This window comes from Mauremys reevesii, linkage group 4 (genome assembly GCF_016161935.1).
Source record: "Mauremys reevesii isolate NIE-2019 linkage group 4, ASM1616193v1, whole genome shotgun sequence".
Lineage (NCBI taxonomy): Eukaryota > Metazoa > Chordata > Testudines > Geoemydidae > Mauremys > Mauremys reevesii.
The window spans coordinates 123,814,243-123,880,942 of record NC_052626.1 but is presented as its reverse complement, the minus strand read 5'-3'; the positions used below and the strand labels follow the sequence as shown (position 1 = coordinate 123,880,942).

Sequence of the window (66,700 nt, the reverse complement as noted above, 5' to 3'; positions counted from 1 at the left end):
CCTATTTGTCACATGAGATAAAACCTCATCTGGAATACTGTGTGCAGTTCTGGTCTCCCACGTTTAAGAAGGATGAATTCAAACTGGAACAGGTACAGAGAAGGGCTACTAGGATGATCCGAGGAATGGAAAACCTGTCTTATGAAAGGAGACTGAAAGAGCTTGGCTTGTTTAGCCTAACCAAAAGAAGGTTGAGAGGAGATATGATTGCTCTTTATAAATATATCAGAGGGATAAATATCAGGGAGGGAGAGGAATTATTTAAGCTTAGTACCAATGTGGACACAAGAACAAATGGATATAAACTGGACACTAAGAAGTTTAGACTGGAAACTAGACGAAGGTTTCTAACCATTAGAGGAGTGAAGTTCTGGAACAGCCTTCCAAGGGGAGTAGTGGGAGCAAAAGACATATCTGGCTTCAAGACTAAGCTTGATAAGTTTATGGAGGGGATGGTATGATGGGATAGCCTAATTTTGGCAATTAATTGATCTTTGATTATTAGCAGGTAAATATGCCCAATGGTCTGTGATTGCATGTTAGATTGGGTGGGATCTGAGTTACTACAGAGAATTCTTTCCTGGGTGCTGGCTGGTGAGTCTTGCCCACATGCTCAGGGTTTAACTGATTGCCATATTTGGGGTCGGGAAGGAATTTTCCTCCAGGGAAGATTGGCAGAGGTCCTGGAGGTTTTTCACCTTCCACTGCAGCATGGGGCACGGGTCACTTGCTGGAGGATTCTCTGCACCTTGAGGTCTTTAAACTACGATTTGAGGACTTCAATAACTCAGACATAGGTTAGGGGGTTATTACAGGTGTGGGTGGGTGAGATTCTGTGGCCTGCATTGTGCAGGAGGTCAGACTAGATGACCATAATGGTCTCTTCTGACCTTAAGTCTATGAATCTATGAAAATAATCACATGGTGATCCAGTTTTGTGACATTTGTGTTATCTCTCAGTCCATATATAGGTTGCTTATCACCAGAGCAGCTGGATGCCAGATGAATGATTAAGGAGAGCACCAATCCTTTCTTACTTCTCACCCATCGTTGGCCACTTTCCCAGGCCCTTAGAGTTTGTCTTCAGAAGTGGTGTACTGAGAGAAGGCTCGCGCGAATGGATGAGTCCTACTGCACCCTATAAGTGGCAAAACTCAGGCTCATCCAGATTTTCAGCAATAGGAAATTACACAGAAAAGGATCTTCCCCCAGATCTGGCCTGGGCCCCCAGCACTTTCACTCTGAGGACCATCAGGCACTTAGATCTCTGTTAACCACAGCTGTTGCCTTGGTGCATGGAGATAGAAGCTATCTCTGAGACAGCTGGGCTGTAGCCGGAGGCTCCTGAGATTAAGACCAGCACCTTGACATGGATCCAGAATTAGACAACCAGTCATGATAACATTATGTAAATGCAGGAGGACTTTGTGTCCTCATATCATGGAGCAAAGTGGTGACACCAAAGGCCCAAAATAAATTCAGGACTCTTTTCTTGTCCTTGTGGGAGAGGCTTGTAAAAGCAGGGTTGTTCTGAGGGATTATTATTAGTTAAACATTGACACTGTGCATGAAGCTGTAAAGTGCGCAGAAGACACAGTCCTGTTCTGACGAGTTTAACTTCAATATGCAACATAGAGAAGTCATCCGCAACTTGCACCTGGTGTCTAAATCCAGTGTTCACAATCTCACTAAGGGCAGTGGGAGGTGTAACACCGAAGCATGGTTCTGTAGAAATCTTCTATTCCCAGATAACTGACGGGAAGGTTCAGAGGATATTTACAGCTTGATATCTTTAGTCTGGACACCTTCAAAGTCACCTCATTCTGATTGCTTATTCCCCACTCTGGCTAGTGTTTTCTTATAACCAGTGATCAAGTCAGAGCTATATGCATGTAAGCAGGGTCTGAATGAATGCTCCCCTGACAGCTATGTGGGAGATGGGAGAGACTTTGGGAGTGTTTATGTAAATACAGCAGAGAGTCCTGTGGCACCTTATAGACCAGGAGTCGGCAACCTTTCAGAAGTGCTGTGCCAAGTCTTCATTTATTCACTCTAATTTAAGGTTTCGCGTGCCGGTAATACATTTTAATGTTTTTTAGAAGGTCTCGCTCTACAAGTCTATATATTATATAACTAAACTAGTGTTGTATTGTAAAATAAACAAGGTTTTCAAAATATTTAAGAAGCTTCATTTAAAATTAAATTAAAATGTTGATCTTATGCCGCCGGCCCGCTGCTGGTCTGGGGTTCTGTTCACCTAGGCCAGCAGTGGGCTGAGTGGGGCCTGCGTCCGGGACCCCAGCTGGTAAGAGTCTGGCAGCCAGAACCCCAGACCGGCAACGGGCTGAGTGGCTCAGCCCACTGCCGCTCAGGGGTTCCATCCACCAGCTCCTGCCAGCTGGCATCCCGGCTGCCAGACCCGCTCAGCCCACTGCCGGTCTGGGGTCCCAGCCCTGCCCACATACAGTGGGTACCTACCTTCTCACTGGTTCTGGCCCATTCTTTTCCTCTCTCTGCACTGAGCTGAGGGTGGGAGTGGACCGAGCACAGGGCTGGGGGTGAAGGGTCTGGCCAGGAGCTAGAATGAGGGAGGGGGCTCAGGGTTGGGCAGGAGGTTTGGGTGTGGGGGCACTTACCTGGTCAGCTCCCATTTGGTGTGAGGGGTGCAGGTGGGAATGTGAGTGGGGGTGCAGGAGCTCCCGTTTGGTGCTCAGGGGGGGGGTGGTGATGTGCAGGGTGCATGGGATGTGGGGGGGCTGGGGATGTGGGGGGTGCAAGAGTCAGAGCAGAGGGCTGGGGGCATGTGAGGGGGCGCAGGTGTCAGAGTAGGGGGGCTGGGTATGTGTGGGGGTGCCAGAGTCAGGGCTGGGGTCATGGGAGGGGGTGAAGGAGTCAGAGGGCTGGGTGGTTCAGGGCTCAGGGCAGGGGTCTGGGGGGGGTGAGGCTGCAGGGCTCAGGGCAGAGGGCTGTGTGTGGTGGGGGAGGGGTCAGGGCTCAGGGCAGAGGGCTGGATGACTGCCCTCCCCCAGAACTCCCAACCCACCCCGCTCCTTGTCCCAACTACCCCCTCCTGGGACCCCACCCCCTATCTAAGCCTCCCTGCCCCTTGTCCCCTGACTGCCCCCCTAGGACCTTACCCCCTACCTGTCCCCTGACTGCCCCAACCCTTATCCACACCCCCACACCACCCAGACAGAACCCCCTGGACTCCCATGCCCCATCCAACCGCTCCCCACCCCCTGACAGGACCCCCAGAACTCTGGACCCATACAACCCCCCTGCTCCCTGCCTGCCCAACCCCTCTCCACACCCCTACCTCCTGACAGCCCCCAGAACTCCTGACTCATCCAACCCCCACAGCTCCTTGTCCCATGACCACCTCCTCCAGAGACCCCCACACTAACTGCCCCCAGGACCCTCCTTGCTCCCTGTCCTCTGACTGCCCTGACCCCTATCCACCCCTCACCCCTAACAGACCCCAGGACTCCCATGCCCCATCCACCCCCTGCTCTCTAACTGCCCTCCAGAGACCCCGCCCCAACCACCCCGGGATCCCACCCCATCCAACCCACCCTGCTCCCTGTCCCCTGACTGCCCTTAACCCTTATCCAACCCCTCCCCCCAGCCCCGGACCCCTTACCATGAGGCTCCCCGCTCATCCGGAGTTTTGTTGCTGCCGCGCGCGCACAGCCCCGCCCCACCCCTCAGAGCGCTGCGCGCATGGTGGCAGGGCTCTGGATGAGCAGGGAGCGGTTTTCCCTCCCCACGGACCCAAATGCTGCCCCACAGGAGCACGCAGCCCCAGCCCCCAGAGCGCTGCACGCGCGGCGGCAGGGCTCCAGGGGAAGGGGGGGAAGGCGGGGGAGGGGCCAGCAGCTTGCTGCGCTCGGCCGGCGCTCCGGCCAGGGAGCGCGGACCCTGCAGCTTGCCGTGTCGGCAGGATTTTTAATGGCACACTGGAGTCCCGGCAGGCTCCAGCGTGCCCTTAAAAATCAGCTAGCGTGCCATCTTTGGCACACGTGCCATAGGTTGCCGACCCCTGTTATAGACTAACAGACGTATTGGAGCATGAGCTTTCGTGGATGAATACCCACTTTGTCGGATGCATGGCGACGAAAACTCATGCTCCAATACATCTGGTAGTCTATAAGGTGCCACAGGACTCTTTGCTGCTTTTACAGATCCAGACTAACACGGCTACCCCTCTGATATGTAAATACAGTTTGCTACTGCTCTGCTTAGATATTCAGTAGACAGAGTGGTGGCAAAGTGATCAACTTTGGCTGGTGTTGGGTTACAAATCACTTTAGTACTGAATACAGGGTAATGATATATGGTTACCAATGTTGTAATTATTGTAGGAATACAGAGAAGCAGGACTGGGTTTAATCTGTCACAAATGAGGGGGTCACCCTCAGTTGAAATAACCTTGTTAAGCCAAGGGCTTGAATGCCAGAGGCCTATGACAATAAGGGGAGTGAGAGAAGGAGACTCAGGGCAGGTCCATACTCACCGCGCAGGTCGACGCAGTGAGTTCAACTTCACGGAGTTCAAACTGTCGCGTCTGATCTAGACGCGATAGTTCAAACTCCAGAAGCGCCGCAGTCGACTCCGGTACTCCACCACTGCAAACGGTGGTGGTGGAGTCGACGGGGGAGCCGCGGAGTTTGACCCCGCCGCATCTGGATGGGTGAGTAGTTCGAATTAGGGTACTTCAAATTCAGCTATGCTATTCCCATAGCTGAATTTGCATACCCTAATTTGAACCCCCTTTTTAGTGTGGACCAGGCCTCAGCTAGAAGGCTGTGAACCTTCCCTAACAGTTTTCCTGGATTGGTTGAATCTGTTTCCTATTTTTCGTCCCCCCCCCCCCCCCCAGTCTCTAAGAAAGAGCTAAATAGGTTTTATTATGAGTTGTTTGGTTACTTTAAATGCTCAATCAGAGCTGAAAGCAGTGGTGGTAGGAGTGTATTTCTACCATGCCTGGAAAGAACTAAAAATCACTGAGAGCTGAAATCACTCAAGATGGGGCAGGGTTTCTGCCCAGCCTGCAAAGAGCTGAAAATCACTGAGTCTGATGTACAGAGGTCACAGCAGAGAGGTAGGTAGCAGCAGCAGGTGATTGACAATTGGCTGGCAAACAAGTGGCTGGTGAGGTGGCACAGAGCAGTTGGCAGGGTGGCCAGGTGGCGCAGTGAGTGGCCAGCAGGGCAGCTGGTGGAGAGGGGCAGCAAGTGAGTGTCTGAGCAGTGGAGCGAGTAAGGTGCCTCCTTACCTTCACCCAGGGTAGGAGGTGAACTCTGTAGATGCACCCTCTGGGTCTGCACTGACCATGGACAGTAACTGTGAATGGGTTGCAGAGAAGGGACAGGCACATTAAAGGGACTTTTGGGTTGCTGGACTCAAGAACCTGAGGGGAAAAGGACACTGCCCAACTTACTTGGGGGTGGGTCTGTTGCTCATGGTTTATGATTATGAACCCAGTCTGTGGTGTTTTCCCAAATTAACACTGAGTTACTTCCCTCCTTTTATTAAAAGTTTCTTTTCTACACTCAGACTCTGTGCTAGCGAGGGGGGGAGTATTGCCTCTCAGAGGCACCCAGGGGTGGTGTGTAATTTTCCAAGGTTACTGGGTGAGGGCTGTAGCCTGTTTTGTGCTGTATTTTTGAAAAGGAACCCCTAGATATTGAACCCGGCTCTGGTTGCTGCTGGCTCCACCTGGCAGAAGGGTTACACGTATATGGAGAGATCATGGGGAAGGAGAAGGCTCACAGAGCCTGGCGGTGAATGTCACTGCAGAGAAGTCCCTTAAAGGCAAGAGAAGTGCCTGTCATTTCATGTTTCCCTGGGCTCTCAGAAGAGGCATTTCCCAGCTTAGCATCATCAGGATATTCACAGCAGGCTGAGTCAAATCCCTTGGATAGACAGCAGGTGTACTTGTACACAGAGAGGCTTCCCATTTTGTGGGTCACGCACGGACATTTACCTCACTCATAAGCAATGATGGCAGGCGTGCCCTCTTGAGAGTGAGCAATGAATCGGGGTTCTGTCTGACGTTTGTCCATCTCTGTTGTACCCTATTCTTCTGCACCTCGGTAGTGCAGTGCACCCAGGTCCACTCTCAGCATTCGTTCCTCTGGGACCGTCGTTGGTTTTGTTTACTTCTATAATATTTCCTTTATTTCTGAACAATGCATCCAGTCAAAAAGAAGGAGACATTTCACATGCTCAGCTCCGTATCTCCAAGCTCTTTTGTACACTGGCTCCGACAGTTGCTATGAGTCCTTCTGCCAGCAGATGGAGACTATGGGGGCCGAGAGTCTTAAATTTTCAAAAGTGACTTATCATTTTGGATGCCCAACTTAAAGGACCTGAAAGGAGGCTGATTTTCAGACAGAGAGAGAGAGGGTGCTCAGCACTTTCTGATAACAGAATCAGGGGCCTTGAGTGAGGTACCCAAAATCACCAAGTTGGGAGCTTTATCCAGTTAGAGAAAACAGTTCAGCGGACAGTTATTCCCAGCATCCCAGTGTGATGAATGCCAAGTTAGCCGACACCAGTGGGACATATTATACACACTGCCCAGTTGGTTACACCAGCACAGACTGTGGGACCTTCAGAAATCAGATCAGTCCCCAAGTTGGAGCAGGTCAGGAACTTTCTGACAAAACAGTTCAGCTGGAAAATGCTGATTGGTCAAACCCAAAATGTTTTGTGGAAACATCTTGAGTGCGAACCCTGCCTGGTTTCCTGGCAGACTCCTGGGTAGCCAGGGCTTCCAGGGCCCCTGGCTCAGGGGCAGCCCAACTGGTGGATTCCCCAAGGATGGGGAGAATCCCCAGGTTTCCAGGTTCCCTGCTATGGAGCCAGGAAACCCTAAGAATCCTGGCTACTCAGTGTCTGGCAGCGGTGAAACTGACAAGACTCATCTAGATTTCACTCAGAAGCTGACAGAGTCTGCATTTTTTGTTTCAGAAACACCAGAGGTCGGTGTTTCCCAAATGAAAACTTTTCAGCATTTCCGGTTCGCAGGAAATGTAAAGAATGTTGGTTTCAGTCCAAACTGGAATGAACCCAGATTTCGAAATGTTGAGATTTTCCACGAACTGGAAATTCCAAGTTTCCGCCAGCTCTATCCAAACAGATATAGGGAGGGGACCGTAACATCCTGGGAATATCCCCTCTCAAATCCTGGCCTGGCCTTTGACACAGATGAAGAAAAGATGCCCACTGGTGAATCTAGTCTAGGATTACAGTGGAGGATGGGGAGTTTTAATGATTGCTGGGCAGATGCTCATGTATCAAAGATGATATTTATTGATAAATCAAAGCAAATGTTTATTAATGTCACATCCTTGCCTTAGGCCACACCGCATATAAAATAAAGACATGCTTTAGAATCAGCACAGTTCAGTAAAATGGATACGCAGTTTTTAAAAGACAAAACTTAAAAACACAAGATTAATCCTTCTCCCAAAATCAGTTACACCTTCACAATCGCCCTCCCTGATGACACACAGTGTAAAAGAGGCGCCTGATGCGCTAATGAAGAAATAACGAGAAAGACACGTTAGGTGAGGAAATATCTTTTATTGGGCCAACTTCTGTTGGTAGAAGGGACAAGCTTTTGGAGCTCTTCTTCAGGCGAAATAATGTAATTTTAACTCTGGCTATTTAGTTTTGTATATTTATGGATAAAGGACTTGACTACGTAGTTCCTCCAGCACTGAACTTTAGTGCATTAGGGAGGGTTTTTCAAAAAGTTCCTAAGAGAGTGTGGTACCTGGCTCTCCTTGAAAGTGAGTGGGAAATTGGGCTCCTGACACCCTAATTCCAAAGGCTTCCCATAAGGTCCTTCCTAGTGAAAGTGACATCTTCACACACTGCCTGTAGTGTTTGTGCCCTATGCCAGTTCCTCTCAGTCTCTGGCCTGCCCTCCCAATATAGTCCAGAGGCTGAGATTTAAGGCCCTGCAGGCTTCCCAGCCTGAAATAGCAGCTGAGGTCTCTATTAGTTGCTTGCTGGGCCAGTTTCTCTGCTGCACCACATCAGCAGAGAATTTAGCCCCTTGTGCTCAGAGCCCTATTTTGCTGCTGAAGTGGGTCAGCGTTGGCTGCTCCAGGTGTTTTTCACTGTCAGTGACCGTGTGTGCGTGTTCATGACTGTGACCATTTTGACCTCCCGCATAGCACTGCCCAGAGGACCTCACCCAGGTATTTCAGCATCCAGCCCATAGCTGAGCTAGAGCAGAGCTTTTAGACAACTAACTCGGCCCGGGTTTTTAAAGGTACTTAGGCCCTTAATTCCCATTTAAATCATGGGAGTTAGGAGTCTAAGTACCTTTGAAAGTCTGGCTCTAGTATTGATTTAGACTCCAAGCGATGGAGAATCCATCACGCCCCTTGGTTGTTCCCTTGGTTAATTACTGACTGTTACAAATTTGCACTTTATTTCTGGTAGGAATTTGTCTCACTTCAGCTTCCAGCCATTGGATCCCATTAAGGATATTTCTGTCTGCACAGGAACACTGTCAGTGACACATCCGGATGTCTCCAAGACATAGTGAGTTTCCTTGGTTTTGTTCCTCCTGGGGACTGAGCCTGCTGGGTAGTCCCAATATATGATGTTGGTGTGGATGGGACAGCTGTCAGCTCAGCAGGTGGCCAGCCTCTATCTCTTTGAACTCTGCCCATAAAGCGACAAATACATTTTTGGTAGTGTTACAAGAAGAAGGAGGAGCAGATGAGTTAAAGGACCCTGAAGACAGAGAGACCCTATCATTTCCCCTTAAGGAGCAGTGCCCAAAGCCAGATCTGAAGAAGCAGACACAGCAACACTGGTCCAGTTCTGGCTGGAAGGATCAATGCAACAGCATCAGCGACCACTGCATCCAAGAGTCAGAGTCCTTAGCCATTGCCCTCAAGTCTAAACACTCACTTGGCAATGACCCATCCTCATATCCAGGGTACTTCTTTGCAAGCTGTTCCAAGCAATAAGTCCAAGGGGAAAGGAAGGTACAAGGATACTTACTAGAAACTGGAGTTCTCCCTCCATGGGTCATGTGCTTCTGAGTCTCTTAAGCAATTTGAAAAATCTCAGCCTAGATATATTGCTTCTGCAGTGGCTCTTGAGTCTCAGCACAAGGTCCAACCATTGTGGGGCTTGCCCGGTGAACCACAGACCAACCACTGCTATGCAGGGGACCAGACACTAAGCCCCTCTCTGCTCCCCTCCACTTTTAACTATTTAAAACTCTCCATGAAGCAGAGGAGGCTGGAGGGTAGAGTAGGGTCTGCAGAAACAAGGAGAAGCCCAGATAGAGTAAATCACCATCCCTTCTCCACCAGGAAATCTCCACTGCAGGGTCTTGTGGTAGGGGATCTGTAAACAGCAGACTATCCCAGGGGAAAGGCTGAGGATGGCTAATTAGAGACCACCTGAATTGGGGCAAGGACGCCTGGAAACGCTCAGGGTGAATCAACATGCATTAACCAGAGACTGGTTCCTGGCAGATCCCCAGGCACCTCGCCCTGTTTGGAAGGGATGTGGGGACAGAGAGCTCTTCCTCCATGTGTGGGGGGGGATGCTCAGGAAAGGGGTGATTTGGGCACTTGATTGGACTGTATACCCTGGGGTGTTACTAATCTGCATCTCCTCTTCGACCCCCACACTCTCTCTCTCACTCTCTTGGCAATCTACCCAGTAACCCATTTCACTGGCAGTGTGTAGAATTCACTGGGTGTAATCATCTTACACTGGGAACGGAGGATTTGCCAGATTGGGAGTATATCTAGCACAGGCTCCTGTCTCTGACACCAGCCTGCACCAGCTGCTTCAGGGGAAGGTGCAAAAAACCCCTATTGCAGAACAATGGACTATGCCCTTTTCAGTCCGTGCTTGGCTCATGCTGCAAAAGGCATTCAGCTCCAAACAGGGGCAAGGGATATGACCCATGACGGAGAAGGATCAGCCAAAACCTTTACTGAGATACAAGGCCTGATTTTTAGCAACTGCATGAGCAACGTGGTGCACACAGGTCTAGAGCTTCTAGCCCAGCCGAGCTGTGCTTGGCGTGGGCCTGAGGAAAGCAAAGGTCGCTTTAAGTCTCCTTTGGCCACAGAGGAATGGTGCCCATGGCTCCAAAGGTTCTCAGCCAGATGCTGCTACGTCCCAGCCATGCCCTCATTGCCTGGATGCATGGGGCAGGGGCCGTAGAAGCAACTCGAGTGCCTCTATGCTGCCAGAAGATTCACTTGCCATGGGGGAATCTGTCTCCTGGATCTACAGATCTACTCAGAATTTGCCTGTTCTATTACGGCAGTTCAGCTGAGTTCCCGCAGTTGTTCAACGACCTGCAGCCTGGGCAGATCACGTGCCTGCTGCTCTAACTACCTGCCCCATGAATTGCTGGAACACAGAACCATCTGAAACACTCAGAGTCAGGAGCACCATCAGCTTTTTTGGCACCCTAGGTGGCGGAAGGTCCCGCCCCCAAAATGGTGCCCCCGACAGAGGCGGCGGAAGGTCCCCCCACCAAAATACCAACGACAACCAGGGCAGCTGAAGATCCAGCCGCCAGGGTCACTGCCCCCCAGATGTTAGTGCCCTAGGCGACTGCCTAGGTCGCCTAATGGGTTGCGCCGGCCCTGCTCAGAGTCTCCCTCCACATGCATTGCCAAACCCGAAGGCATCAAAGAACTGTAGGGTACGGGGATGACACAATGTTGAGAAATGCTGGGCGTGAGCATTGATAGTATGGGAGATGTGGGTAAAAGCAGAGAGCAACACTGCTCCTGTCTGATGTGAAACCCAGACACAACAGGCAACATTCTTCTCTGGGATTGCAGGAAGAAAGGCTGTTTCACATCCCTGAAGGGAAGAAGAACTGGTCCAATCTGCAGGCAGCCTCATTAAACCAGGTGGCTTTGGACCAAGCACAGAAGCTACGAGTGAGTGGATCCTGACTGCTTTGACCAGTGTCGAGGCAAAACCTGGAGAGAACTGCATTTTCTTTCCTGGTTTTCAGTGCGTTTGGGGAGTTGTCACCAGTGGCCTATCAAATGGACTGTCCTGCATGCTGATTAAAGCAAATGGAGAGATTTGGGGGTGGATATTACTGACAACTGGTTAATACCTTCTTTGGGAGAACAGGGACAGCAAGTGGGGATTAAACCCTGGCTCAATATACAGATCTAGCGGTGAACAGACTCTGCCCTCATCACCTTAGGCTGAATGTCCCTGTCTAGGGAAGGTTGCTGAGAAGTGGTGATCCAGCTACACTTAGAGATCCTAGATTTATTTTGGTCCATCTTCCCCTGAAGCCCTACAGAGAAACAGCAATGGGAGAGGAAGTAGGCGCAGCCAGTTCCAAGTGTCTTTTACCCTTCTATACACTGCCACCTCTGTTACACACACACATACACACAGTGCGCGTGCAGGTGTCTTTTTGCATATAGTTATTTAGAAGGACCCTAACTGTGTAAGTAGCAACATGATCTTAGATTGGTAGTATGTGTCCCACCCCACCCCCCGCCACACACACACACACCAGCTCTACCCCCCTGGCTGATGATAGTACACTGGTCTGAGTGTCTGTTTTTCAGACTGACAAGGTGGGTGAGGTAATATCTTTTATCGGAGCAGCTTCTGTCGGTGAGAGAGACAAGCTTTTGAGGTTACACAGAGCTCTTCTTTGGGTCTGTGTAAGCTGGAAAGCTTGTCTCTCTCACCAGCAGAAGTTGGTCCAATAAAAGATATCACCTCACCCACCTCGTCTCTCTAATCTCCTGGGACCGACACAGCGACTGCGACCCTGCATCCGACAATGTCATTCAGACTGTGAGCTCCGCCTGGCTCTCAGCACTTCTGGGGGCTCGGTGAACAGGTGTCTCTATCAGCTGGGGAGGAAGCAGAGACTGTGTGGATATTGATGGACAAGAGCGAGGTGGCCACCCTGACACCACAGGGTCTGTCATGGCAACTGACCATGCTGTGCTGTTTCCTGACCTGGGGGCTGGAGGAATGGATCTATAGGAGGTTTGCGCCTCCCTGTCTGTGAAATTCCAGCTTCCCCCTCAGAGAGTCCTGCAGGCCTCCAGGTTGTACCCCCTCCCAGTCAATGTGGGCGAAGGCTTCCGCAAGGAGCTGAGGATACGCTGCCATCACCGGACCCAGAGACCCCAGGGACTGTGTCTGTCCAAGGCAGGGATCTACTGACTCAAACTGGCAATGACTTCACCCCTACGAGCCGGACGTGGAACTTGACAGATGCAGTTATTATCCAGACTACAAAGCTCGCTGGGGAGCAGGGTGCCGGAGGCAGGAAGAGATCTGTTGAATTAGGCAGCCTGAGGGACCCTGTGGGGGAGAGAAGCACAGTAGAAACGAGAGGGAGCTCGGTGACTCTCCAGCCTACAGACGCTGCAGGATCCTGGGGGTGAGAAGGGCTGCAGAACGCGAGAAGCCAGTTTCATTTCCCCGCCTATGCAGCCATCAGGCTCCCGTGTGGCCACAGCTGCTATGGAATGGGAGGGGCTGGTTCATTTTCTGTGCCAGGTTCTGTGACTCGCAGAGGGAGGTCAAGGCCGCATGCTGTGTTAATATTTTCCTGAACAGCTGTTAATGATTTATGAATAAAACTGAAAGCCCCACCACCACCATCCACACGCACACACACACTATTGTGTGACATGGCTTTTGCTTTTCCCTCTTTCCCGAGCGCTGCTGGCCGAAGCTCAGGGCTGCTTCCTCATTCCCTGTTTCTGGGAAGTTGTGTTGTTTTGAGGCTCAGGAGTGAATGCAGCCGGCGCAGCCAGATATCTGAGCCTGTCCCAGCTCCAGGGTAAACTTAGCCTGGCCTTTCGCAAAGTACTTGCTGTGGCAAAATGCACAGTAAATCAGTGCTCCAAATGCCAACAAATACTTAGGGATTATCAAAATGTATGGAATGGCTCAGCGGGAACCTGGAGCTGATTGGGGGCTGATTCAGCCTTCCACAACTAACCCAGGCAGAAGACGACCCAGCTGATCCCTTCACCTTGGCCCAGGGCACCACTGGGAACAGTCCCTAACATGGGCCCTTATTGTAACTGCTCTTTATTCCTTCCAGCTTGAAGGTAACTGGGGAAGATGGTGGACCCCAGACTGTCCAACCAAATCCCATAGATACAGGCTAACAGTAGAGCAGAATCTGTCAGGCACCAGAGGCACCGTGGGCCCATGATGGAGCCGGAATGCTGCTTTATTCCCCGTTGCGTCCTCCGTATTTTTTCCTTCATATTTCCATGGGAATTTCATGCTGGTGAAAGGGGAGAAGGTGGTGGCCCCACAGAAGCACACAGTCCCCATCACGCCACTCCCATGACGCCTCCTTTTCCGCTGGCATTCGCCGCGTGACGCAAATCGTCCCCGACTTGCCTCATGGTCTCTCTCAAGGGTCAAAGGTTGACACATACGCTTCTCAGCGCCCATCCGTTTTTCCACTCTAATTATTGAGTGCTAGAAGATTTCCGCAGTTGTAGAGGAGAGCTAGCGCCTGTGACCAAACGCACCCTGGTGTTCACACCCTACACGCCAGTGTAATCATCCTTGTATAAAATATGCCTTGTGAGGTATCATTTGAAAACTAATAACTCCCTGGTAAAATGTGGGTAGCAACATTCTATGTAAAGTTACAAATTCCCACTGAATGATGTTGGTGGCACATGTTCAAACCCACGTAGCCCCAGTTAGGCAGGACTGGTCAAGGAGGGTCTAAACAAAGGAATGTGTGTTTACCTCAGTTTACATTTAAGTTGTAAACAGGATCCCCAGACATCGAGAGGGGGAAGACAGGAGACAAGAAAAATCCCCATTCCAGAAAACAGATGAGAGAAGAACCAGCTTGTACCCTATTTCACCACCAGACACCAGCTCGCCTTCTTTGCTGTTTGAATGAACTTCAGCTAGGGGTAGCCCTCAAGCCAATGCATTTCAAAGGGTAATTGAACTATAAAAGAAAGGGTCAAAACCACCCCAAGTCATCGCTCCCGATTAATCTCTCTCTTTTTCACCTAAGACGTCAAAGAAACAGCCACTGGGAGTCGATCCTGGCCTGAGAGTTTGAACAGCAACGTGCTGAAAACACACAGTAAGGGGCTTCACCTTGAATCATGTCTGGTTTGTTACGTTTAGAAAGCATATTATCTTCATTTGTCTTGTAACCATTTCGGACTTTAATGCCTCATTAGTTGTACTCGCTGAAAATCTCTCTCTCTGTAGTTCAATAAACTTGCTTTATTCTGTAATTCAAACTAACCCAGTGTTATGAACTGTTTGGGGAACTCCACTTAAGTCAGCAGACTGTGGTATGTTGATCCCCTTAGAGGGGCAACAGACCTAATATACCTGAACTGCCCAGGAGAGGGCTGGACAGAGCAGAACACATGATTTTGGGGGGAAATCCGGGCATGGGAGTGTGTTGGGATCACCCTGCAGATAGTAACTCAGGCTGGTGGGAGCCAAAGTGTGGTTGGTATTTGCTGACAGCTGCTGGACCAGAGCTGTGGAGACAGACACTCAGGATGGGACCTGCATGCTGTTTGGCTGTTCTTGAGGTTCCCTGGTTGGAAGCTGCAGCAGCGGCGTATTGTGAGGCGCCCCATCTTACAGAGCAAGTGGTAGCACAGCCCCTCACTGGTCTGGTTGCACCCTGCAATGTCAGAGTGCCTGAGTCACTGACTAGAATACGAGGAGAAAATATTGGTGCTAAAAAGCTTTGTAATCCAGTGGAAAAAGGTAGACCAAGAACCAAGAGCGGGACGTTAAATCAGAGACATTCTAATTTGAAATGAGGCACACAGGTAAACAGTAAGGGTGAGTAACCACTGGAGCAAACTGGAGATTCTCCATCTCTTGATATTTTCCAATGAAGGCCGGGTGCCTTTCTGGAAGATGCGTCAGTCAAACACAAGTTACTGGGCTCCGTGCTGGGGTAAGTGGGTGAAATTCTCGGGCCTGGATTATGCAGGAGGGCAGACTAGAGGATCTAATGGTACCTTCTAACCTTAAATTCTATGAGCCTTTGATTGGCACGCAGCTGGAAGAGTCCAGTCCCTGTCCGTGGTCTCTCTGCTCAGACTGCCAGCTCTGTCTGCTAACAGCCTTTGCTCATGACAACACAACGCTAAATCTGAACCTGTGACGTGGCAGTAAAGAAGCTTACAGCCCATATGATTCAATCAATCTAGAATCATAGAAGATTACGGTTGAAAGAAACCTCAGGAGGTCATCTAGTCCAAGCCACAGCTCAAAGCAGGACCAACACCAACTAAATCATCTCAGACAGGGCTTTGTCAAGCTGGGCCTTAAAAACCTCTAAGGATAGAGATTCCACCACCTCCCTACGTAACCCATTCCAGTTCTTCACCACCCTCCTAGTGAAATAGTGTTTCCTAATATCCAATTTAGACCTCCCCCACTGCAACTTGAGAGCATTGCTTCTTGTCCTCTCATCTGCCACCACTGAGAACAGCTGAGCTCCATCCTCTTTGGAACCCCCTTCAGGTAGTTGAAGGCTGCTATCAAATCCCCCCTCACTCTTCTCTTCTGCAGACTAAACAAGCCCAGTTCCCTCAGCCTCTCCTCGTAAGTCATGTGCGCCAGCCCTCCGATCATTTTCGTTGCCTTCCGCTGGACTCTCTCCAATTTGTCCACATCCTTTCGTAGTGGGGGGCCCAAAACTGAACACAATACTCCAGATGTACCATCACCAGTGCCGAATAGAGGGGAATAATCACTTCCCTCAATCTGCCGGCAATGCTCCTACTAATACAGCCCAGTATGCTGTTAGCCTTCTTGGCAACAAGGGCACATTGTTGACTCATATCCAGCTTCTCATCCACTGTAATCCCCAGATCCTTTTCTGCAGAACTGCTTAGCCAGTTGGTCCCCAGCCTGTAGCAGTGTGTGGGATTCTTCCATCCTAAGTGCAGAACTCTGTACCTGTCCTTGTTGAACCTCATCAGATTTCTTTTGGCCCAATCCTCCAATTTGTCTAGGTCACTCTGGACCCTACCCTTACCCTCCAGCGTATCTACCTCTCCCCCCATTTTAATGTAATCCTCGAACTTGCTGAGGGTGCAAGCCATCCCATCATCCAGATCATTAATGAAGACATTGAACAGTGCCTGTGGCTAGCCTAGTGTGGGCAAGGCACATGCTCAAACGTCATGAGTAAGGCAGCCCAAAATCCTGAGCTTGGCTCAAAACTCATGTGGGCTTTTCTAACTGCTGGGATCTTTTTCTTTCCTTTCTGGGTTCTGAGCCTTTAGGGTCACACAAAGGGGGCACATTGTCAAGCTGTTCTCCACAACCACGATGGCTAGAAACTTACTTACCAAAAAAACCCCAAAAAACAAGAACAAAAAAAACCAACTCAGATTATCATACAGTCTTCTGATTCCAGCCAACAAGGCTTTATACAAAGTAGCAGGAGACCTGGCAGCCCTGCCATCCAGCCTCCATTCCCTGACTCACCAGCTTCTAAATCTGTATTTGCTAGAGCAGGGGAATGCTTGGTGATGAATGATATAGTCAACACACGGAGCCAACTTTTCTGTTCGTGACCAACTCTTTTTTTCTAATGTTACCCATACAAAATGCTCTGTTACTCACACACCTAGGGCACCTGCTCTTACTCTGTTCCTAGGGCTCAGGCTTAATCCTCCAGGTTTGCAGGACCTTTACCGGAGAAAGAGCCTTACACAGTAATATCCGTATTCTCTATTTATTAACAATCACTAAAAATAGACTGCACACGCTACCCATACAGTGCTCCCCATTCCCAATAAAACAGATGAACGTGTCTTGCTGGCCAGTCAGGATCAGGTCATCTAGGGGACTCCAGTTTCTGCACAGTGTCATTGGCAGAGTGTTGAGGTCTGGCAGCTCTGATCTTGGGGGCTGTGTCCTGGAGTTGGTTCCCAAAGAACTTCCTTTTGGAGCACAGTTTATATAATGAAACTTGAGTCCTGTTTAGCTATACCTTAACCACTCATTATACTAAAATTTTACTAACCAATCCTAACATAGTGTAACAAAATTCTCTAACCAATCCTACCCCACCACCTTAATTCATTTACACCTAGCAAAATTAATTATGTAACAGACAGAAACAATCAAAGAACCAGACAGTGACCATTCAGATAAACAATAGGGATGTGGGGACCATAATGACAAAACAATAAAGAAATGAGGATTTCACAACCACAACTATTGAGAAGTGATTTCTTGCCAGACAGGATGCTACCAAACTAAGTTTTCTTTAACTCTTTTAAGCTCTGTTTCTCTAGCTGGTGATAGTGGGGGGGCATTAGGACAGAGTCTCCTTCTTAACAGCCTGACATTACATTGTTTTAGTGTAATTTAGATGGAATCTGAGGAGGTGACTTCCTGCTCTCAGCTAATGGCTGCTGCTCGGCTGCTCTTTTAATCTGGCTGCAGACGAAAGCCTTGGGCTGTAGGCCTTGCAATATGGCTGGAGACAAAGGCCTTGTTCTTACACTAACTTGTTCAGTCTGACCATTGTTTTACTGTTTATTTAGGTGTGTGGATTTAAAATAATTACAAGACGCCTACCTAGGGCTCTAACCAGTTGTTAACAGAACAATCAATGCAATGAAATCCAAACACCATTAAAGTGAAGGCCTATAGCTCAGTGATCCAGCATTTGATGACAGCTGAAGAGATTCCCTGGTCCAAATCCAGGTGCTTGCTCATTGCAGGAGAGCAGACTAGGTGATCACTGGTCTTATACTCTGTGAAACTCAGCTAACCAGACACCAACGGAGCTGGCTTTTCATCCCTTCACCATGTGGTGAAACATACCCTCATTCCTCTCCAACGACCATACCAAACATTTTTCCATGAACAAATTTTAGCCTATGGACCACTTGTACTTGTTGAACTCTTACTTCCATGGTGTCACAGAGCATTGCTCCCACTTACTGATTGGATGAGAGAAACTATAATTAGCAAACGCAGAGTGTGGCCAATTAAGGGGGTCTTAGTGGGAGCAGTCTGTGGCGTTAGAAGGATCTAGGCCGCCAGGATGAAGGAATTTTTAGGAGTGATACACCTTTTCCTCCCCGGGAAGCTGCTGCTGTCGTATAGTGTAACAGACGGGCCTTAACTGAAATGGCTCCTAAATCACTGCTCTTTCCACCCCTAGTGAATTCTGTTTAATCACAACATCAGCTGAGCTCTTTGAGCCAGGGTCTGTCTCTTTGTTCTGTGTCCGTACAGTGCCTAGCATAGTGGGGGTCCTGCCCCTGGCTGGAGCTCCTAGGCGCTAGGGTGGTGCAAATAAGACCGAGTCATTCGCTTTTCACAAACATTCTGCGAGCGAAACACCGCTTCCAGTCTGCTGAGTTCTTTGTGAACAGTCGTTCACCACCTGAACCAAACTGATTGAACGCCTGCCTGTAAGCCAGGCCAGTCACCCAGTAGCGTCCCTACCAAGCAATGACTCAGCCAAGTACCTGCAGCTCTCACACTGGACCCAAATGGCAGATTCCCTCAAACCCAGCCACGTATATCCAGGAGGTGGCTGTTGCTCTCATCAGCACCCCTGCTGGCTCTTAAAGCCATGGGCATTTCACCCTCAGAGGACACCCTCAGCACCCAAAGAGCATCTCTTCTCAGCTGGTGACTATGTGATATCAGATCTCCACTATCCATGGCAGCCAGCACCCCATGGACCAGCACAGCATCTCATGCTGAAACAAGAGGCAGTGATGTGGCAGTCGCCAGGAAAAGGCAGATTATAAGCAGGCTGCAGAAGAGAATCAGGACAGAGGGTTTTCCCGTGGGGACTGAGGGTGTCTAGCAAGGGAGTGACAGTGTATTTAAAAATAGCTGTGCAAAGCAAACCATTAGACCTCAGCTCCATCCTCACATCTTCCAGCCACATTGCGCTTTGATTCATATGCAGCCAGGCCCTGCCTTGCAGAAATCCCTCCCTGGAGCAGGGCAGGAAAAGCATCTTTATCTTTCTCACCTATTTAGTCCTGTTCTTATACCAGTGCTGTGAGCATCTGATGGTAAAGAAACATCCCTGGGAAACCGGTGTCTCTTGTGCCACACTGTGCCTGCCCTGGGCAACGGCAAAAGCCATCCTGCTGCACCATACTGTGCTAGCCCCATCCTGCCAGGCTAATTGCCCGCAGCTTGCACACTCGCCATTCCAGCATTCATGTTCCTGTGCTGCTGGCAGCACCTGTGTCTCTCTTCTGTTACTCGTGGAGAACCCTGGTGAGGGGCGGCTTTACCTGATACTGGGCAGGTGGGTTATGATACATATGCATTGGCAGGGACTCCGGATCAGCTTCCCTTCTGCATATGTGCTGAGATGAAGCGCGGCAACCCTGCTCAATATAGACACAACAAGGGGACCTGTCAGTTGGTCCTGTCTTACACTAGCATTGTAAATGGGAGTGGCCTCTCTTTCCCTCTCTGTTTCACACTAACAGGAAGTGGAAGTCTTTGCCCACCCTTCTCAGGCCTGGTCTACACTAGGACTTTAATTCGAATTTAGCAGCGTTAATTCGAATTAACCGTGCACCCGTCCACACCAGGAAGCCATTTAATTCGACCTAGAGGGCTCTTTAGTTCGAATTCTGTACTCCTCCCCGACGAGGGGAGTAGCGCTAAATTCGACATGGCTATGTTGAATTAGGCTAGGTGTGGATGCAAATCAAACTTAGTAGCTCCGGGAGCTATCCCACAGTGCACCACTCTGTTGACGCTCTGGACAGCAGTCCGAGCTTCGATGTTCTGACCAGCCACACAGGAAAAGCCCTGGGAAAATTTGAATTCCTTTTCCTGTCTGGACAGTTTGAATCTCATTTCGTGGTTGGACATCGGGGCGAGTTCAGCAGCACCAGCAGCAATGCAGAGCTCTACAGCAGAGGAGTTCATGTAATCTCTGAATAGAAAGAGGGACCCAGCATAGACTGACCGGGAAGTCTTGGATCTGATCGGTGTGTGGGGCGAGGAGTCTGTGCTTTCGGAGCTGTGCTCCAAAAAACGGAATGCAAAGACCTACGAGAAGGTCTCCAGAGCCATGAGAGACAGAGGATACAGGCGGGATACAACGCAGCGCCGCGTGAAAATCAAGGACCCCAGACAAGGCTACCAAAAAATCAAAGCAGCAAACGGACGCTACGGAGCCTGCCACCACTGCCCCACCAGTGACCATGGACTCTGACGATGGGACAGTGTCGACAGACAGTTCCTCGGCGATGTTCACGGATGGGGAAGATGAGGAAGGGTTTGTGGAGGATGAGGCAGGCGACAGTGCTTACAACGCTGGTTTCCCCGACAGCCAGGATCTCTTCATCACTGTCACAGAGATCCCCTACCAACCCTCCCCGGCCGTTAACCCGGACCCTGAATCGGGGAAGGAGCAGTCGGTAAGTGCTTTAAACATGTAAACTTTTATTCTTAATATAACAGGAATCTGAAGTATGTGAAAAGGAGGTCTCTATATATATGGGGATAGAACAGAAATCCTCCTGGGAGATCTTCACGAAGCTCTCCTGGAGGTAATCGAAAAGCCTCCGCAGGAGGTTCCTGGGGAGAGCTGCCTTATTGGGTGCTCCGTGGTAGCACACTTTTCCGCGCGAGGCTTTCATGAGGTACTCAGGGAGCATTGCCTCCCCGAGCATGGCAGCATAGGGCCCTGCTTTGTGCTGGCTTTCACGCAGCATGCGCTCTCTATCTCCTTCAGTGACTGTCCTCAGGGTGATCTCGCTCGGAGACTCCTGCATCTAATTAGGGGAATTACTGTAATGTTACGCCTGGTTCCGGCATCTAGTACACATACAGTGACAGTGACAAAAGGCAAAACATGCTCCATGGTTGCCACGCTATGGCGTATGCCAGGGCAATCCAGGGAAAACGGGCTTGAAATGATTGTCTGGTGTTGCTTTCCCGGAGGAAAACATATACCCAGAACCACCCGTGACAATGAAATTTGCACCATCAGGCACTGGGATCTCAACCCAGAAGTGCAAGGGTCGGGGGACACTGCGATGGGGTGGAACAGGGGCAGAGTTTATGCTTTCAGGATTGCCTGCTGCAGGAGTGCGGACGAGATAGGTGCTGTGCATGGTGTTGCTCACAGACACAGACTAGACTGTGTTCATTGTTTGCAAAAATGTATCTTTGCAAGGAATTCACTCCCTTTCTCCCATCACACAGCTTCGACTGTCTCCAGACCTGCCACAGCATCCCCCTCACAGAGGCTGGCAAAGATTAGGTGGCGAAAGAAAAAGACACGGGACGAGATGATCGCTGAAGTTATGGGGTGCTCCCGAGCCGAGGCGGACCAGCAGAGCCAGTGGAGGGAGACCCTCTCTCTGTACCAGCGCTCACACAATGAACGGGAGGAGAGGTGGCGTGAGGAAGACAAGCAGGCGACTCAAACGCTGCTTGGACTAATGAGGGAGCAAACGGACATGCTCCGGTGCCTTGTGGATGTTCTGCAGGACCGCAGCCAGGAGGACAGAGCCCCCCCGCAGTGTATCTGCAACCGCCCTCCCCCGCCACAAAGTCCCATACCTCCCGTCACCCAAAGTAACCAGAAGGAGTGGGGCCAGGGGCCGTGAAAACTGTCACTGCACCCCAGCAGAGTGCTCAAGTACCCAAAAGCTCTCATATCCTAATTTTTGAGAATTCCTTCCCTTCCTGACTCACCCAGGCCCCAATCCCAGTTTCATCCCCTGACTGTCTGGTTAATTATTAAAAATACTTTGCTGTTAATTACTGTTTCCGTCATGCTTTTTTACACAACGCTGTGTTTGAAGGGGTGGGGAAGGGGGGTAGGGTATTGCATAGGACAGTCACCTTTAGCAGGGTACAGAGACGGGGGCAGGATCAGCAGCAGGTCACACACACAGTGCAGTCAGTAGGCAACCTGGTTGGTATGGGAGGTGGTTTGCAGGTTCTGTGTGGGTGGGGGGGTACGTGACTTTGTAGTGGGGGAGGGGGGTTACAGATCTCATGCAACAGTCCCTGTCCTGGACCACAGAGCCACGCAGCAGAGGAATCTGTATCCGTCCTCCCCCGCCGCAAGGTCACATAGCCCCCGCACACAGAGTCCCAAAAAGGAGGGATGGCAGGCTCCGTTGAAACAACCAGTCCGGCACTGCGGACCGCTCTGGGAGCAGGAGCCTGTCATTCCTCAAGTTTAGAGGCGGTCTTTACATCACCGCACACCCTACCCAGCACAGTCTGCGTCCCAGTTTCAACCCTTTAACACAAAGTCATCAATAAAGAAACCTTTGTAAAGTTACAGTGGAACATGTATTTTATTTTTAAACGTGTGTTGGAAGTTGGGGAAGCGGGGTAGACGGGGTATGTAACTGCAGATGCTAGTCAACAGTAACTTGGTAAAGAAACAGGGGCAGGTTCAGCTTCTCTGTAAAGAAACTGAACAGTCACAGGTCACGCTGCCCGCTGCTCGCTGGTACTTGAAGAGTTCCTTGTTGCTGTGCAAGGCGCCTGCACAGAGCTTCACGAGCCAGGGCATTAGCGGGTAGGCTGGGTCCCCGAGGATCACTATAGGCATCTGCACATCCCCAAGAGTTATTTTGTGGTCTGGGAAGAAACTACCTTCCTGCAGGCGTCTAAACAGACCAGAGTACCTGAAAACACGCGCGTCATGAACCTTGCCCGGCCACCCGACGTTGATGTTGGTAAAACGTCCCCCATGGTCCACCAGTGCTCGCAGCACCATTGAAAAGTAGCCCGATTTCTCAGCAGCTGACTGTGGAAGAGGTGGACGATAAGGTGCGAGGAGTTGACAACGGCCATAACTGCAGCGGGCTCCATGCTCGCAGTGCTGTGGCGCCCGTGCTGTCACTGAGCAGAAAAGTGCACAAACAGATTGCCCGCAGGCGCTTTCGGGGAGGGAGGGAGGGAGGGCGTGATTGACGGTTCAATGATGACAGTTACCCAAAACCACCCTCGACACATTTTTCCCCCAGCATGCATTGGGGAAATTCCAAGAATTCCAATGGGCAGCGGGAGTGCGGGAACTGTGGGATAGCTTCCCACAGTGCACCGCTCCAAATTCGACGCTGGCCTCACATTGTGGACTCACACGGTCGAATTAGTGTATTTAGTGTGGATACACAAATTCGACTTCATAAGGTCGATTCCACAAATTCGACTTAAGTTGATTCGAAATAGTCTCGTAGTGTAGACATACCCTCACTCCCATCTCCTTGGCCTTTCAGGATGGGTCATCTGGTCTACCTCATACACACGCAGTTTTTACTCTTTACCACTAGAGGGCTCACTCTTTAGCTAGCCCATACACCAGACAGAACACATAGGATCAGCCTAGGGATCCATCTAATGCCATATTGCAGGGTGGCCAACCTGTGGCTTCGGAGCCACGTGCGGCTCTTCAGAAGTTAACACGTGGCTCCTTGTATAGGCACCAACTCCGGGGCTGGAGCTACAGGCGCCAACTTTCCAATGTGCCGGGGTGGGGGGGACTCACTGCTCAACCCCTGGCTCTGCCACAGGCCCTGCCCCACTTCACCCCTTTCCACCCCTCCCCTGAGCCTACTGTGCCCTCACTCCTCCCCCCCCCCCCGAGCCTCCTGCACTCCGAAACAGCTGATCAAGAGGTGCGGGGAGGGAGGGGGAGGCGCTGATCGGCAGGGCTGCCAGTGGGCAGGAGACACTGGGAGCGGGGTCAAGGAGCTGATTGGGGGCTGCTGATGTATTACTGTGGCTCTTTGGCAATGTACATTGGTAAATTCTAGCTCCTTCTCAGGCTCAGGTTGGCCACCCCTGCCATATTGTGTGTCCAGTAGTGGCCAGCACGAGCTGTTTCAGAAGAAGGTGCAAGAAACGTCCCTTAGTGGGCAATGATGGAATAACCTGCCTATGGGCTTGGGGGGAAAGGGGGGTTTTCCTTAACCCTTCCTAGCCCAATTACACCTGCCTAATCTGAGCTGTTCCCCATTAGGTCCTTTCGGGTGTGTACCTGCCACCCACTCAGTGTGGCACTCTGCCCCCCACTAGCAATGGCTGGGCCATACATAGAGGTTGAGGAGCCTGCTGTACCCTGGGTTAATTAAACTGGCTTTTTTTTCCAGCTCTGGAAGTAGAGACTCGTGTGCTAAAGTCCAGAGGTTCAATCCTCACAGACAACAACCCTCCCTCCCCCACAGGGAAGTTGTGTTCCAAGATCTCCCATGCTGAGTGGATGTGGGTCACAGGGGCTTCAAATAACCTTTATTCCTCATCTAAACCTGCTCCTTGCTGAAGCCCCCTTGCCACAAGGGCCAGTATCCCTTCATAGTGTGCATATAGGGAGGCAAGAAAGCACAAGGCATGTGCCCAGTGCCTTCTCCAGCCACTCGCATTTACTGTCCTCTGCTATGACACTCAGAGACCTACAGAGGCACTTCCCTAATCCACTTGGAGCTGCCGCAGAGCAGGTATTAAACTGACTGGAGTACATGTTCCTCCGGCAACCCAGCCATCCACACCACTCTCACTGATCCTCCCTGCGGGGAAGCTGGCAGCTCTATCTAGTGACTAGCACCCCAGACCTGGGCACATCATTACACAGAATTGCCTCTGTTAAAGACAAATAGAGAACCAAGAGCACAGGGAGGAGAGATGCAGAGGGCCTGATGGGGCTCTGCATTACCCAGCCATGAATCAGGAGTCACTCAATTGACATCACTCCGGCATCTAATCGGCCTGAGTGGGATAGAGCTGGGAAGAAATATGTGCTGAGTGGAGCCACTGTTTAAAATGCACAGAGTTCCTACTATAGCAGGGGTGCAGGGAGAGCTGTATGCAGTGTTTCTCGTTGCCAAAGAGCCTGACAGAAAAACGAGCGAGGGGGGAAGAGGCCTGAGCGAAATACAAAGGAGCTCACCCCCAGCTTTCAGTCAGAGGCATAAAAGCCTCAGAGCTTAACAGCACAACAAGAAAGGGAAAAGGGAGTCTTCTGCAAGGATCTTCCTCTCTTAGGCAATCAGGGGATTTTCAACACAGCAAACTACTTAGGGCTTGGCTACTCTTGCAGATGTGCAGCGCTGGGAGTTACAGCTGTCTTCGTACAGCTGTGTAGGGAAAGCACTGGAGTGTGGCCACACTGACAGCTACCAGCGCTGCCGTGTGGCCACATTTGCAGCATTTGCAGTGGTGTTGGGAGTGGTGCATTATGGGCAGCTATCCCAGCGTTCAAGTGGCTGCAACGTGCTTTTCAAAAGAGGGGGGTGGGGAGGAGTGTGACAGGGAGCATGAGGGAGAGAGAGAGAGAGAGAGAGAGAGTGGATTTTTGGAGCCGACACTGTGTCAGCTCCCTGCCTTGCAAATTCTGACCACTTCCCCGATGCCTCATTCACTCTTAAATGCAAACAGCCTGCAGACCAGATAAGCAGCTGCTCTGACGGACTCCCTTTCCCCCACTCCCCCTCCCCGCCGTGCTGTTTCTCTCCTAAAGCAAACACTAGCTGTAGACATTCATCCCCCTGCCTGCCTCATTCACAGCAAACAGGAGCTGTGTTTGTTTTTTAGATAAGCAGCTCCCGGAGCCCCGAGTTCACAACAAAACAAAGAGAGGCATCATAACAAAACAAAGAGTTCTTTAGTTAAAAGCATTATGGGAAAATTCTGCTGGAGGCCAATAACAGTGCTTTTGGTGGCCACACTGGCGGATCAGCACTGCATCACCAGCGCTGCAATAGTTATACCCGAGGCAGAGCAGGAATACAGCCAGCGCTGCAGCCAGGGAGATGCAGCGCTGTATGTGCCTTGCAAGTGTGGACGGTGTGTAAGTTGCAGCGCTGTAAACCCACCACCAGCGCTGCAATTCTCCAGTGTAGCCAAGCCCTTAGTCTTGGAGTCTCTCTCAGGCCTCTCCCCGCCCCGGAGCAGTTATGTTGCTGTAATACTGCCCTCGGGTGGTGAAAATTCCATCCGACGAAGTGGGCTGTAGCCCACAAAAGCTTATGTTCAAATAAATGTGTTAGTCTCTAAGGTGCCACAAGTACTCCTGTTCTTATTGCCTAACATGGCTGCCACTCTGAAATCTAAGAAAAGACTGAAGATCAGATCTTTGGACACCACCCCACACACACCTCCTACAACTTGAGTTTGCTGTTAGAAAAGGCCGGGAACATCACACCCACAGCGGTAGGATCCAGGGCAGCCTCCACCAGGGAGGGAGCTGTGTTTGGGTCATTGACCCTTTCTCTAAAGGTAAAGCTGCAGCTATGGACTAACCTTGCCCAAGTCTGTCTATCTTAGGTATTGATACAGCCCTCCTTACTCCAGTACCTGGGCCCTCACAATCTTCACATGCCCCATGAGGCAGGGCAGGGCTCGTATCAGATGGGGTACTGAGGCACAGCGCTATGAAGGCCAGGGCTAGAGCCACAAAGATACTTAGGTGCCTCACATTTAGGTCAGCACCAGCATTCTCAAAACCACCGCTCAGCAGCAGCCTGACCATGTAAGTACCTAAATCCCAACTGGCGCCTCAGTTTCCCTTGGTGGGTCTGCACCCGACCACCTAGGTCCTGACGCCAGCCCACAGCTAACGAACTGCCTAGCCCCCTAGCTCACACCTCCGCATGGTGGATAAAAATCCAAGATTTTTTTTTTATCAAAACAATCATTTTTAAAAACTTCAGTTCAGATTTGTATGTATTTAAAATCAAGGGGGTTAATTATAACAATTAAAGGGCACCACACAATAATCCTCTGATAAAGAAGACTACAAGTAATCACAACCAGGCAGCAATATGGCTTTGTGATGGGGTGCCCCACAGAACTGATGATAATACCAAGCTATGTGCATGGGTGAGAAAGGAGAGGCAGTCAGACAAATGTGCAGAATGGATTAATATCTATCCGAAGGGTCCAAGGACTTCTACAAATCTATCAGGGGGAAAGAACTAAAAAAAAAAACTGCTAGAGACAAAACACGCCTCTTAATAAATGAGGAAAGAGCTGAAATGAAGGATGACTGGGACATGGCTAGGATACAAAACAGCCTATTAAACTGTGTCTTTACGTAGCATTTCCCTTTCTTAGGACCATAAGAATTGCCAAGCTAGGTCAGACCCCATGTCCATCTAGCCCAATCGCCTATCTTTTGCTGTGGCCAATAGCAGATGCTTCAGAGGAAGGTGCAAGAAACTCTGCAGTTGTGCAATAGCTGCTTACCCTCAGGGAAAATTCCTCCTGACCCCATTGTAAGAGGTTGGCTTAATTAAGCCCTGAAGCAGGAGGGTTTTGATCCCATCCAAACCCCTTGGGTTTTCTTTTAGTGTTTGTGACTGTAACTCTGAATATTCTTGTTAACCATTAAAAGGTCCACCCCTTTTTAAAAAAACTTACTACGCTGTCAGCCTCAGTGATACCTTGCGGCAATGAGTTTCTTCTTTATCTGTCTAAGTTCTTATACTAGAAAGAAGATGTTCTTCTGAGGAAGAGTTCCATGTATCTCGAAAGTTTGTCTCTTTCACAAAGAGAAGTTGGTCCAATAAAAGATATCGCCTCACCCCCCTTGTCTCTCCAATATCCTGGGACCAACACAGCTACAGCAACACTGCAAACAACAATGTAAGCTCTTATACCTCATCTAAGCATCTGCTCCCAGAACATCGTGTGGCTGGCCACCCCAGGGACACCTTATGGAATTATTCGAGTGCTTGTGGAAGCAGTCTGGATGAGCTCTCTCCTTACATCTCGTGGTGATCTGTGGAAAAAGACTTCAGAAGCTGATCTCATTTGTATGGACACACCCACCCTGCCTAGGTGCTCAGCATGATGGGATTGCTTGCCCAAATGATCACTTGTGGTTGGTGTTCGATCCCCAGTCTTTTTGTTATTGGGGAAGGAGTAACAAGGGGTTGTCATCCTTGTTGTGTGAACCAAGGGCAGCAGAACTGTACCTGGCATACCCCAATGGAGGGACTCACCCTCAACTCAACAGCACTCGCTAGGCAGGGGACATGGGTTCCAAAGACTACAGCCACCCCCTTGTGTTTAAGGGTCTTAGATATTAGTTGGCCCTTTCTCTTTCATGGTATAATAAAAAAGCTAATTTAGATTCAATTGGGAGTCTTGTTACAGGCTGCAGAGCTGAAATCACTGATACCTCAGTCTAAGTATTAGACCTACTTTGGGATAGTGTCTCTATTGCAAGAGACTGCCTGTGTGCATCAGCAGTGAGGCTCCCCTACTAACAGCTGAAATTAGTGAGAGCTGTGTTGTAAGTGTGGGGGGGAGCGCTGAAGACATCTTGGTGAGTGGGCAGCTGGTAGAGAGGTGCAGCTAGCAGGGTGGCTGGCAGGAGGCATGGTAAGCGGCCAGCAGAGCCCTGCAGAGGCGTGGCAATCGGCTGTTGGGGTAACGACTGAGTACCAGTGCAGTGTGTAAGGTGCCTCCTTTACCCCTCCGTGCCTTCCACAAAGGGTGGGAGGTGAACTCTGCGGATGAACCTCTGAACTCTGGGGCTGCACTGGCCAAGGACAGTAACTGTGAGTGGGGTACAGAGAAGGGACAGGCACGTTAAAGGGACTTTTGGGTTACTGGGCTTAAGACCCTGAGGGGTAAAGGACACTGCCCAACTTACTTGGGGATGGGTCCTTTGCTCATGGTTTGTGTTCATGAACCCTAGTTGCGTTGTTTTCCCAAATTAATGCTGAGTTAATTCCCTCCTTTTATTAAAAGTTTTTGCTATACTCAGATTCTGTGCTTGCAAGGGGGAAAGTATTGCCTCTCAGAGGCACCCAGGGGGTGGTGTGTAATTGTCACAGGTCACTGGGTGGGGGCTTGAGCCGGTTTTGTGTTTTATTGTTAAAAAGGCACCCCTAGATACTGAACCTTGCCCTTGTTGCTGCTGGCTCCACCTGACAGAAGGATTACACCTATATGATTCATAAGAATCTTTATGGCACAGCAATGCTAGCCAAACTCTTCGTGTCCATCCTGCAAGGGCAGTGACATACAAGAAGTTAGAGAGGCTTCCTCCAGCAGCTGTGTAATTGCATATGTGGGGTGCATTGTAAACATACAGCCCTTCGGGGAGGGATAGCTCAGTGTTTTGAGCATTAGCCTACTAAACCCAGGCTTAGGAGTTCAATCCTTGAGGGTGCCATTTAGGGATTGGGGTGGGAACTGTCAAGGATGGTACTTGGTCCTGCTAGTGAAGGCAGGGGGCTGGACTCAATGACCTTTCAAGGTCCCTTCCAGCTCTATGAGATAGGTATATCTCCATATATTTGCCTGGGAGAACATGATATTTGCAGAAAGTAAAAAGCTCAATTCTGTTTATTGGCCCTGGAGTTAAAAAAAAATAAAATCTCACCCTGTTTTTTGTTCCCTGTGAGCAGAAGTGATCTAACCATCATGAAACAACAGCCTGGCAATAAAGTTTGTCTATCATGGCAACCAGACAAAAGAATACAATTCACACCCTACAATGTGTCCATTTTGCTGTCACTGTGGGTGGCTCTGTAATTCCTCAGAAAGGTGCTTGCAGTGCAAATGTTAAAAGTTCAGCCCTTTTAGCATTGCCGAGTTTGCTCAATTGTGTTATCTGCACAAAGGCGTAGTGTTTCTTCAGGGATGTGTTGTAGATAAGACTCTTGGCTTTGTTTTCTTCCAGCCAGAAGCAACCTCAGCAGTATCCAGGCTGTAGCAGAGTGGGACAAGATCCATGGACTTTCCCTAAGAAAAGATAAAGATTTCAACAATCCCTAAAGAAAAGAAAGGATTTCAGAACTAGTGCCCGAGCAGGGGCAATAACCATTCTGTCAGTGTGATCCTCTGCTCTCAGCTGTTCTCAGGAAACTGAAAGTACAGAGACCTTTTCCTCTAGGCATAAGAAAAACTGGATTTTTTTCTTCTGCAAACATCAGATTCTGCCAGGGGAATCACCTCTGTGTACTGCATCCTGGGTATGCAAATTCGCTGTTGCTGCCCCATGAGTGTAATTTAGCCTCTACCATGCTTCCCTGAGTTGGTGGAGCAGAATGGCAGAGGCTAAATTATACTCATTACACTCAACTGAATAACAGTTAGCGGTGACTGCCCATGCCACAGGCTCTTAGTACGAAGGCCCCGTACCATTCCCCCGACATGACTGCCAATCCTGCAGCACTTTGCATCCTCGCTCATCCCCAGGCATTGGCTCCTCACTGCCACCCTGGGAAAAGCACCCCCATGTCGAATTGCTAACACTGCTTTGTGCTATAGGTTCCATACTTGAATCTCCAGCACCAAGCTCCGCAACAGAGCATCAACTAGTGCCTTGCTGGAGCCTTGATCTGATGGAGGAATATGCACCATCTATTGAGTCACCAACTGCTCCTCCTGCAGCACAGCCCCCTGAAGAGTGTATTGCAGGGAGGGGGTATCAGTATTATTATACTATCATGTGTGTTTGTAAAGCATCCACCAATGTTGCATATGGGTGAGTTTCAGGCTGGCCTGCAGCCACCAGACATGATTAATTCCACAACAGCAGCTCTGTGTTTGAGAGTCCGCAGTCCCCCATGAACCTGAGCTCCAAAAACGTTCCTGCTGAATTTAGCAGAGCGGAGAGTGCCCCCACCAGTCTCTGCAGTGCAGCACCACTTCCTAGTGCAGCGCTGGAGCGCCAGAATCAACGCCAACTCTGATCTGGATGATGGGATGTACTGCACCCTCAGCAAGTTCACAGATGACACTAAACTGGGGGAGAGGTAGATACACTGTGGAGTAGGGTCCAGAGTGACCTAGACAAATTGGAGGATTGGGGGCCAAAAGAAATGTGATGAGCTTCAACAAGGAAAAGCGCAGAGTCCTGCACTTAGGATAGAAGAATCCCATGCACTGCTACAGGCTGGGGACTGACTGACTAAGCAGTTCTGCAGAAAAGGACCTGGGGATTACATTGGACAAGAAGCTGGATAGGAGTCAGCAGTGTGCCCTTGTTGCCAAGAAGGTTAACAGCATATTGGGCTGTATTAATAGGAGCATTGCCAGCAGATCGAGTGAAGTGATTATTCTCCTCTATTCCGTACTGGTGAGGGCACATCTGGAGTATTGCATCCAGTTTTGGGCCCCCCACTACAGAAAGGATGTGGACAAATTGGAGAGAGTCCAGCAGAGGACAATGAAAATGATCGGAGGGCTGGGGTACATGACTTACGAGGAGAGGCTGAGGGAACTGGGCTTATTTAGTCTGCAGAAGAGAAGAGTGAGGGGGGATTTGATAGCAGCCTTCAACTACCTAGGGGTGGCTCCAGGCCCCAGAATGCCAAACGCGTGTTTGGGGCAGCAAGCCACAGGGGGCGCTCTGCCGGTGCTGCGAGGGCGGCAGGCAGGCTGCCTTCGGCGGCTTGCCTGTGGAGGGTCCGCTGGTCCCGTGGCTTCGGCAGACCTCCCACAGGCGTGCCTGCGGAGGGTCCGCTGGTCCCGCGGCTTCGGAGGACCTCCTGCAGGCAAGCCGCCGAAGGCAGCCTGCCTGCCGTTCTTGGGGCGGCAAAATGCCTAGAGCCGCCCCTGCAACTACCTGAAGGGGGAGGGGGGGGCAGGTTCCAAAGAGGATGGAGCTTGGCTGTTTTCAGTGATGGCAGATGACAGAACAAGGAACAACCATCGCAAGTTGCAGTGGGGAAGGTCTAGGTTGGATATTAGGCAAACCTATTTCACTAGGAGAGTGGTGAAGCACTGGAATGGGTTACGTAGAGAGGTGGTGGAATCTTCTTCCTTAGAGGTTTTTAAGGTCAGGCTTGACAAAGCCCTTGTTGGGATGATTTAGTTGGGGATTGGTCCTGCTTTGAGCAGGACATTGGACTAGATACCTCCTGAGGTCCCTTCCAACCCTAATCTTCTATGATTCTATGATTCTAAAAGTCACGCCCCACTGAATCCTGCAGCACTTAGGTTTTCATTTGAGGCCTTCCCCCATCCCCTACTGACTCAGTTTAGCTTGGGAGATGTGAAAGGTTGAAGGGTTACAGGGAGCTGCCGAGGGGATCACTATAGCTAACTAGAAGCAGCTTTTTACTACATCAGCTACTTCAATTTAACGAAAAAAAATCTGGTTAAGGGAAGTGAAAGCAGCAATAAACAATACATATGTATAAACATGTGGGGAAAAGGGAAAGTTTGCAGTAATGATTATAAAGGAGAAATTATGAGATGCAGATGATTGATAAAGAAGATAAAGGCAACAATGAGAAAAATCTACAGCTGCTACAGCAAGGACAATAAGAAGCAATTCTTTACACATATCGGGAACAAAAGAAATTCTGGCAATGGGAGAGGGCTGTTACCAAATGGAGATGGGTACATCGTCCATAATGATACAGAAAAGGCAAATGTGTTCAATAAATATTTCTGTTCTGTGTTTAGAAAGAAGCCGGATGTTGTAGTCACAGTTTACAGGGATAGTGGAATCCTCCCTATTCCAACAGTAACCAGCCTCGAATGAAATGCAGCATTTTTAATCGGCAGGATCAGATCACTTGCACCCAAGCGTATTTAATGAATTAGCCTTGGCACTCGCTCACAGCCCCTAATGTTGATTTTTAATCAATCTCGGCTTACTGGGGAAGTTCCAGAGGACTGGAAAAAAAAGCTAATTTTGTGCCAATGTTTCAAAAGGGCAAACAGGAGGATCTGGAACTAAGGCCAGCTAGCCTGGCGGTGATCCCTGGCAGAATCGTGGAATGGCGATATAGGTAGAAAAACAGGATTACTTGTGGCACCTTAAAGACTAACAAATTTATTTAAAGCTGAGCTGAGCTAGCTACAGCAGCTTTTTTCTGGGATGAACAACACACAGACACACAGATTTATACATTACATACAGAGAAAGAATGGAAGTATGAATACCAAATACCAACAGTCAGAGTCTAATCAGAGAGAGCTAGCTATCGAGGGAAAAAAAAAACTTTGAAGTGATAATTAAGATGAAGAAGGTGTGGTGAGTACTGTGAGAGAGGGAATAGATTTTTGGTGTATAATGACAACATTCATTCCCAGTCTTTTTTAAGTCAGTAGTTAGTAGTTTGCAGTTATTAATTTAATTCAAGTTCAGTCTTTTCTTTTTTTTTTTTTTTTTTTTTTTGCCACCTGCCAAGTCTGTCACTGAGTGGTTAGAGAGAGAGTAAGTGTTTTTCTCCCTTTTTTTTTGAATGTAGATATAGGTAGAATGAGTGAAAAGAAATTGAAGGAGAAAGGGTAATTAATGGCAGTCAGTAATGAGTTGTATGGAAAATACATCCTATGAAACAAACTGGATCATTTTTTGATGAGATCGCGAGTTTGGTTGGTAAAGGTAAGTGTTAAGATAATGGACTTCAGTAAGGTGTTTGATTTAGTACTGCACAGTGTTATACTTCAGTCCAAATGTACCTGTATTCCCCCTCCAGGGTTTAGCAAGGGCATCCATTCTAGCCTCTAGGCCCCTCTCTTGGGTAAAGACCAGTGTCTCTCTCTCTCCTCACCTCCAGGTTTTCCAGACTGCATAGTTCCCTGCTGACAATGAGAATTCCCCAGCAAGTCAGGGCTGTTTGGTTTTCTCTGCAGAGGCTCTGAACAGCCTAACTGCCCACAAGTGTAAGTTACCCCCTCCACCTCTTTGTAAGCAAGTACATTTATTCTTAAGGTGAACGCTTTACTGAGAAAACACATTCAAAACAATAAAAGAATCAATGCTTCCAGAGATCACCCCAACTCAACAAGAGCTCTGGCCGGTGTGCACTGGTTCAGTGGGGTTATCTGTGGTTACAGATTCATAATAGACATTTGCTCAGAACAAGCACACAGACTGGGGCAATCCTTCCCAGAATTGCCCCCCTCCTGGACAGAAGGTCTTGTCCATTTTCTGGATCAGAAAACAGGCCCTGAGTCAGTTTAAACTCAGGCTATTTATCCAAAAGTCCTTTCTTTGTGTGCTGGCCCTTGGAGAATCCAGTTTGAACCAGTATGTGCAGCGTCTGGAGGTGTTACGGCCTGAGACAATTTGGCTAATCACTGTCACCATTCTTAGTTCATGGAGGGCTGGGGTCATCCTTCCCCATGGAATTAGAGACAACCACTGACCCACAATAATATATAAATGTCATACAGTGAGATCTCCCAAAGACAGTGCAGGAAATCAGCATGCCTGTCACACACTGCATTCAGATTAACAGTTTAGCACTATACAATACTCAAAGTAGCACATATAAAATTAATTTAAAAAAACTGGTTAACTGATCGATCAAAGTCATTTTAAAATGGGAACTCCTCATCTAGAGGAGTTCTGCAGAGCTCTGTTCTCAGCCCGATGCTATTCACTATACCTACCAATGATCTAGGAGGAAATATACATTAATTGATGGTAAAATTGGCAGACAACACAAAGATTGGTGAAGTGATAAATAGGTCAGTGATACAGAGCACCTTGGAGCCTTGGAAAACTGGGCTTATTTGAACAACATGCATTTTTAATACAGCCAAATAAGGTCATACATCTAGGGTCAAAGACTGTATGTCACACTTACGGCAGGACTCATGGAAAGAGTGACTCTGAAAAGGACTTAGAAGTCCTGGTGGAAACCAGCTGAACATTACCTCGCAGTGCAATGCGGGGGCTAAGAGAGCTAATATAATCCTCGGATGCATAAACAAAAAGATGTTGAAACCACTGGGTAACTGAGGCTCTCTGGCCTGTGTTATGCAGGTCAAACTGGCTAAGGCCATTCTGGCCTTCCAATCTTGGAAATGTTGTGGTCCTACCACAGGCTGGCTGTGCTGTGCTAAAGGACCTGAAGCTGGCTTTGTGCCTGGAGGTTTCCCTGGGTGCCAGGCAGTGCATTTTGCCTCTGGGCCCTGGCTGAGGCAGGAATCCTTCCGCTGGTCTGGATTTTGGCAGCCACACTGGCTGCCGAGTGACAGATGAGGAGCACAGCCCCTTCTATTGAGAGGCCCCTGCAGCAGGAGCTGGAGCAGAAACGTGATGGGGCAGGGCAGCGGGGCCTGACAGCAGCTGCCCCCAGGTATGAAGCAGAGCTGTCCCCCCTCCCGCCACAAGGAGCAAGGCTGTCCTGTCCCAATCTCACCTTCTCCTTCCCTGGTGTGCAGATTAACCCCACTTCTCCCCCTACAGGGGCAGGTTCACAACTCCCCCACAGGTGCAGCTCCCCCACCAGGGGCAGGGTTCCCCCCTCCAGGTGTGCAGCCAGTGCCCCCCCCCAAATAGGGCCCTCCCCCAGGTGTGCAGGTCTGTAACACTTTCAAGGCTACCTGAGGGGTACAGAGTAAATCGCTACTGCCTGCTTGTAGCACAAGGGAGCCTTGTCTGTGCCCACTTGGGGAACCCCGCCCCAAACGACCAGCTGTTGATGACACAAGCATCCCACTCCGGGCTCTGCGAGCCCCATTCTTTCCCTTTGCCGGCTAAGCGATTGACACACCCCAGCCCTTAAGATCTCTAAGTGAGCAGAGACAACCTGGGGCTAAATCTATGGAGTTTGTTAGGCCCCCAGAGCTCACACTGGCCCTTGGGCACAGGTGTCCCCCTTCTTGACAGCACTTTGGTACCCTCGAGTGCCCAGCCCCTCAACTTCTGGAACACACCTAGCTTCTCTGCCTCTGCCACCCAGCTCAATCACTTCCCCTCCTTCAGCACTCCCCGAGGCACCTTTCACAAGACACTGGCAGAGTGTCGCCTGCATAATGGACACCATCTTGTGCCTTTCTTTCTCCCTTTGTACAGTTCCAAACTCTGTGTCTCTTTTCATAGCTGGGGTATTTTGTTCATTTCAGTTCGCTCTGATGGTGCCCCCACTGAGAGTATTTTTCATGGGCTATTTTGGGCTTTGCAAAGGCTCAAACTCATGCCTTGTCTGGACTGTCAAGATGTGGCCGGGCTGGGCCAAAAGATGTCAAGGGTTCTCATGCTTCTTGCAGGGCTGCCCAGAGGATTCAGGGGGCCTGGGGCAAAGCAATTTCGGGGGCCCCTTCCATAAAAAAGTTGCAATATTATAGAATACAATATACGGCGGGGCCTGGGGCAAATTGCCCCCCCCCGTCAGCCCTGGCTTGTCAGAGTTAGCACTGAGACCCGCCCACCCCCAGGTGACCAGTTTCACCTAACAGCTTTGGACCCCAATATTCTACAGGTGACAGAACCCCCAAAATATTTTCCATGCACACCTCCTGCGAGAGCCAGGACAACCAGTGAGTTCTTCGCTTTCGGCAGAGACTGCACTCCACCCCCATGGGTGAAATATTGTGAAGATGGTGATCAGAGGGGAAACATGCCCATTGGGGCATAGGCAGGGGCCTGGGTAGCGACTCAGAACTGTGTCCTCGGTTTCCAACGTGGGGCATCTGGGTCACAAGCTTCACTCCCTGGGGGTCAGGGCTCTATCCTCCATCTAGGTCTGCAGCCAGCTCCCCAAGGACTTGGTTCAGGGCCCTCCCCTCATCCCCAGGTATGCAGCCAGCCCCCCCCCCCTATATGCAGCTCCTCATCCCCTATCAGGGCTCCCCCAGGTGTGCAGCCCCCCCTCCCGTCAGCCCCTCCCCGGGAATGCAGCTCCCCTCCCGTCAGCCCCCCCCCAGGTGTGCATGGCCCCTCCCATCAGCCCCCCCCCCCGCAGGTGTGCAGGGCTCCCCCCCATCCCGAAAGCGAAAGCGGCGGCGGGAGCGAAGGCGGAAGCGCGGTGCCCGCTCCGGGCTGCAGAGGGACCTGCCGGCCGGGCGCTGCGCTCAGGGTCACAGCGGCTCCGAGGGGAGCGAGCGGAGCCGGCATGGCCGGGACAGGGCTCGTCAGCTTCTTCCGAAACAGCATACGGCGCAGATCGGCTCGAAGAGGTGAGGGGGGCGGGGGGACCCCCCGAGCCCAGCTCCACCGCGGGCGCTGGGACTCCGCGTCCTGCCTCTGGCCTCACTCCGGACCCATTGCTGCCCTCCCCGCTGCCCCCCCTCCCCGCGTCTCCCTGCCCCATTGCTGCCCCCCCCCCCCGCCGGGTCTCCCTGCCTCCCCGCTGCCCATTGCTGCCCTCCCCGCTGCCCCCTCCCCGCGTCTCCCTGCCCCATTGCTGCCCCCACCGCCGGCCGGGTCTCCCTGCCCCATTGCTGCCCCCGCCGGGTGTCCCTGCCTCCCGCTGCCGCCCCCTCCCGCGTTTCCCTGCCCCATTGCTGCCCCCGCCGGCCGGGTCTCCCTGCCCCTCGCCCCATTGCTGCCGCCCCCGCTGGGGCTCCCTGTCCCCTTGCTGCCCCCGCCGGGTCTCCTGCCTCCCCGCTGCCCCCTCCCCGCGTCTCCCGGCCCCCTTGCGGCCCCCCCCCCGCCGGCCGGGTCTCCCTGCCCCATTGCTGCCCGCCGCCCCCCTGCCCCCAGCGCCGGGTCTCCCTGCCCCTCACTGCGCCCCCCTTCCCCTCGCGCCGGGTGTCCCTGCCCCATTGCTGCCCCCCCCCCGGCGCTTGGCTGGGACTCGTAGCTGTTCGGGAAGGCGGATCCGGGACTTTCCTGCGGGGGCAGCAGCCTGGGATTCCCGAGGCCGGCGCGGGAAGGCAGCCCAGGTGCAGCGCTGGCCCCGGAAGGCAGGACCGGGCCCACTCCAGCTGTGACTGTCCCGCTGCGAAGGAGCTTTACGGGGGCTCCCTCTGCCCAACCCGCTTTGAATCCTGCTTCCCCCGGCACCTGCTGCCTCCCCGCCCCCCCAGCCCAGCACGATTTGGGTGGAGAGCTCACAGGAACTCCCACCCACCCTCGCCAAGTCTCTCTGGCCTGACCTGCTGCGGTCATTCACACCCCTGCAGAGCCCCACCTCCCCGATTCACACCTCTCGGCACTGGTGCGAGTGGCTGCCCACGATGCAGGGGCAATGGAAATTCTAGTTTTACACCCTGGAAATGCTGCTGGGACAAGCTATTAAACAGGGTATAGCACTCAAGCCTGTGGTTCTTACATGCCCCAGTTACTAGAAGCAGCAAAGAATCCTGTGGCACCTTATAGACTAACAGAAGTTTTGCAGCATGAGCTTTCGTGGGTGAATACCCACTTCTTCGGATGCAAGCTCCTCTGCTTGCATCCGAAGAAGTGGGTATTCACCCACGAAAGCTCATGCTGCAAAACTTCTGTTAGTCTATAAGGTGCCACAGGATTCTTTGCTGCTTCTACAGAACCAGACTAACACGGCTACCCCTCTGATACTTGACACTAGTTACTAGAGAATCCCAGCCTGGCCCAGTCTGTCTTGTATATGTTCGGTGAGGTAGGGCAGTGCCACTCTCCCCGATTTACAGGTTGGAAACTGAGGCACGGAGTGATACAGCCACACAGGACAAATTGAACTGAATGTGAGTCTCCTAAGTCCCAGCCCTAACTCCTGGCCCTATCTTGGCCTGGCTCTATCAGTCCTCAAGATGGCAGGCCCTACAATCAGCTCAGAGTTGCCCTGCTGGGAAAACATTCTGACCATCATTGGAAAACTGGGAGATGGCTTGCAAGATGATGTACCTTGAAATAGTCACTGGTCTCTGGACCGGGCAACAAGAGAGACCGTTTTACAGGGTGCTTTTAGTGTCCCAGATACCTCGGGCTTTGTGCTGCCTGAATTCAAATGCCATGATTGATAGAAGTGGAGGCAAAGCTGAGGGTCGCCTCATTAGAGGCGCAGCACTGGCTGGGCCTTCTTTTTCTCATCTGGTGTTTGTCGTGTGGCGCCCAGGGAGTAGTGGACCCCAGGGGCCGCCTTGCCCGGAATCTGCATGCCCGTCGTTCTAGTGCTCTGCGGGCACTGGAGCGGCAAGCCCTTCGGCTCTTCTGGGGGAGGCTGGGTTTGTTTTTTTGATCCTTGTCAAGTGTTGGTAGAGCTGTAGAAAACCCATTTCCTCTCTGCTAGGGCAGCTGGGTGTATGCACGTTGCAAACAGAGCATGAAACAAAATTCTGCTGCACCGCAAAAAGTGGCCAGAGAAATGGAACATTTTATGCAAATAGTAAAATATTAAGGTAATTCTGTGCTTAAGGGGCTGATGTTATCACAGCAGGAACCGCCTTGCTGAGCCAGAGTGAGCCTAGTAATTATTCCCAGTTCTGATCTCACGTAGACAAGGCAGAAAGTGTCCCTTCTGTACCCCCCCCCCCATGCCATGCTGCCGGGAGCCTGATGGGAGTGTGTGCAGGGCTTATCTATGCAGAGAAATTACACTGAGCTTAACTCGCTCAGTTCAGAAACCAGTTTAGTGAAATCAGGGCAATTTCAGTGTCGATTGGACCTCAGGGGCATCTTCCCCCCACACCCTCTCCCCTGAGGGTCATGCCACGCTGTCCCAGGAGAAAGAGGTGGAAATCAGCTGCAACCGCTTTGGGTTCCAGCTGCAGCTGTTTGTTCCCAGTACCTGCTCACCCAGCCAAACAGACAGACTTCCCTTAGTGGGACGGAGTCTGGAGCCCAGTCCCCTCTCCCTGAGATGGTCACACTACCCACCTACCTGCCTCCCCCCCACTCACCCTCCTCATACCCAGCCTTCATCAGTCAGGCCTGTTCCCTCCCCCGCTTTCATATCATCATTGATGGAGAGATCCATCAGAACCACTCCCACCTCAGTAAGGAAAAACCTGCCCCCCACTTCACAAACTGATGGGGACCAGTTCTGGATGATTCACCATCAGCATGAACTCCCCTCGCCAGCCACCTCAGACCCAAAACCAGCAGGGCAGCCTCCGGGAGTTGCTGGGGCGTGGGCCGAATGTTGGGTGAACGAGGAGATGTAGCAGCAGCACTAAATGTTTGTTGCAGAAGCCGAGACCTTCCCTTCCTGTTCCATGGCTTCTGAGTAGGGTGACCAAAAGGGAAAATGGGACACAGCGTGGGGCTAGCTCGAACGCACCCCCTCCCATGCGGGGCTGGCCTGAGCTGCTCCTCCCCCTGTCCATGTGGGGCTGGCCCATGCTGCTCACCCCCCAGGCCCAGGCGGGACCAGCCCAAGCTGCTTACCGACTCGGGACTGGCCCACACCACTTCCTCCACCCCTGCCCGTGCGGAGCTGGCCTGGCCGGAGCCACTTGCCCGAGCCCTCCCTCCCTCCCCTCACGCTGGCATTACCCCCTGCACATTCCTCTGTGCCCCACTCAGGGTCACACCCCACTTTTGGGGCAAAACTGGGCATTTGTCCCATTTGCTCTTGCCAAAGTCAGGTTGGCTGGGACAGGGCTTAAAAAAGGGACTGTCCCAGCCAAAATGGGACGTATGGTCACCCTACTTCTGAGTGGATTGGTTCGTGTTTCTGAAAGTGCTTTGGCGATCAAGGTCCCTGCAATAGATTTGTAGCCAGTCTCTCTAGCTCTGGTAATGGTGCTCATTGCCAGTCTCCAGTTCTTTCCCACCACCCCGCCGGATTATCACCATGGCAATAGCCATGTGTCCCTTGCTGGAGTTCATGGCATGCTTCTTCTTTAGCGTGCACGGGGCCCATTGGTTGACCTGTGTAACCAGTTTGGCCCAGTTTCCTTCCTCCCATCTCTCTGTATGGTAGGATGTCCTAGAGTGTATGTCCTCTGGGCACTCTCATCTCCTACTGAGGCACTATGGGATAGATGCCCAGATTTTCCCAGCATGCACTGACACAAACCCAGTTGGCATGGAAGGTATGGATAAGCTCAGGTGGCTTTTATGACTGCCAAGCTGCTGAGTGGACACAGTGCTATTGTAACCCATTAAGATGATTCTCCCCCTAAAATCTCAGCTGCATTTGCAAGTGGAGGGGCTCTAAAAGTGCTGTTGGTGCTATTTTCAGTTAGGGGTGTCGGGATTTCAGAAGGGAACCAATTATTAGTGCTTGGTCACTTGGTAGCTGGTAGAGAGATTCAGACCGGGGGTGTCTTGATCCTGCCAATATTGGAAGCGCTGTAGCCAGAGTGTATTTTAAGGTTAGACCAGGCAAAGCGTTAGCGAGGACATTTAGCCATGAGCATTCCTGCATTGGCTCCTCAGACATGGGCTGGGTGGGGCCTAATCAGGCTCTCACTTTCCAGGTGGCAGCTATATTACTGGAAATCAGAGGATAATATTTGAATTCGGTCAGTAGGGTAGAAACCAGAACCTACTTTTAGCTGCAGCCTGCTGCTTGGCTGAGGGTGACCTTACCACAGGGAGGGTGCACTCCAATAGGAAGTGCAACCTTTTGACCATGGCAGCTCCCTCCCGCAGCTGCTGTACACTGGCATGGAAATCTTCCTCCACTTCCAGTGCTCGCAGTTATGCCTGACCAGGCTGCTGTCCCAGCTTCCATAAGTACTCTGAGAAGAACCTCGGTACCATCCAGGAGGAGCCTGGCTCCACCCTGCACCCGGCAAATCTAATCTCTTCCCGTAAAGGACACGCATCGTCTCGGTGCCTAGCAGGCGTGTCCCTGCTGCTCCTTTCCGAGGACAGAGCAGCAGCACCTAATTGCAGTTCTGCTCCATGGTAAAGTCGCTCAGCAGCTGTGCCTTCCACGCCCACGTAGGGGGTGTGCAGGCCTGTCCTACAGCACTGGGGTGCGAGTGTATTACTCCTGGTGCTGCTGGTATCCGTCTGGCCCACTGCCTAAGGCAAACAGGTTTGGTATTTGCACTGCAGAGCCAATGCAGGGACATTCGGCTTTCCCTGTGCATCTGCGTGCACTGCTCATCCGTCAAACTGGTTTGATTTTTTCCTCTCGCATGTCAGCTTCCCTTGTGTGAGGATTTGTCTCCCCAGTGAGCTTCCCTTTGCATTGAATGGGTGTGGGAAGACCATGGTGCAAAAGCTCAGAGCAGGTGATGTCAATTTGGAAACGGATCTCCCCTCTCTTTTTGGAGGGGATCCTCCTACCCCTAGTCGCAGCTGGCAGGAGGCATTGGGGGGTGGGTGGGAGAGGGATAGTCGCGGGGCTGCTGCCTGAGTTGCACCTGTTCTGAGGATAAGGAGAGGCTGCCTGTTCTCAGCATCTTTCACTGGCTGGAACTAAAGAAGTATAGGGATGAGGCTGTTGCCCGAAGAGGTCCCCTCCCTTCCCCCACGCAATCTGCTCCGTGTCGGTGCCGTGTACGCCGGAGAATGGAGGCGCAGGGGTCGGAGAGCAGAGCGGAGGGGACGTTTGCAATGGGCATGTGCAGCACAGGACAAAAGGAGATGGGTGATAAAGGCAGCCAAAGGGAGGATCCCAGGGACCAAGTCGAGATCACAAGGGTGGACCTGAGTCAAGATCACAAGGAACAAGAGTGGGAAGGGAAGAAGGAAGGAGGGCAGGAAAGGGAGGGAGAAACTTGTTTCAAAGCTGACTTGCTGCTGATGCTGGAGAGAGTCCAGTGGAGGGCAACAAAAATGATTAGGGGGCTGGAGCACATGACTTATGAGGAAAGGCCGAGGGAACTGGGATTGTTTAGTCTGCAGAAGAGAAGAATGAGGGGGGATTTGATAGCTGCTTTCAACTACCTGAAAGGGGGTTCCAAAGAGGATGGATCTAGACTGTTCTCAGTGGTAGAAGATGACAGAACAAGGAGCAATGGTCTCAAGTTGCAGAGGGGGAGATTTAGGTTGGACATTAGGAAAAACTTTTTCACTAGGAGGGTGGTGAAGCACTGGAATGGGTTACCTAGGGAGGTGGTGGAATCTCCTTCCTTAGAGGTTTTTTAGGTCAGGCTTGACAAAGTCCTGGCTGGGATGGTTTAGTTGGGTTTGGTCCTGCTTTGAGCAGGGGGTTGGACTAGATGACCTCCTGAGGTCCCTTCCAACCCTGAGATTCTATGACTTCCCTGCGCGGAGGCCCTGGCTGTGCCTGGGACAATTGGGGGACTGGGCTAATGTGGGGTTTGGAACAGGCCCCAGTGTGTCACTGACAATATCAGGTCAAAGCGCCCGATAAGGAATGCACACGGCCCTCTTCGGAGTGCATGCCCAGCGTGTGAGCAGTAGGAGAAGACTGATGCCAGGCTACAAGGATGGCACTGCACCTTTGGGCCCCCTCTCACTGGAGAAGAGGAAGGTGGTTGTAACTGGCCCATTAGACACCCCCCACCCTTCTGAGAGTCCATCCCCAAAGCTGTGGCAGAAGGAGAGGGTGGCAGCCAAGACCTTGTGCTCTGGGCAGAGGAGAAAGGGCTTCAGGGTGACCCACCATGCACGCAGTCCTCGCAGCCCTCCCTTACTCCTGTAGCTGGTCAGAGAGGAAGAGAGCCTCCATTAGATCAAAAGACTCCATCTCTACTTCATCTGGGCCAGAGCTGGGGGAACAATGCGTCTTTGGAATGATGGCCTCACATTTGGAGTCCAAGGTTGCCCTAAAGCTGCTTTGTACAAGGAGGGATGTGATGCTTGCTTAAAATAAGATGGATGCTACCAGCGAGAACGCAGGGCAGAGAGGCTCTTCTCTAAACCTGCCTCGTATTCATCCCTTGCTGTCGGAGTGCTGTGAAAGGGGCAGACGTCAGGCCCAGGTGTCACTATGCTGGCTGCATCCAAGGCTCCCATCTGCCCAACTCTACTGACGTCAGTTTGGATCAGAACTGGCAGGCCTACACTAGCAGGGTATGAGACAACACGGGACCCTGGCCTACTGGCAGAGCTGTTCATAGGCTCCATGATGGGTATAGACACTGGCCATGGAGGTTGTAACTCAGCTGAGATGTGGACCCTGGAGGGAGAACACCTCCCAGCTTTGCGCTATTATTCATCTCTAGCAGTCGTCCCCCTCATTCCCCCAAGAACGTTCTCAGGTCATTGAAGACAAAGCTGAGGATTCCAAGAAGACGGAAGAATGGGAGAGTAGATCTAGAAATGTCACACTTGTTAATGCCTGTTGTGATAATTGGGCCTACCAATTTACCCTAGTTGCAATCTCAGTTGTAAAAAGTATATGAAAGTTCATAAAATGTTACTTTCCCTTAAGGTTTGTTGTTATAGGTTATTGCAGGGATCGGCAACCTTTGGCCCACGGCCTGCCAGGGAAAGCTGCTGGCAGGCCGGGATGGTTTGTTTACCTGCAGTGTCTGCAGGTTCGGCCGATCGCAACTCCCACTGACCGCGGGTTCGCCGCTCCAGGCCAATGGGGGCTGTGGGAAGTTTTATCCTTGAGATCATGGGTCAGCTGTGCACCAGGCTTACATTAACTGCCAGTAGCCAGAGTGTAGGGGAGCCCCCTCTCCCTATGCCAACCACAGGGCAGGGGGGTGATGTAGGAGCTGTTTCACCTGCTGTATGCTCCCGGACGTTTCCCCCTTCCAGGTCTGGCTATACCAGCTTTAGGGGCACTCTGTGCCACAGGAGCAAAGCAGCCTAGTACATGGGCTGGAATGACAATTCCTCCCAGAGTGCGCAGTGCAGAACAGATAGACTGCAGTAAATACGGCTCCATCATTTCATGATTTCTTGGTGTCCTAAAGTGCATTTGCCCCATGTGCTTTGCTGATCCTCTGCCTACCCCCACCCCTGCATTATACAACTTGTGGCTATTATTTCTGTTCTGTTGAGCCTTGGACTCAGGATGAGCAACCCTGCCCCACTCTGATAACCCTCTATTGTAGCCGCTTGTCACCTGCTCTGGGGGCAATAAAACTCAAAAGTTAATGGCACAATCCAAATGATAACAGCCACGTACATCCTGGGATGAAGAGGTTAAAGGAGTTGGTGTTCATTGCATTGAAAGGACACCTGCTTTGTGTGTGCACACAGTGTCTTGCGGGTCTGAAGGGGCCTGGCTGGGCTTGGTATAAAGTGCTAGCAGGTCTAGGCTGGGTTAGTACGGGGATGGGAGACCACTGGCTATTCCAGGCTTTCTGTTTTGCAGTAGTAAAGGCTGTTCTTCGGGACACTGAATGGAGAAAACAGCGTTAATGCAAAACTCCCACACTCCAGAAAACTGGCCTTTGGATTCCTCGCGGGGGGACACCCTGTACATTTGTGGCTTTAAAATACTGCCCTTGCTGATGGGCGGGTCTCTGATGGACTTCGGACGTACTGGCTCTGCTGTGTTGGTGCCAGGAGGTGCTTGGCCTCCCTGCCCTGGCTCAGTCAGCCTGCTCTGTACTCCTTCAGGGCGAGGTGTAGAAGTTAAACAAGCAGCGACTGAGTGACCTGGAGAGCTCAAGTTTCTAGGTTACAATGTGAGAGTGACTCATGTAACCTTAAGAAATAGCCCACGTGGCTCGATACGGCAACTGTTTTTAACTTCCTTCTCTCCGGAAGCTGCAGGGCAATTTTCACCCCTGCTAGGATTTCCTTTTTCCCTTGGCAAATTTGTAAAAGCCCTTCCTGTTCTCCCCTGATGGAATTAGCTCTTTTTGCAACAGCAGCAGCCCTTGTCTGTTCCTTTCATGTCTGAACAGGGGACTTCTCTTTTCTCCTGTCACCTGCGCAGCAGGCAATTAAACTTGAAAGTTAATGGCACCATCCAAATGATAATGGAGGTGGCCAAGTGCATCATGGGATGAATACATTATAGGAGTTGGTGTACATTGCATTAGGATGAAAGCTGCTTCCTGTGTGAACTCAGTGTCTTATGGGTGCAAAGGGGCCTCTGGACGTTCTTATTCGGAATTAGCTTAATCCAGTTTGGAAGTGGATTAAGCTAATTTTGAATAAAATTCTTCTATTCCAGAATAAGATCATGCATACAGGGAGTTAACCAGGAATAGCTATTATGCTTTACATTTGCACACTGCCTTAATCTGAATTAACACCCCAGTATAGACAAGCCCACAGTCTGTTTTTCCTTGTTTGGTTGCCTCCCTTCTCCATTTCCGGTGCAGGTCCTGGTGCATTATCCCCTGCTCTCTGAGCCAAACTGCGTTCTGGATCACTACAAAAGGCAACCCCACTGGCTGCCACATCACCATGCACCATAACTTTTGGGTTACAGATGTAAATCGGGACGCACCCCGGGACGAAAGCAAATCTGAATCTGCAAGGAGGCCGGGAGAGCGAAGCCCCTTCTGCTACTCACCAGGACAGTTCTTCTTCGAATACCTCGTTGTGGTCTCCCTAAAGAAGAAATCGGGGAGTGATTATGAACCCAAGATAACCTACCAGTTCCCAAAGGTGAGGAGCCCCTGCCCCCCCCCCAGCTGTATTTATTAGAAGTCACCTCTAAATCTTCAGGGCTCTGGGCAGCCTGAGCATAGATTACAGCAGCCTGAGGCCATTTTAACTTAGTCTGGGGGGACAAACTGACCCCCAGTGGGGCCAGAATATGGGAAGTGCAAAGGAGCTGAGCACAGGCTCTCTCAATCAGAGCCGCAAACTCTTTTCTTCTGTCCCACCCACCCCACATCACCTAGCAGAATCCTCCCTGGGGGCGAGATGCGGCGTGTGAAATTTCAGGGACTTGATCCCTTTTTGGGGAAAGGAGGAGAAGGGTTGAAAATCGTGCTTCTGATGGGAGGTTGGCTCTTGCCTTCCCTTGGGAGGGTCAGCCCGGCTCCAGAATGCACCTCTGTTCATGGTCATGGTGCCTCCTTTTCAGGTTGGAAAGCTTCATTTTGGGCTGCATCAATACAGCTGAGTCTTGAGTCTGGTCTTGTTGCTACCAACAGCTATGCTGCCCTTCTTGCTCAAAGCCTATGCTCCCCCCAGGGAGCGGTGGGCATGCTAGACTGGGGAATCCTCCTGTCCACCCTGGAGGCAGTCTAGAGAGATCAGGAACCAGTCAGCTGTTGGACAACGGACTGGGTAGTGACCTGGGGCCCTGCACTGCTCTGCCGACGCACCGCAGCCCTGACCCACACAGAGCCCAACTAGAGAGTCCAGACTTGTTTCCCTTGTGCAGTGGCCGAGGCTGGATCCTCTTTTATTGTGATTTTACTTCTTGTATCATTTTCATTTCAGCGCGAGAACTTACTGCGGGGTCAGAAGGAGGAGGAAGAGAGGCTGCTGCAAGCCATCCCCCTCTTCTGCTTCCCCGACGGCAATCACTGGGCCCCGCTCACGGAATACACCAGGTGACTCCCTGATTAATACGGGCTAAGGGACCAGCCCGGAGCCAGCGCTGCAGGCAGGGGCCCGTGGGCAGGGAGCGGGGAAGGCGAGTCCTCGTGCTCCTTCCTACTGCCTGGATGTCACAGGAACCCAGTGAGCTGCTTGAGTAGGGAGAATTTCCCTGCCTGGCTTCTGCAAAATCAAACCACTCCTGGCTGAGGTTTCACATTATTGGCTCTTAGCCATTGCAGTTTATCTGGCCAGGGGTTAGTGCTTCATCATCCCATGCTGCTTGTTACTCACGGCTGAGCATCTCCTTTAGAAGTTTAGTGGTCTGTTTATTTGTTCCTCTTGATAGTTATTATTCATTGTGATAAGAATTACACCTAGCTCTTATCAGGAGATCTCCAAGCGCTTTGCAAAGCAGGTCGGTGTCATTATCTCTGTTTTACAGATGGGGAAACTGAGGCCCAGAGCAGGGTCATGACTTGCCCAAGGTCACCCAGCAGGCTGGTGGCAGAGCTGGGAATAGAACCCAGCTCTCCTGAGTCCCCATCCGAGGCTCTGTCCACTAACCACACTGCCAGCCCGTAGCGCCTCAAAGCCCCAGTCACGGGCCAGGCCCCCATTGTGCCTGCCCCACGGGGCTGACAGTCTAAGTCAATGGACCTGACTGGTAATTAAGTGGAGGATCCAGCTGTTAGGAGGGTCAGTCACTAGCAGGGTCGGGGGCTAGGCTGCCATCTTGGGTAGTGCTGGTGACTCTCTCCCCGCCCCCTTTTGCCCCGTCGCTCAGTGGCTCCAAGCTAAGCTCCTGCGGCTCTCGCACCTCAACCCTTAGCAGAGCAGTGGAAACACGTCTCTCCTTGTCTTTCAGTGAAACCTTTTCGTTTGTCCTGACCAACGTTGACGGCAGCAGAAAGATCGGCTACTGCCGGCGGCTGCTGGTGAGTATCCCTCGCTTTAAATAATCTGGTCTCATGCCGGCCCTTAGCGCCCTGAGCAGCCAGCTTGGCTGCAGCACATCACCACCCCCCTGGGCAGTGTCAAGAGAGCAAGCTGAGCGGGCTAGCCCCAGGGAACCACTTACAGGAGACTCGCTCTGCAGTCGGCTCTCAGGGGAAGTGCTTGTGCCCAGCCCTGCTGCAACTGCAGGCATAGCCTGACGCCAGACAGAGAGGTGATCGGGGATGGGTGTGTGTGTGGTGGAGGGTAACCAGCGACAGGTGCAGGATGGGGGTGGGGAAAATGTGCAGAGAGGCAGGAGGAAGAGGAGGGCTGGTGGCACCTTGGTACCTGCATCTAGTATGATGAAACTGCTGCACTCTTTCGTGGCTACCTTTGAGGGCCTGACTGGCTCAGAGGCAGGACGATGAGATATGGATGGTTACCTCTCAGGTGCTGGTTTGACTCCAGCCTAGTTTGGCTGTAGTGGAAGACTGTTGCCAGGGCCTCTGAACTGTGTATCGTGGTGTTGGTCACCTATAGTCAAGGTCCTGTGTTGTCCCAGGCAAGAGTCACCTAAATTCTGTGTGGAGATCACTAGATTCTTCAGCCTCTGGTTGAAATTTGCTGGCACTTTCAGATCAGCTTGATTTATCTGGAAGGTTTAGAACATAAGAACGACCACACTGGGTCAGACCAAAGGTCCATCTAGCCCAGTGTCCTGTCTTCCAGCAGTGGCCAATGCCAGGTGCCCCAGGAGGAATGAACAGAACAGGTCATCATCAAGTAATCCATCCCCTGTTGGCCATTCCTAGCTTCTGGCAAACAGAGGCTAGGGACACCATTCCTGTCCATCCTGGCTAATAGCCATGGATGGACCTATCCTCCATGAACTTATCTAGCTCTTTTTTGAACCCTGCTATGGTCTTGGCCTTCACAACATCCTCTGGCAAGGAGTTCCACAGGTTGTGTGAAGAAATACCTCTTTTTATTTGTTTTAATCCTGCTCCCTATTAATTTCATTTGGTGACCCCTAGGTCTTGTGTTATGAGAAGGATTAAATAACACTTCCTTATTTACTTTTTCCACACCAGTTATGATTTTATAATCTCTGTCATATCCCCCTTAGTCGTCTCTTTTCCAAGCTGAAAAGTCCCAGTTTTATTAATCTCTCATCATACGGAAGCTGTTTTCTGAACCTCTTCCAATTCCAATATATCTTTTTTGAGATGGGGCGAGCACACCTGCATGCAGTATTCATTGTGAGTAATCCACATCCCTGAGAGATGTAAGTTACACCAACCTAAGCACCAGTGTAGACAGCGCTATGTCAGCTGGACAGCCTCTCATGGAGGTGGAGTAATTCAGTCGACGGGAGAACTCTCTCCTGTCGGATTAGAGCGTCTTCACCAGACGCGCTACAGCAGCACAGCTCCGCCAATGCAGCATTTTAAGTGTAGACCTGCCTATAGCGTTCTCGGCCAGAAGGGACCTGCAGGTCATCTAGTCTGATCTCCTGTATTTCACAAACCACCACACACCACCGAACCCCACAACCAGAATTAGCCCAGTTTATTACAGCCCTCAGGAGACTCAACTATTGGTGCGACAGGCAGAGAGTGGGAGGCTAGCAGTGCCTTCGGTTGTCTGCAGGCTCAGGAAAGCTGCAGAGTTTCGGTGACTCTTAGTTCATGTTTTCAAGCTTTTCTTCAAGCCCTTAAAGGCTAGGAGCACACCAGCTTGTTTTAGTTTGGTGCTTAGATTCTGAAGCACAATCCTACAGGCCAGGAATTGTGGACCCCACAAGGTCCTGCCTCTACCCAGCACCAAGGCCCTGTTTGCTGTTCGTTCTATTCAAGGCCCGACGTGATGTGATAGCGGAGATCGGTGCGTGCTGGGAATTGTGCTGCGCTGAAATCATTGCCTATTTGGTTCTCTTGAAATAACCCTAAAGATGCCCCCAGCAGGGAATATATAGCGTGTTGGCTGGGGAGACAAGCCCGCTCAGCTGCCTGAGAGGCCTCACTGCCTTGGCATGCCAAAGCCTCTGTGCGCATTGAGTTCAGACAAGTCCGTGCTAGCGCTTCCCCCAAACAAGCCGAGGTCTTTGCCAAGCGACGCGTCCTTCGTCTCTGCACGGCGATTCCTGAACCAGACTCCGCCCCGGCCCCGAATTCCACCCTAGGAAGGGAGTCTGAATCCCTCCTGAGCCGCACCGCTGACTGCCTGCTCTCGGAGCTGGGGAGGCAGGTGTTGTTGCGGGGGGGTGTAAGTGACGCCCTCCAGAGGTGGTGTGTGTGGAGGGTGGCAGCTCAGCACAGGGCTATAGTGTGCTGCCCAAACCACAGACTCTGCCTCAATGTCTCCTGCCTGCAGCTTTATCTCCCCTCCCCAGCCCCATAAGCCTGTGAACCCATCTCTCCCAACCCTGCCGTGCTTAGCTAGCCGCCAGTTTAATTCCTCACTTCCCTTCCTGACACGTACTCTGTTCCATGGTCTCTACTGTTACCCTGTGCCCCGCACCCAGACCTGCCACACCCCATGCCTAGAGGTTCCAGCAGCGTGCTGGGCAGCACCCTCAATGATTCCTCTAGTCGGTCTGCAGAGTCTTTTTCTGGAGGTCTGTTGGCCAGCGGGAGTCCTAGGTGCCTTCCCTTTGCCTCAGAGACTGTGTACATGCGTCTGCTTCTGGGGTGGGGCATCTCCTGCAGCTGAGTTTGGAGAGGAACAGTGCTGGTACCAGCCTCCCTCCCCTCCCTCCCTTGCTTTTTCAGCTTGTTCTGCAAGTTTCCTGACTTGTATTTTGTTAAGTAGCCGGTGAGGACCAGCTGAGCTGGGTGGTATCAGTAACCAGGTCTCTGGGATGCAGGCAAGGCCAAGCCATGGCAGGCTCCTAGCTTTGCTGAAGTCTGACTTTGCATTCCTCTGAGAGGCCATGGCCCCACCCTTACTGGCAGTTCTCATAACAATGGGGGTAGCATGGGGGCTGTCTCTGTGCACCTGACAGAGGGGATAAGAGATTGTGGCATACAGTTAACCCTTTGGGTGCTGATCTTTCTTTCAGCCTGTTGGCCGGGGCCCTCGTTTCCCAGAGGTCTTCTGCATCATCAGCTGCCTGGGCTGCTTCGGATTGTTCTCCAAGGTAGGAACCCTGATTCTCACGGGTAAAACACTAACCCAGCTTGCATGCCTAGCCCAGGTCTCATGCAGCTGCTGATCCCTGTCTTGTTGCTGCCTGATCTGCAACTTGATGCAGGGAAGGACATCTGCCTGGGGGAGCAGGCAGTGATGCCACGGCACTGAAGGCCACTTGTCCAGGGGTGAGGAGGGTGAGGACTGTGGTGCTGAGGCTGGTGCTGGCTGCTGTTCCTCAGTGAGAAAGCAACTGAGTCACTGTTGTGGTGCTGGAGGGAGGGGGGTAATCAGGGAATTCATTGCCTTGCTGTGGCTGACGGGTCTCTCCTTCCTGTAGATCCTCGATGAAGTGGAGAAGAGGCGGCAGATCTCCATGGCCGTCATTTACCCCTTCATGCAGGGCCTCCGCGAATCCCCCTTCCCGGCTCCGGGGAAAACAGTCACCATTAAAAGTTTCATCCCTGATTCTGGAACAGAGGTTTGTGTCAGCTCAGTAATCGGTGCTCAGTTGCTGCTGACCTCCAGCAGGCCTGTCTCGCCAGCCCTAGGAGCTGCTCTATGAGGAGGCGATGCTGGAGCAGCCGGCTCTGCGTGCATGTGTCCGGCCATCTGGCCAGCTGGAGCTTTGTAGGCTTTGCTCAGTGCAGTCTCTGCTAATGCACTTCATGTCTCCGGCTGCCTGGGGCAGTAATACACAAGGGTCACAGGTCAGGGTGGGCCAGGAGCTCTGGTTGAGTTGAAGAGCAAGGTTGTGCTGTGTGGGAACGACAGGTTAGGGAACCACCCCTTGGAACAAGCTGGCCACTTTGTGCCGGTGGAGATCGAGCCAGCAGTTCAATCCATTCTCTACCCTCTGTGGGAGAGTTAGTGATGGTTGTATGTTCCATATCCCAGCCGTCCAGCCTGACCCCTATGGCCGGTTCTCCCAGGTGGCTGGAAGGTGCAGTGAGATGGGTGCTGCCCAGTGCATAACGGGTGTAGTGCTCCATGAAACGCTCAGTGCCGGTCCTACTGCGAGGATCTATCAGCACTAACAGCCGTTAATGCCGGCGTATGTGGCGTTCACACTTCCCAAAGCTGCTATTGCAGCCTGTCTCTGCAGCCTCCAGACTGCAGCGCATTGGCTCTCTGGAGCCACAGGCTCCCAGCCCTGCTTTCAAAGTGGCTGCTGATTTTGGAAGCCCAGCTTGAACCCCCTTGGGCCTGATTTCCAGAGGTGCCGGGCATCCTCTCATGTCAGCCAGTGCTAGATGTCTAGTGCCACCTAGAACAGCTCGCTCTGCTCCCAAGCGTGCTTTGGGGGCCTCACCCTAACAGGCAACCAGGGGAGAGAAGTGAATTCTAGCAGTAAAGCAGGGGGCAGAGCTGGAGGAGAAGAGGACTCCTCTATAGTAGAGGAAATGGGTGTGTGCCTTGGATTTTCCAGAGACACCCGCAAGTGTGAGAACTGGGGGGAGAAAGTGGATGTGTCAGGGGGCCCACGGTTGGGGCGTGGTGGATCATAGGCGCCGACTTCCCCTCTTTCCCCTGGGTACTTGACCCCGCCCCCTCGGCCCCACCCCACTCCACCCCTTCCATGAGGCCCCGCCCCTGCACCACCTCTTCCCGTCCCCTTCCCCAAATCCCCGCCCTGGCCCCACCTCCTCCCTGAGTGTGCCAAGTTCCTGCTCCTCCCCCTGCCCCCCCCCCCCAGCTGTTTGGCGGGGGCTGGGTGGGAAATGCTAGGAGGTAGGGGGAGGAGCAGGGATGCGGCATGCTCAGGGGGGGCAGAAGGAGGTGGGGCAGAGGGTGAGGGGAGCTTGGCTGCCGGTGGGTGCAGAGCACCCACTAATTTTTCCCTGTGTGTGCTCCAGCCCTGGAGGACCCATGGAGTCAGCACCTATGTGGTGGATTGGACTGAATGGTGGGAAAGGAGAGCAAAATCATGCTGGGTGAAGACAAGGGTGGTGTGGCAGAGTCAGCTGTGCGAAGAAATGATTTGTAAGCAATTGTCATCAGTGACAGGGCAAACTCTGCCAGGTTAGGAGCTGGGGAGTTTGGCATCAGGTCAAAGGACATGAGGCTGATTTTGGAGACACCAGTGTGAATCTGGATTGAAGCTGGTTTCAGTGGAATTACACCAGTGTATCCCAGGTCCCTGGAATTACATGACACTGCCCCTAGAAGCCTGCACTGTTTTCCCCACCTCTGGAGTCCCATCCAATCAGTGCAGGATCCCTTGTGTTACTTAATGTTGTGTTACACTTAGTTGATTTGACTGTGTGTCCGGATTTTCAGTGTGCTCAGAATTCTATACTGACTGCTCCTAATTTGAGTTGTTTGGTCACCGAGCCGGCGAAAGCTTGGACTTTCCGCACAAGGAAGCAGAAGCCTGGCCACTTTCACTCCCCCGTTTGATCAGAGGTGGCAAGGACTTTAAATATGGTGTGGGTTGAAGTCCTCCTTCTCCAGCAGCCGCCCTTGCTAAGAAGTGACACTCTCTGTGCTCAGCAACAGGGTTTCTACAAAAACAGCCGTGAAATAGTTAACAGCATGGCCTTTTTAATCACTTTCATTCACACCTCCTTTTGCTGAATGGGAGCCATTCACACCTCTCCTTGAGCTATTGTTTCATGCTGAGTGCAGAGACTGCTTTGCATCTGCTCTTCTCAACTGGCAGGGCTAGAGACAGGACACTGGGTTTATATTAGAAAATTGTATTCATTTAAGGAAATAGATTTTAGATATCTATCTAGTTAAACCGTAACAAACCCTAATACAGATACATGGGGATCAGTTTCAGCTTTGCAGGTATGTGTCGTTAGCTTAATTCCGTGCAGATGGCTTTGCTTTAGGAGTTTGCAATTGTATAAGTCAATCCTGTCAGTGCAAGCCCTGCAATAGAGACAGTCTTTAGGCCTCATCTGAACTGGGGTGGGGGCTGCACTCGGGCAGTGATGCTGATGTAACACAGGTGCAAACCCGGAGTTGCTCTGGTGTGGTTTATCCTGGTTTGAAGGGGGGCTGAGCCGGTGCATTGCTCGTGTGCAGCCTCGTGTAGACAACGCATTCATATTTCTGCCACGAGAGGTTTGACTCTGCAATGCGCTGATGCAGCATTTGCTTTGGAATGGGGAATTGCAGCCACCTCGTCCCATTGCACATTGGGTGCTGTGTGTAACTGAGAGCAGCAGCAGGTTCCTCTGTGTCAGCTTCCTCGGTTATGAAATCTCTTGTGATTCTGCAGCAAGAAGGGTAAGATTGTGTAAAGACTTGGCCTATTGCTTCACGCTTTGGTTGCTGGCAGAACTGCAGAGATGGGAGCGTTTTCTTCAAAGGAGTCAGCGTGGCCGCTTACCCAGCACTGTCAGTGGAGAAGGGAGCTGCTGCTAGGGAAGGGTAGGCTGGGAGCTGGCAGTGCGTGGGGGAGAGAGGGCAACGGAGACCTGTGGATAGCCCGATGTGCAGCAAAGCACGGGATGGACTAAGGTCTAAGTAAGGCCCTTCACTGAGTGGTGGGAGGTTGTTCTGAATGCCTGGGGCTTCTCCTGGATCATTAACCAGGGCTGAGGTTTTGAGGCTGGGGAGAGGTTTGATTTCACCTGGTGGCAAAGGCACATAATACAATGACACCAATTAGTTGTATGAGCTCACCTGGGCTCTTGGCTGGAATGAAGTCTAACCAGCCTAACAGGAAAAGATGTAGTGAAAGGTAGGAGTGTCTGGAAACAGGCATTCCAAATGGCCACCTTCGCCTTAACTACTGTGATTGCAGCCACTCCATTACCTCTGCTTTTGTGCAGTCTCGATGCTGCTTAATGTGGCCATTTGGAAGAGACATGTAAGAGATGGTGCTGCATAGGTACCTGCATGGGGCAAAGCAGGAATCAATGCTAGCAGACAGAGGCAGATCAATGTCCAACTGCTGGAAGTCAGAAAAATTACAGCTGGAACTGGGATGCAAATTTTCAACAATGAAGGTTATTGTGACATCATCCCGTGGAGTCTTGACATCCAGATTGGGTGTCTCACTCCAGCTCAATCACAAGTTACTGGCCTCAGTGCAGGTGTCACTGGGGGAAATTCTCTGGCTGGTGTCATGTAGGAGCTCAGACTAGATGGTCAGAGTAATTTCTTCTGGTCTTAGAATTTATACACTCCAGTGCCTAATGAACACTTGGGAGAAAGGATATCTTTGTTAAAAATTCAACACCACCCACCCCGTTCCGTGAGGCTCACAGAGCAAACCCCCAAAGGTCTGGTCTACATACTAGTTTGTACCGGGTTAACTACGGGTGTGCTTTGTAAACTGGTCTAGTTAAACCAGCGCAAGTGTGTGCGTAGACAAGGACTAAGATACCCTCCATCAGAACCAGAGCAGGCCAGACATGACGCCCCAGATACCTGGGCTCCTATCAACGTCTCTCTGTACTTTCTCCCACCCTGCACTCAGAGAGCCCTTCATGAGAAGCTCCGCGAGGCTGCTGGGGGCTGGTGAGAACTCCTAGAGATTGTTGGTAATTGGGGATTACCTATGAATTCATGGTGTTGGTAAAGCAGCTTTGAAGCAGAGGACTGGTCCCCGCTGGGGCCTTGTGCCGATTCTAGCCTGTGGCGTAGCTGTATGGTGCACAGCAGGAAAGCTTTGTCTTGCCTGTCGCGATCTTATCCCGCTGTCAAGTTGGAGTTATCTTCACCAGTGAACAGCGGCTGTGGCCATCTGCGCTAGGGGTTTGCATCGAGGCACAACCCCAGGGAGGTCACAGTCAAGTAGGGCTGCTTATTGCCTTGGCCTTTGGTGCACCAGTTTCCCCTGCTCTTGGCCTGTTAGATCAGTGAACTCTGGGTGGGACAGTGCTGGGCACTACCAAAAAGTAATCCTAACAAATTGTAATATTGCAAAGATCTCTCATGCCACACCCTTCCTGCCTCCTTTCTCCACCATATGGAAGCAGGCAAGGGCCCAGCCCAGCATGTCTGAAACCTTCTGGACGGTGCTTTTAATAGAATTGATTAGTGATTTGTTAGCTCACTCATGTCCCCTCTCCTTCTCAACAGCTCATCGAACTCACGCGGCCCCTGGACTCCTGGCTGGAACACGTGGAGTTTCAGGCCCTTCTGCATCATCTTAGTCCGGAGAACATCCTTTGGCTCTTCGCCTCTGTGGTTCTGGAGCGACGGATTATCTTCGTGGCAGAGGAGCTCAGGTGAGCACCCTGCATTTAACAAGAGAGTGAGTTCTGAGAGCTTCAGAGAGCTACAAGTAATTCTTCCGCTGTACTCTGCGCTGATTAGGTCTCAAAGGGAGTATTGTGTCCAGCTCTGGGTGCCACATTTCAGGAAGGATGTGGACAAACTGGAGGGAGTCCAGAGAAGAGCAAAAATGATTAAAGGTCTAGAAAACATGACCTATGAGGGAAGATTGAAAAAATGGGGTTTGTTTAGTCTGGCAAAGAGAAGACTGAGAGGGGACATAACAGTTTTCAAGTACATAAAAGGTTGTTACAAGGAGGAGGGAGAAGAATTTGTTCTTAACCGCTGAGGCTAGGACAAGAAGCAATGGGCTTAAATTGCAGCAAGGGAGGTTTAGGTTGGACATTAGGAAAAACTTCCTGTCAGGGTGGTTAAGCATTGGAATAAATTGCCTAGGGACGTTGGGAATCTCCATCATTGGAGATTTGTAAGAGCAGGTTGAACGAACACTTGTCAGAGATGGTCTAGATAACACTTAGGCCTGGGCTACACTAGCGGGAGGGTTCGAACTAAGATACACTATTTGTGTAGCTGAAGTCGAAGTATCTTAGTTTGACTTACCCAGCCGTCCTCACAGCGGCGAGTCGACCACCACTGCTCCCCCGTTGACTCCGCTTACTCCTCCTGCCGAGGTGGAGTACAGGCGTCGATTCAGGGATCGATTTATCGCGTCTAGACAAGACGCGATAAATCGATCCCCGATGCATCGAACACTACCCGCCAATCCGGCGGGTAGTATACATGTACCCCTAGTCCTGCCATGAGTGCAGGGGACTGGACTAAATGACCTCTCCAGATCCTTTCCAGTCCTATGATTCTCTCAGCTCATGAGTACAGGTCACGTGCAGCTCGCCCAGCCCTGGAATTCAGCCTGCAGGTGCCCTCAGTTCCACTCCCCGTTCATAAGGGGGCAGATGCAAATGTCAAATGATGTATCCTGAAGTCTACTACTCTGTGGATCTCGGTCCCAGGCTGGGTGTAGTTGGGGCTGGCTGAGGGCATCCTCCCCATCCCCACAGTGCAATGAGTGTAGAGGAGGGAGGGATAGCTCAGTGGTTTGAGCATTGGCCTGCTAAACCCAGGGTTGTGAGTTCAATCCTTGAGGGGGCCATTTGGGGAACTGGGGTAAAAAATCTGGGGATTGGTCCTGCTTTGAGCAGCGGGTTGGACTAGATGACCTCCTGAGGTCCCTTCCAACCCTAATATTTTATGACATTCTATGAGTGGTGATTAATTTTTTCTGCCCCATCTAGTTCAGGAGATAAAATCAGAATAAATTAATTCCAGGTGCAGGGGAGGCAAGAGAAGCTGAGAACCTTCCACTCTGAGAGCAGACCCTGAGGAGTCTGAGCAAGCAAAGGGTCACTCACCTCAGGCAGTTCATGAGGCATGGAAGTCCTGATCTAGTGGACAGAGCACTGGTCTGGGACTCAGGAGCCTGGGTTCTATCCCTGGCTCTGCCACTGGCCTGCTGCATGGCCTTGGGCGAGTTACATGTCCTTCTGTGCCTCAGTTTCCCCATCTGTAAAATGGGGATGATGCCCCTGACTTCCTTTGCAGAGTACTCTGTGGATGAACAGTGCTAGATAAGAACGAGGTGGTATTATTATGTATGATGGAATAACAAGACAGATGGAGTCTGTTCCCAGTTGAGCCCAAAGGGTTAATTCTCACTAAGCTGACAAGCCCAGGGGAGGCAGGTAGCCAGGAAAGTGCCCCTCTCACACTAACATCAGCAAAGCGTAAAGGTTATGCTCAGTCCTCGTTAGACAGCCAGTCGATGCAAATCTCTCCTCTCCCTCTTGGATTTCGTCATTCCGACTCATCAGCAGGAAGGATGTCTCTGATTTGATCCCAGCCACCAGAGACTTTCACTCTTCAGGCCCTAGGAAGAAAAATACACATACTGACCGCCCTGCGGAAGGCTCCTCTCTATAAAATTAGCAAACAATAACTATGTCTAGTGAGGATTAAGCCTTAAAAGCATTGAAATAAGGAGTGAAGGAAGAAGACTTGTGCACTCCTTTCAACCCTCCTATTGCCCCCAATGCTGTCGATATTGCACTGCAGCACTCCCCGAGGCTTCCACTTCCAACATATACCAAAAAGCAATTCATACCCCAGCCTCCTCAGACTCACGCTGTGAGGGTAGAGCACCAGACCAGGACTCGGGAGACTTGGGTTCTGTTCCCAGCTCTGCCGCCGGCCTGCTGGGTGACCCAGGGCAAGTCATGCTCCCTCCCGAGCCTCAGTTTCCCCATATGCAAAGTGGGGATAATGAGCCTGTCCTCCTTTGAGAGCTACTGATGAAAAGAGCTAGGCATGATTATTAACTCAGAACCTTAACAGCTTTTGTGTTAACTAATCAGCACTGTCCCCCATTCCCTACATTGGGGAGGTACATTTTGCCTTAACTCTGCCAAGGTCATTGTTAGGGTTTTGTGTTAGAGTGAAAGAGAATGAGGTTTATGACCCTCCGAAGAGGCAAACCAAACTGCAGCTTGTGCTGATGGGTAGGGATAGGGGTAGGGGGAGGGGAAGGCTAGTTATGTGGGCTGATGGCCGTCTAGCTTGTTGGGCCCTCTGCTGAAGGCAGGGGGTTTCCTCTTCTCTCTAGGGGAGTTTAGTCTGCAACTCAATTTATTGTTTTCTAGTTGGGGAAACTTTTTGTACCAAAAAGGCAAATCTGGAGGCGGTTGATGGGGCAGCACTGGCAGCAGGGCCAACTCCTGTGAGGCTTTGGCCCCCAAATCATGAGATTGGGTTAAAAATAATGAGGTTTTTTTTTAAATATATATTTTGGGCGGGGGGGTCTTCTGGTTTTTGAGCCCTTAGGGGCATGTATTCAAACTTTCCTCCGCAACCACAGAGCTAGAAACTTACTTTTCTTTAGATTTTTTTCGTTAAAGAAAGCTGAGATTCTGATGTAATCACCTGACTCCAGGAGCTGGGGATTTAAGAAGAACATCAAATATTGATTTGTGATGAAATCCCGAGAGTTGGCAACACTGCCATGTGCTAAGGGGAGGGAGACTTCCCAAAAACAGCCGACAGAGACCAGTAGAATTGAGCTCCGGGAGTTCAATCTATTTAGCTTAACCAAGAGAAGGTGAAGGGGTGATTTGATCAGTCTTGAGCAGTATCTATAAGGAAAACAAAACTTTGATACTGGGCTCTTCAATCTAAGAGACAAGATCCAATGTCTGGAAATTGAAGCAAGACAAATTCAGATTAGGAATAAGGTTCAAATTTTTCAACAGCGACGATTATGAATCATGGGAACCGTTTACCAAAGGCCATGGTGGTTCTCCATCACTGGCAATTTTTAAATCAAGATGGGATGTTTTTCTAAAAAATCTGCTCTCATTGGAATAGGAATAAATTCAAGGGTGGTCTCTGGCCGATGCAATACAGGAGGTCAGACCAGATGATCACAATGGTCCCTTCTGGCTTTATAATCTATGAAAAACAGCACCCACCTGTTTTGGAGCCTGTCTCTCCTTGGAAGTCACTTAGACTTTGGCTCCTGTGCCACTCAGATGCTCTTGAAAATCTCACCCAAGGCCTAACATGCTGGCCAGCTACTTGCCAAATCTAGTTAGTAACCAGAACCCTTATTTATTCGGCAGCGTCCTGTCCCAGTGCATCCATGCCGTGGCAGCTCTTCTCTACCCCTTCTCCTGGGCGCACACCTACATCCCCGTGGTTCCCGAATGCCTGATCGATACTGTCTGTTGCCCCACACCCTTCATGGTTGGAGTCCAGAAGCGCTGCCTAGAGCAGGTTCTCGATCAGCCGATGGAGGAGGTACTGTCTGAGGGGTCTCTGCCGGGGCAGAAGATGGGCTTGAAAATGAATGTTTGCCAGTTTGTGCTTCTTGATTGTTCTCTCCATGCGGCAGCAGGCAGGGATGGATTTACATCTTAGGCACCCCTAGGCACAGCATCTTCAGCACCCCCCCCCCCCGCCCCGCCTACGGCTGACCTTTGTGTTGCACACAGTTTTAGAGAGGCAAGGCACCCCTAGAACACAGGGGCCCCTAGGCATGTGCCTACTGTGCCCAATTGGAAATCTGGCCCTGGTAGCAGGCCCTGATTTTGTCTTCATCCCAGCCTCAGGAGGAAAAAAGCCCAGAAGGAAACAAGAGCGGACTCCAGCCTGCTCCTAGGGTAACACCCAAGCTGTTCCCTAGGCCAGATGGGATGCTGATATCACCTACCCACTAGCTGGGCAAGGACTTCAGCCCAGATCCCCTGGGGTAAAGGGGGCATGCCTTGCCCTCGGCTCACCCTGTAGTCAACATTGCCCTGAGTGTCTCACTGCTCATAGCTCATGGGAGGGGAACACACATCTTAGAAAACTACTGTAGACGCTGCCAGATTTTCCAGGCCGGTTTGCTCCTTGGCCTTCTGCTGGAAGCACTGACAATGGGGCAGTTGTGGGGCTGTGGCCCTCTCCCCATGGGGATGTGGGCTGAGACTCCTGAACTCATCTCATGTGGGCTTCCCAAGAGACACTGGACGGGACGGGAACCACTTTCAGTCTGGGCTGGATTGGACCCAGTGACTGATTCTAGAGGTGAAAGGCTCTAAATCTCCTTTCCATGTCCTGGGTCCATTCATCCCCCCAGGCCAGGCACTGCTGTCCCTCTTTCACCAGGCAGGAAGTTTGGAGGAGCCCTTTCCATTGCAGTGTCCTAGAGCAGTTCATCATCAGGTGCAGCTCAGAGCTTTTCAAACGGACTTGGAGCACAGAAGACTGATCTCGAAATACATTCTGTTAAATCGCTGCCGCTCAGAAGCAGCCTTGCAATGCAGCCTGGCTAATGTTGGGTCCTGTCTGTTGGTTTTAGGTGCTGCTGGTTGACTTGTGTGAAGGGAAGTTCTTAAGATCGGTAGGTGTCTCTGGTGCGATGCAGACTGTTCCCCATGCCGTCGCCAGACGCGGGCGCTTGAAATGTTCTTGTTCATCGCTTGACCAGTATTGCTGAGCCACTGCAGGCTCCTTAATCCTGGGTTTTCAGTAGCTGTCATTCACTCCTTCCCACCTGTCACTTATTTGCACTCTGCAGGCTTAGGGGGGCAGGGCCTCTTGGCCAAGCTTACAGAGCACACTCGCTCTCTCCAACATCCTTTGGGATAAAAATTGATAGGCGATGGATTCTGGCGGTAGCTAATGAGCCCCACTGAGACTATGGTAATGCAGACTGCACAGCTGCATTAAAGAATGGGTCACAGGGGATCTGGTGGGGGAAGATGTGTTCATTCCAAGATGCTTTGGGCCTGAAGGTATGCTCAGAAAGTGGTTCGGCGAGCTAGAATCCTCTGTCATGCTTCAAAACCGCCAGTAAAAGCCACCATCTCAGGCTTCCCTGGTTTGCAAGAGCTGGCGGTGCTAACATCAGTCCATCCTCTTTCAGGTTGGCGACGAAAGAGACATCTTACCGGCCAAGCTGGAGACCGAGATGCTGACTTCTTTAAAGACGCACAACAGCAACAACAACATACAGAGTAGGCAGAGAGTTCTTTCTTTGGGGTGCACATGGTGGAGTATCTGTGAATGCCCCACAAAGACTGCCAGTGTCCCAGGTTAACCAGCCATCCTGGGGCTAGTGGGCTAAGAACCCGGGACCCAATTTCCTACACTGCCCTCTCAGCTCCAGCCAACCCATCTCTAGGGCTGTGTATGCTTTGGACTCACACACACGCAGAGACACTAGCTAAGTGGTCTAAGCAGCTGGACTGGAATAGACATGGTCCTGGGTTCCACGCGCTCAGCTTCTGCAGGGACACCTCAGCCCTTCCCGCTTCAGAGGTAGAAAGAGACTGAAGTTTGTGCAGCTTATGGAGTGTGGGGCAAGTTCTCAGCTGGTGTAAAATTATCACTCTGTTGGCTTCCTCTCCACATGGACTTCAGTGGAGCTATGACATCTCTCACCAGCTCAGGATCTGCCCTGGTGTGTCTGCAATACAACGCTCAAAAGACCAGCTTGGAACTGTCAAGGATCCCAAGGCACTTAGCTATGATTGGGGTTTACTGTGTGGTTCTTACCCAGCCTTTCGCTTCCCCCACCCATTCTGCCCCACCTGTTGTTCAATGCGATATGCTCTGATTAGCTGCAGCTCCCCACCCCAGAGGTGGCTGCATTTCACCTGCATTTCAGCGGTGCTCTGCTTTATTCCCCATCCCCAGCTAGCAGGCATAGTACATTGTTTCTGGTCTGCATGGATACTAAAGTGCAGTCGTGGTCAGAAAAGCCCCTGTGGTTATAGCACCTTCTTTGTGTGTGCATCAGCATCACCTGCTGACTTCATTGACAAAAATAGATCCTTTTTATTGTTAGCCCCGCAGAGCCAGCACAGCTCTGGGAGAAGGAGCTGAATTCTAGCAGATGTTACTAAATTCCAGTCTTCATTATTGGTGGTGATGGGCGAAATGGACAGAGCCCAGCGTGACTCTCAGATGCCAGGCTGAGTTTGCAGGGCTGGGTGTTGTATAGAGATTTTAAAAACCCCACCGTCTTTCTAGCTGGCGCATGTGCACATGGGATCTGGAGTCTTTGGAACACAATAAATGTAGGATTTTCATCAAGTCATTTTCAGAATAGTACCATCACCTGCCAGTTCTCATAGAGCATCTTCCTCCCTAAATTCCACAACCATGTAGGACTGTTAAGACCAGTCAGGGAAGAGAAATAATCCATCAGTAGGGAGGGATGCAAAAAATCCAGAAGGCTCTTGATAGCTTTATCTAGACAAAATAGAAAACCAGTGACCCTGAATATCCCTCAGTGAAATCTGGATCTGGGAGATCTGGACAGCTAGACTCCCTTCTGTCACTACAGAGTATACGTGCTAATGCAGCAGGTGGAGTCCTCTGTCCAGAATGGCCTGTGAAGAGCAGTACCATGTGCTAGTGGCTGTTACAACTCTTTAATGATTTAACACCAAGAAATTGGATTTTAGAGTGTGAAGGAGATGGCAATTGCTTCTGACATGAACACAGCATGTGAATTAGGTCAGCGTGCAGTGAGGGCATCCATCTAGCATCTCGGCAGGCTGGGGTACTTCACATTTTAAGGTGGTAGACACAATTCCTTGAATGTATATACAGTGCTCAGAGTTCCTTGGAAGCAAAGTGTTATAAGAATCATAGAATATCAGGGTTAGAAGGGACCTCAGGAGGTCATCTAGTCCAACTCCCTGCTCAAAGCAGGACCAATCCCCAACTAAATCATCCCAGCCAGGGCTTTGTCAAGCCGGGCCTTAAAAACCTCTAAGGAAGGCGATTCCACCACCTCCCTAGGGAACCCATTCCAGTGCTTCACCACCCTCCTAGTGAAAAAGTTTTTCCTAATATCCAACCTAAACCTCCCCCTCTGCAACTTGAGACCATTACTTCTTGTTCTGTCAAAGTTTGGTAGTCAGCAGTAATTATCCATTGGACTGGGGCAATTGAATACCACATTGGGATTGAACAATGGTTCAGTTTATATTCCTGCCGGCTCCTTAGCGAATGGGACCTCCTGGCTTTTCTCCCATGCCACGACTGGGTTTGGGAGTGTCACAAGTTAGTACAATTCAGGTGTTACAGCTACTTTTGAATGGAAAAGCAGGGGGGTTGTCTTTGGAATGCCCCAGACTGTGGCACAGAGAGGAGACGAGAGGTGGGATGGCCCAGTGGTCAGCACTAGCCCAGGACTCAGTCGACCTGGCCTCAAGTGCCCGCCCCACCACAGACTGGGTGATCTGTGGGGGTGTGTCATTTCGGCCCAGATCCTTTAAGGAAATTTGGAGCGTAAATACTAATGAGGATCTGACCCTCCGTTTCCCCATGATAGCCCTGCCCTGCCTCACAGAAGGGTTGTGAGTGTAAATACATTCAGATTGTCAGGTGCCCATGTCCTGAGTTAATAGGGGTCGGGTGACTACCAGCCCCCATGCCAAAACTGTACGTCTTCTATTCCCATTTCAGCGTCCGAACAAGTGAACGCCCACGTCTCCAACACCTTTGTGCAATTCTTCGTCAAAACCGTTGGCCATTATACATCGCACCTCAAGTGGAATAAGAGCGGCCAGAGCTCCTTTCAGGAGAAGGCGTTCTGCAAAGCCATCACCTCCAGGTCCTGCCGCAAGTTTGTGAAAAGATTTGTGAGGACTCAGATGTTTTCCCTCTTTATCCAGGAAGCGGAAAGGAGCAGGATAACCCAAGAAGGTAAATTGCCCCATCTCCTCCTCTTCCCTGCTCCCTGTTACTGCCCTGGCATTCAGGAAGCAGCAGGATCCCTGGAGGCCACTCTTTGGTTTCTTTGGGCTAGAGGGAGCAGGGCTCATTTGCATATTTGCTTGTGCAAATGCGATGCAAATGTTTTTGTGTGACTGCTCCTAAAAACACAACCCAGGAAGGGAGAGACGCTGTTAGAAAAGATGGTACAGGCAGTGATAGTCAGTCTCTCCAATAACTTCTGCCTGCAATGCACCAGCAGAGGCACCTGTATTGGTTGCAGTAGTCTCTTTTGTCACTGCAGCCCCTGGCTGGCGGAAGTAATTGCAGACTCCAGAACTCGGCCTGCATTTGTATTGAAAACAGTCGAAGGGCAAGGAGGAAAGCACTAGTGCAAAGCACTTCTTGCTTATTCTCTTCTCTACAGTGTATTCCCTGACACACACACCCCGCGTAAGGGCTGTAAGCAATGCAGCATGGCCTAGTAGATGGAGCACTGGACTGAGCCTCAGGAGAGCTTCATTCTAATTCCTAGCCCTGCCACTGGATTTCTGGCTGATCTTGGGCAAATCACCTCACCACTCCGTGCCTCAGTTTACCTATCTGTAAAATGGGCTGTATAAGACCTGGGTAGTAGTATTATTGCCACTTTCAAGAAGAATTTCAACGTCTCAGTTACTGAGCTAGCTGCACCTCTGAGCCCCCTGCGCACTCTGAGTGCGCTCCCCCAACCCCTTCAGTTTGGATCTGGTACCATTTTATCCCCGATATTTGTAATGCTTGTGCTGCTGGTTCAGCTTCAGCCCATCGTTGCTGAAGGTGCAGGTAGATTTGGAGCCAGTGCTGCTGCTCTGGTGCCCTCCGATGCAAATTGACAGGAACAGTTAGATTCTATTCCTGATATTAGATTCCACCAACCCCTCTTCCAGCCTGCCTCTCTACCTCCTTCAGCACCTAAATCCCATGGCGATTGGTGTACTATAGAAATGTATATGGAGAATATGACTATAGCTCCATTTCCCCGGTCCATCTTCAGGTTCTCTGCTTTGATCGCTGGTTCTTATGGAGTTTGTTGGGCTAATCTCTGCTTCTGCATTCCTTCTGTAGCATATTGTTATAAAACAGAAACCAGCCAATGACCTCTACCACTCTGAAACCTGTCAATTGTTGATGAAACTCCAATGTAGTGTATGACTGATCCAGCTTTTGTTTTCCACAGGGTATTTCCAGCAGAAAGTAACTGAATATCAAGAACAAAAAAAGAAACAAAGGAGAAATTCCTGAAGTACTGTTCTGAAAGAGGGGAGCCCGGCTGGGCTTGGGCGGATCTCTTCCTGCAGCAATATTCTGTCCAGACTGGGTCAGCATCTCACTCAAAGGCAGAGCGCCCTGTGCTCTGTGGGCTCTGAGCATCTCTGGAACCTTGCTCCTCTTCCTGTGAATGATGAGATGCCTGGTCAACACAGGATGCCAGTCTCTCCTTCCTCAGGGCATGATTGCACTGGAAGCCTCTCTTCTACATCGCTAGCAAACATGGATGTGATTTTTTTTTTTTTTATCCAGGCCAACTGACACCACGGACCAAGCTGCAGTTCTTAGCCAAAGGGCAGCATATGGCCCCGTAATGAGTTCCTATTGGAAGACAATCACGGACCTTACATAGAAATAGAGTGAAATTGAGGCGGGATTGTCTGCTTGCTGTATAATGGCTAAGAATGTAGAATAATTGTTAAGATAAAATGTATCTGTAAGAAATATTTTTAATTCTTATTAAAAAAAATAATCTAAATTTTCTAGCTGAGAGATGTTCTAGCCAATGTGTGTTCCTGAAGGGCTCCCATTAACAAGGTGGTTTCATGTTCTTTTTATAGCGAACGGCTTGTTTCAGACTTACATGAGCTAAAAACGACTCTGCAGATTTTGATGAGACTTCCTGAAAGTCACCTGTTGGCTTAGGCATTGATGAGAACAGTAAGCCCAAAATAGACCGTGTGAAGGAGTGCAAACTGGGGTTTGGCGTGAAGTTGCTTGTTTGCACTAGCTCCATTTCGAGAGGCTGTAGGCGATGTGCCCCCGTAGTGGGGGACATGGGAAATCGACAGCTCAGAGAAGGGAGACAGCATTGTTAAAATTCAGTGGTGCGTGTGTTCCTGAAAAGCTGTACTCTTCTTTCCTGTTTTGGATGCTGAATTTTAAAACTCCTTTCCAGTTCATCTT

At 51.0% G+C, this 66,700-nt stretch overlaps 1 protein-coding gene and 1 long non-coding RNA gene across 2 annotated transcripts; one reads left to right on the top strand and one right to left on the bottom strand.

Annotated features, from left to right (window-relative positions):
- Positions 1–29,505: 29,505 nt before the first annotated feature.
- LOC120405229 lies at positions 29,506–36,448 on the bottom strand. The gene is made up of 3 exons (XR_005598449.1): positions 36,220–36,448; positions 33,433–33,555; positions 29,506–29,754 (listed from the first exon to the last, which is right to left on the bottom strand). It is a non-coding gene; the product is annotated as an uncharacterized LOC120405229 (long non-coding RNA).
- Positions 36,449–36,713: 265 nt separating this feature from the next.
- DENND2D (DENN domain containing 2D) lies at positions 36,714–66,284 on the top strand. The gene is made up of 12 exons (XM_039538592.1): positions 36,714–36,882; positions 45,894–46,072; positions 46,859–46,971; positions 47,826–47,895; positions 50,958–51,035; positions 51,366–51,506; positions 56,066–56,214; positions 59,890–60,067; positions 61,113–61,154; positions 61,680–61,770; positions 64,235–64,474; positions 65,703–66,284. The coding sequence occupies exons 1-12, from the start codon at positions 36,819–36,821 to the stop codon at positions 65,765–65,767; spliced, it is 1,410 nt and encodes a 469-aa protein (XP_039394526.1). The 5' UTR covers positions 36,714–36,818; the 3' UTR covers positions 65,768–66,284.
- Positions 66,285–66,700: the final 416 nt, after the last annotated feature.

Coding starts and splice junctions, on each gene's coding strand:
- DENND2D (XM_039538592.1), top strand. CDS start 36,819: ATGGCCGGGACAGGGCTCGTCAGCTTCTTCCGAAACAGCATACGGCGC. Junction 60,068..61,112: donor TCGATCAGCCGATGGAGGAG/GTACTGTCTGAG, acceptor TGTTGGTTTTAG/GTGCTGCTGGTTGACTTGTG. Junction 61,155..61,679: donor AAGGGAAGTTCTTAAGATCG/GTAGGTGTCTCT, acceptor ATCCTCTTTCAG/GTTGGCGACGAAAGAGACAT.